Raw genomic sequence first — 72,089 nt, forward strand, 5'->3', positions numbered from 1 at the left:
AATATGTATTGTGAAAAGCGCTATACAAATAAATGTGAATTGAATTGAATTGCAATGCATTTTATAACATAAAAATAGAAGGCTGCATAATTACATTTGGAACAGTCATACTTGCAGCACATTAGGTTTTAGAGACTCTTTCTAACAGTCCAGCTCTTCGCTGTTCTCTTAATACTGCGACATCCTCTTGTTATCCTTCCTGTCTCCTGTGGTGAAACCAATACGAGTCCTCTTTGATTTCACATTCAAACTTATAAAAATCCCAGCTGTGATAACCTGCCTTCTAAACAATATTGTGTCTCATAACATCATGGCAGGACTGTGGTAATGGCTTGAACCTGTGTCAGCTTAAACCTATTAGTCACACTTAATGGAACAGAAAGGAGATAAAACGAGGGAATCGTTTATTCATATCCTCTGAGGACTACATGAAAAACATCCAACCTCTTTTATTATTTGATTTGATTTGACTATGCGATATTGCCATCAGAAAGCAGCCGACCCTTTCTGTTTTTAATATCCATCTCATATCTGTGTTTGCAGTGCTGTGAAAGCATTTCTGCAAACATGTGGATATTTGTTCTGGGTCACATTCTGTGACTTCAGCTATTGTGTCTACTCTACACGCGTGCTGTAAACTGTGAAGTCACTGGTGGATTGGCATGAATATACAATTTTGAATCTCTTAAGGCAGTGTCATAATGTTTCTGCCTTTATCCAGACTGCAAGTATTTGCTTGGCTATAATATTTTGTGTATTTTTATTTTTATACTAACAAACAACTTTTTAAAAGGATTTATTACACTAGAATTGCATTTCTTCACAGAAAATTGACAATTGAGCCCAATTCATTACTCTAATGTGTCTGAATGTTTCACTTTTTGTAATTCCCAGTTAAGAAAATTAGGTGCTTAAAATTAATTTCAAAATAGTTTTACAGTAGCTTAAGGGGCCGTTTATATGACACCATTTTCAACTAAAAACGTAAAACTTTGTATGTGTTTGGTCGTTCATTTACAAGACAACAGCGTTTTGGGGGCTGAAAAAGCTAACTTTTTCCAAGTGCAAGGTTTTGAAAACGATACCGTTATCGTCTCTGTGTAAACTACAAAACGCGAATTTGTGAAAACGTAATACACACGCGAATGGGTTCTATTTTTGTAAATCAAAATACACCAATGTTCAAAATTTTTGGGCTGGTAAGATGTTTACAAAGGTTTTTGAAAGAAGTCTATCCGAAGGCTGCATTTATTTGACCAAAAATAGGCCTACAGTGAAACGTAATATTGTGAAATATTATTACTGTTTACTATTTTAATATATATTAACATTCCAGTCTTCAGTGTCACATGATCCTTCAGAAATCATTCTAATATGATGATTTAGTGCTCAAGACACATTTCTTATTATTATCAATGTTGAAAACAGTTGTGCTGATGTTGATCTTTTTTTCGGGATTAATGAACAGCAACTTCAAAAGAACTATTTTATTTTGTAACATTATACATTTCTTTACTGTCATATTTGATCAACTTTCCTTGCAGAATAAAAGCATTACTTTCTTTAAAAAAAAAATTACTGACCACTTTTGAATGGTAGTGTCATTTTTCTTGTTTTTCTTTTAAATGCTCAGTATGCGATGGAAGTATATTTAATATTTGTTTTTGCTCCGAATTGGATTCAAGTATATTTCTCAAAACACATTTCATGCACTTTATGCAATGGTAAAATGTAGCAGATCAGCTCTTTATGTAGATACATTAAAGAAACCTACATTCTGCTGTTTGTTTACCCCGTAGTTCACATTCAACAGCACTTAAGGAACATTAAATGTGATGTAACTTGTATGGTAAGTTAAGCAGGAGCATTAATCTTTCAGCTGCGGTGAGCTGCAGCTCTGCCTGCTGCTTCTGATGGCTCTGGATAGAATAAAGAGTCTTTGCAGTAGCACATGTTAAACAGAATATGACTCAAAGTGAGGCTGCCTGTTCAGGGTCAAAGACAGGACACTCATTTGACTTATTGAGTTATCTAAATTACATTAAAGACAATGACTTGAATACATCTTTTCAGAAATTAATGAATTCAACTTTTGTCTTAATGATGGTTGAAAGCAAAACACGTGAAACTATCACGTGCGCACGCGATACGTTTCTCGTGCGCACGCGATAGTCTTTATTTTTTATTTTTTGCAAAGGTCCCTTTAGGGGCTCCGTATGTTTCTGTGTGTTCAATAGAGAAAACATTTATTACCGTTTACTGTTTCACCAATTTACATTTTATTTTATTTTAAAACTTTTGTAACAATACAAAGTTTATTTGTATGACACTTTTCGCAATAGGCCTACATTTCGTTTTAAAGCAGTTTAATGTTTTAGTGTTACAATCAGGAAGTATTCTGTTATGAATAAGAGATGAATGTGTCGAAATAGGTTAATGTTCATATGGCAGTAATACACAGCTATATAAGATAAGTTGTGTGGTCCATCATGTATCGAATACTGTCATTTTGTGTACTTTGTTTCTACTCTAATTTTGAATGAGATTTGTGTAAAGTAGAGTCAATGAGTTGTTTGAAGTGCCAGTAGATGGCAGTGTTGTCTTTCTAAACGGAGACTCAGTTCATGTGGAACGGAAATAGAGGGGAAACACTTGACCTCACATTGGTTAACTCACTTTAAATAATGAAAAGTTTACAACACTCAAACTGAGACCACTAGTGAAAATGCTTCTGTTTGCATTATGTTCTAATTTAAAAATATATTTACAAATTTCATCAGCATATTAATTTGAGTGAAAAGTTAATTAAAAATGAACTGGAAAAATAACATGATTTTTTTTTCTCCCTAATTCCCCAATGGAAGCAAGACCATATAACCATGTAAATAGTTGATAAATTGCTTTTTCTGTTGTCCAAATAATGGCTTGAGTTTTATATATATATTATAGGCCTATATCTTTTTTTTTTATTAGTATTAATTTTTTTTTTTTTTTTTTTTACCTATCTGTTAAGGAATAGTTCACCCAAAAATGAAAATGATGTCATAATTTACTCATCCTCAAGTTGTTCCAAACCTGTATGAATTTCTTCATACACAAAACAAAATGTCAGTCACCAAACACTTTTTTCCCATATGGAGGTCAATGTTCGGTCAACTGTTTGGTTTCTGACATTCTTCAAAATATCTTCTTTTGTGTTTAGAAGAAGAAAGAAATTCATACAGGTTTTGGAACAACTTGAGGGAGAGTAAATGATGACAGGATTTTCCTTTTTGGGTGAACTACCTTTAACAAATTATCAGCATAATAATGTGAGTGCAGAAGTTAAAAAAATAACATTATTTTTCTTCAATGGAAGCAAGACCATAATGTAAATCGTTAATAAATTGGTTTATCTGTTGTCCAAACTAATGGTTTGAGTTTTTTTTTTGGTGTATTTTTGTATGTTAACAAATGCTATTACCATTATAACAATTTCAGTAAAAATTGGTTAATTGAAAATGTTAACTGAAAGAAATCATGTTTCACTCAAACTATTTTGCTGATAATATATATATATATATTTTAACTAATAAAATCTAACCATATGAATAATGTTAACAAATTGCTTTATCTGTTGTCCAAAATAATTGTTTGAGATTTTTGGGTACATTTTACCTGTTTGTTAACACATTTTATTATCAGCAAAATAATTTATGTGAAAAGTTTTTCAGTTTTATTTTTTCAAGACTTATATTTAATGAATTGCTGTATCTGTTGTCCAAAAGAATGGTTTGACATTTTTTGGTACATTTGACCTGTTACATACCCTTTATCTATTATTGTAATAATTTTATGTCATACATCATTTTTTGCTTTATAATTGTTTTACTGTATAAATTTTACAAAGAAAAAAAAAGTGTGACTATACAGCTCTCTTTTATGCCCTCTCACATTTGATTCTGAAATGCCCAGCGATGTCTTGAGTCGCCTGAAGCTGGCACAGATATTTTATGTCCCTTGACATTCACGCTTTTGCAGACTAAGTGCTTTGAGAGAGTCAGAGGTGGAAATAACAACAGCAGCAGGGAGGCAGTTCAGGTCACTTCACAACGGACGTGTCGTTTCAGTTAAAGAAAATGCCACAAAGCCCTTAAACAAAAAAAAAAGGAGGGGAAATAACCCCCCTCCGGGACGGCATAATATTTAAACAAAACCACTGTCTTCACCTTTAAGAGCTGGATGGGTCAGGAATGCTTCACATGTTGAATGTTTATGAATATCTTTGTCATTATGGTAAATGCAGCTTGTTTACAGAGTCAACCACATGGTTTGAAACCATATGTGTTTTAAAAGCACAAGCTTCATGACTCATGATGTGAGAGTCTGATGGATCAACAGAATGATGCTTCTAAGAAAAGTGCTTACAGAGCCAGAGATTAGTGTCAATAAACGCATGGATTTGTAGAATGTAACTTTTTCAATGATTCAGGGATATTAGATTAGATTCAACGTTATTGTCATTCTGCAGAGTGCAAGTACAAGTACAGAGTATGCGGAAAATTTCATTGTGTCATGGTCTGTAACTAAATGACACTTTCTCTTCATGGATACACAGCATTCCTTCTGTTTTGCTCAAGGGACTTTTTCATGTGCCTTTATGATGAGAGAAAGGAAATGATCCAGGTCAGTGATGTATCTGTGAGAAAGCACTTACTGATGTGATTTGAAAAGGTGACCTACAAAAATAGAAGTGAAAAGGGCATTATAGTATATTTATACTTCACACAATTTATGCACAATGGCTTTAAACTTCAGATACATTTACAAAGGATAACAATATATTCATGTTTTCTTTCAAAAAAGGAATCATTCCCAATAAAATAATGAGAATGACGTTCATAATATTATTAGATGATTTTTTTCTTTGCCTGTATTGCTAACTATTTTGAAAACGTACAGAGGAGGTGTCATCACAAAAATGGAAGAACACAAACAGAATAACACAGAATTTTGGAAGAATTTATTTTAAAAAGTTTCAAATCATAAATTATAATTAAAGTGTGTAAAGGGTAAATTAGCCTAAATCCCTTTTTTTAGGCTTGTAACTTACTTTTAAACTTCCCCATAATAAATGGATACAAATTGTAAAAAGGAAAAGGGAAATTTAATTTTATTTTATTATTTTTTGTTGAGAAATTTGGATTAAGAAACATCACACTAATTTTAATACCAAAATGTTAATTTGATAGCTGTTCTAAGATTAAGTAGTCACCAGTGACACTAACTGAAAAATCAGACATACACCTGTGATTCCTGGAAAAAATATTTGTAAAAGAAGTAATTCATTAATCATTACATTTCTGTTACTTTTCCCTGGCCTGGACAAAGCATTAAATTAGCCTCAAGACATTAATATAATGTAAAATAAATCAAGACATCTGTTTCCTGGAGCTTAGTATTTTTTTCCCATCAGTGAAATCATACAGCATATGCGTGTGACTGTTGTGTGACTGTTGACGAAAACGCGTTTTGCTCCTCTTTGGAACCTCGCGGGCATCCGTAGCACCACTTCCGGAAGACGGTGAGAAAGATGGCAGCCGAGGCAAACGAGTCCAAGACGGTATTGAATATGAGTCCTACATCCAGAAATGAGGTATGGACATCATCAATCAACCGCGGTAAAACAGTAGTGTGTATGTTTGACTGCGAAAGACCGTTTAAAGCGGGTTAAGGATATGTTTGGCTGGATTTTACGAGGAAGGCCTGCACACATGGAGCAGATGGCGCTGCTTTAGTCTGTGTGAGATCAGTTGTGTGTAACATGGTTATAAACACTGAATAAACACGTATGTTGTTTCATACAGCTACACACTAGTCATTTATGAGTCCCTTGATTCTCTCTTAGTGAAGTTAAGTTCCCTAGACTAGTTATTTAAAGGACAAGGTTATAAACCATAACATGTGATCAAGTCACAAGAACATATTTTTAGACATGTTCTGTGTTTTCTAAAAAATGCTAAGCAACATATAGCCATCCTATTTACTAACTAGGTCTAATTATTTCATATATAGTGGAAATCCATTTGAAAACAATCAGATTACAATCGTAGACCGTAATGGAAGGGTTTGATGAAATAATTGGTCTTTTTAAATGAATGTTCTCCTATTGTAGATTATATTTCATTATGAGAAGACCCATTTATACGTTATTGTATTTGTCCATGCATACGTCCTTATATTTTCTTGGCACTTCTCCATGCAGTGTTTTATTTACTTATGGGTTCATGTCGTTTCAAAGCCTTTTGACTTGACAAAACTCACTGGAATGTGAATAAACACAGACATTGACTGAATTGTCCTTATGTGATTAACAAACTACCGAATGGCCATCATTTAATAGTTTGGCACAGACTATGTTAAAGTGTTTTGTTGTTTTAATTTTGCTTGTTTGTACACTGTTCTTGTAGGGCTCTTAAAAACATAATAAAACTAGGGGTCCACCGTGGGACTATCTTATGTCACATCATGTCTATGTTTGTTCCTCAGCAATGATACACTACAGTGCAAAAGTTTAAGGTTAAGAGTTTTGAAATACGTCTCTAATGCTCATCAAGGCTGCATTTATTTGATTGCAAATACAGTAAAAACGGTAATAATGTGAAATATTATTATAACAAGTAATATTTTAAACCGTAATTTATTCCTGTGATGGCAAAGGTAAATTTCAAGCACCATTACTCCAGACTTTAGTGTCACATGATCCTTCAGAAATGCTGCTCAAGAAACATTTCTTATGATCAGTGTTGAAAACTGCTTATTTTTGTGGAAACTGTGGTTTTTGATATATGGAAAATAAAAAACTGCATTTATTTGAAATGCTTATCGTTATAAGTGTCCTTTCACTTTTGATCAATTGAATGCATCCTTGCTGAATAAAAATATTAATATTTCTTTAAAAATAAATGTAATAAAAAAAAGTGGTGTACATATCATGATATAGTTATTTATAATGAAAGAACATGTTAAATATTCATGTGGTAGGCCCAGGGGCGTAGCACCAAATGTTGAGCCCCGGTCACAGAACCAAGGGTTGGGCCCCTTACAACACCCAAGACTGCTTTATTTTCACTATTATTCAAAACGTTTTTTTATTTTCACAAGGTTAAATTCAGTTTACCAATTGCAATAACATAGCAAGAAATTTTAAAACAGACTAATTTGAACTATTTAACTATTTTATTTATTATAAAATAAAAAATAAATTAAATAAGTGAATTATTAACATTAATAATATACATGTAAATAATAGCTACATTAAAATGTAGCCTTCAAATATTTATCAATTTTAAACGGATGGGAATTCTGATTTGTCATGTGCTCAACATACTTCTCTGTGATTGGCTACAGTTCTCAGCGCTGCAAACAGGAACGCTGCCGTCTATATGCGTGTATCTAATTAAGTCTCTGTACTCAGTAAAACCGTGCAGAAAGACTGGTATCGTCACATTTGCACAATTAATGAATATATAAAATTATAATCACTATATAAATGAAGGTTACTTCACTTGACTACTTCACCTCATTTTTTAAGGCTCGATCTTTATTTGGAGCTAGATGTAAACATAATGAAAAGATTCTTTTTACATAAATGATACTAAAATGACTTGAAACATTAAAAATAATAACATGCAAATTTTATTCAACTAAACTTGCTTTACAACCTTTAAAGGTTAGTTCACTCAAAAATGAAAATTCTGTCATCAATTTCTCACTCTTATGTCTTTCCAAACCCATAAGTCTTTGAACTTGTCTTGGATTCAACTGCTTTATTCAAATGGATTTCTTTTACAATCTCTTTATGAACATTTTGAAGCATCAGAGACAGACATTTCTCTGATCTTATTATAAATATCTTTATTTGTGTTCCAAATTCCGAAGATGAACGGAGGTCTTATTGGTTGAAACGATATGAATGTGAGTAATTAATGACAGAACAAGTTCTTCCTTTTCTTGACTTGTTTAGGATGCATCCAGCTCTGTATTTTTGTTATTTTGTTTCTTTGTTGTTGCTCTAACAGGTTACAAGTAATCCCTACCAACATATGATATTAACCAATCCTGCTCCCGGAGGATCAGCCTTCTAGTAGAGTTTAGCTCAGGTCAACACACATGAACCAGCTAACCACAGTCTTCAGGATCTCTAGAAACTTTTAGGCACCTGTTTTGGAGCTAAACTTTACAGGAAGGTGGCCCTTAGAGCTGCATGATTCTAGATAAATTGAGAAGCAATTTTTTTTTTTTTCAAATAGACGTCACGATTCTGAACAGACAACCAAACAAAATTGCATAGTTTACTAGCAGTTCTGACAAAATGTTAATTGCTGCAGACAATTTATAATGTTTTAATTTGAATTATTTTAAAAAACAAAACTAAATGATTAGATTCAATGACTCAAATACTTGTTTCATTACTGGATGAATCAGCATTTTTGAACAAATCTCTTAAATTTTCAGTCCCTCCAGAAAAACGCGATTATGCGATCGCATGATTTAGTGCATAATCAGCCAAAGTCTGCATATTTATGTGGGGGCCGCATTTTTTCAAATACGCCGCACTTTCGCTTTCACTTTTTCACTTTCCGTGCAAAATTCCGGGCTTGCATGATTTCATAATCCTCGCATTTTCGTTGCAAAAAAGTCATATATCTTTAGCAGAAAGTTGAAAAATGTTGTGTTTGCTTCACACAAGAGCAGCCATTTCCCCCTGTTGCCATGGGAACGTTATGAAGTGACGTAATTACGCTACGTGAACATCATCGAAAAGCTGTAAAACAGGAGCACACTTTATTTTTTTATATTTTATTTATTCATTTTTACAGAAGTTGTAGCATATTCCTTTTGTAAAGCTACAGTTTGACTCATCAATGTTTTGTAAGTTTGATGTTTTTATTAAGGTCTGAAATAAAACAAGATGAGAACTTAAATATTCCCAGCACTTTCTGTGATGTAGTATGCTTGCTTATCATAGGAAGTAATAAGAAATGACTCTTTACATTAAGGTAGTAGCCTAGTGAGAACAGGGTGTTGGGGGAATCACTTTTTTTTCTCTTTTTCATCAAACCGCAGTTTTTGCAAGTTCCCGCAATTTCATCGCATAAAATTGCATAAATATCCCGCATATTCCATCGCATTTTTAAAGAAAACGGGCCGCATAATCAAGGATTTTTGCCCGCAACAATCACAAAAAATCTCTGCGTTTTTCTGGAAGGACTGTTAATGATTCAATGACAAATACATTTTTTACTGTCATTTGTCACCACCTGCTGGTGTGACGATGTAGTCAATAATCAAAGTTGCTTTCAAAAGGTAGTTTGCTCTATTTCGATCATTTCCATAGAACTTTTATCACAGTACTTAAGTGATAATATGAATATGTAAGACAGAAATAATGATTCTCTGTGTGGTTGAAGACAGTGTTTGTGAAGCGGTTTCATACCTACACATGACAACTGCTTTCTCTGGGTCAGCAGCAGCGCCACTACAGATTTGAATGTTCCAGTGTGATTTAGTCAAAGGTTTAATAGACATAGCCTAGTCACTGGCATTCAGGAATGAGATCAAGTGGGTGTTTGAATCGAGATTGCGATCAACGATTAATCGTGCAGCTCTACTGGCCCTCCAGGAGCAGGATTGGACACCCCTGGTTTAAACCATGATCCAGCTATTGATTAGTTGCTGTGATTTTTTTTTTCTTTTCTTCTTTATTTACTCCTGCAACAATATCAAGAAAGCTCTTCATTGGCACTGAAATAAATTCCTGTCAAGCTTTTTTGGGGTTTATATAAAGTGCTGATATGGCTCTCAGCCCGCTCTCTCACTTATTATCCTTTTTTTTGTTGTCAGACAGGCACTGTGTTTCTGAATGATTTATTCCTCGAGCGCTCAGCATTCTCAGTGTATGTGTAACTCTGAAATACCAGCCTACCAGCTGAATGGCAGATCCATGTTTGAAAGACCAGTTTCCCATAAGCTTGCAGAAATCACTCGAGCCGCCCACTGCATTCGGCCTGGGATTAGGCTCAGTGGGGACAGATAGGATGTCGGGTGAGACTGTTTTTTTTTTTATATATATGGAGGAAAGCAAGCTCATGGCTATTCTTTGAGTGTCCCGCATCCGTCTGAGGCCGATGCAGGAACAGCATGAAGAGTTTCGCATTATCAACACCCCAGAAAACACATCTGCTTCCTGCCCACAGCCCGTCCTGCTGAAACAGCAAATTGAATTTTGATTGAAACGGTGACAGTGGCAGCTGTGAGTGGCATATTCAGGGAAATCGAATTGAGAGAGGAGAGAGTGATGCTTTACGGCTGCTGGGAGAGAGTCATGCCTTTGCTGCAGATCCAGATGTTAGTTCACTGATAGCTCGTCTGCTGTCTGATTATTTGTCAGTGCTGCTTGTAATTGAAGTTTACCTCGCTACTGCAAAATGCTGTATAACTGTCAGAAGTGTTCTGCCATTTGATCTTGGTTATTTTGTAAAATAATGCTCGTTTATGCATGATATTAACATCCAAGGCTAAGCTATTCTGGTCACAACTGGACCGTTCTTAAAGGGATAGTTCATCCAAAAAAGAAAATTTTGTCATCATATACTCACCCTCATGTTGTTACAAACTGGTATGAATTTTTTTTCTTCTGTTGTTAACACAAAAGAAGATATTTTGAAGAACGCTGGGAACCAGAAAACACTGTAGCCCATTAATATTCATTGTATGGTCAAAAAAAAGTTTCTCAAAATATCTTTTATGTTTCACAGAAGAAAGAACTATCCCTTTAAATACATTTTGTTTTTATAATTTAGCATTTTGTAATAAGCATTTAGTAATAAAGCAAATGTCCATGCAATAAATATCAATACAGAGTTACAGACTGAAAACAATTCACCACAAAGTGCATAGACATGCATCATGATAATACAAAAATAACATTATGCAGTTATGTTATATAAAACCATACTAGTACAATTGATTGGCTAGAAGAGGGATCAATATTTTTAAGCTGCAGCTGGGAAAAAACGCAGACCATTCTGCAGAAAAATTAATTTAAAATGAAATGTTAATAATTGTATGTCTCTTTGTCATTTTTTCTTTAATTTATTGTAATTTGATTTTTTTCTAATTTGAGTAACTTAAACTTATTTTTTCAGTCAGTTGCCAAGGCAACATCTATTGTCTGTTGTCCGAGTTTAAGTTTTTTAGATATCAGCTTTATTAAATTCATAAAAACTATTTTGAATAATTTTAGTTAGCAAAAACAATCATGAAGAAATAATTTTTTTGGTTTATAACATAAAAAAAATGTATAACACATTTTATTTTCCCTTTCCATGATTAATCAAATTTCCATAATATCCCATTTAATAATCAGTAGAATAATGGTTAGTAATACTATTAGTGTGCGATAATTATGTAGATATTCATCTTAAATTGAGGTGTAAATTGAGTCCAAAATGTTTTCCCATTAGCTCAAACCACATTCAGAAGTCATCAGAGACCATCAACTCAAAATTCACACTCAAGCGGTCACAGGAGACGTATGCGTGTTAATACAAGATGTAAATAGCAATATTTTTCACTTCTTGTCCGATCACCTGAGACGAATGTACAAGGTATAATCAGGTCTGTACAATGACACAGATTTTGGGCTTTATTTAGAAATCCTTCCTCTGCCATTGTCCTTCTTTTCTAGCACACTGCTCTTACTGCACACACACGTACACTTAGACCTACTGTACTTGTACTTTACTGCTCTAGTTCTTATTCTATGTCCTCTCTCTTTCTTCCAGCCGCCCAGCCCAGGAGAAATGGAGCAGCGACAGAGAAAGGCCAGCACAAGTTCATCTGAGAATGGAGACAGTGATGGTGATGAACGCAGGAGGGTTGTTGGTGAGCTTGTCCTTTTGATTTTGTTTGGTTCTGTAGCATTCAAGCAATAGTCACATACTAAGCAGCATTGCAACACCATGCTTTATAGTGTGTTTTTACCCCCAAAAAATGACATTTCTGTTGTGTATTCACCTTCATTGTTCTGTAGAACACAAAATAAGATTTACTGTTTTTGTCCTAACAATGAAAGCCAATGGGGTCCAGAACAACATTACACCCCATTGACTTTCATTATATGGACAAAAACACACAAAAAAGAAAGTCCTACAGGGTTGGAACAACATAAAAGTGAGTAAATTTTGACAGAATTCCTTTTTGGCTGAACTGTCCCTTTATATCATAATGCCACTGACCCTATATCCTCTGAATATTATGGTTAAAAATAATCCAAAGTGTAGCTCCAGTAGAACAAACTGTACATCTGATGACCGGAATACTGTTGCCTCAGCACTAAATTGGCACATAAGCCTGCTTGTTTCCTCACAGCTGAGACCTACTTGCAACATTCCCTAATTCAGCGCAAGGACAAACACGGTGACAAAGTAATGCTTCACTGTAGACGCACCTGTTGTGGGTGAACATGCGGTTTGTGTCGCTAGAACGTTTCAGTTGATGTGAAAAATGACCTCAAACAAAAGGCTTGCTTATACCAAACGACTGTCTATATCAGATTGAATTGGTCACACTAGACTTACTCATGTATATTTAAAGGGAAGAATTGCCTTTATGTGATTGCCTTTAAGTCTTCCTTGACTGTAAAGAGTATTTTATTGATAATCCTGCTATAAATGATATTAGGCTATGTTTTTATTCAGAAAGCACATTAATGGACATTTAAAAAAAAAAACAATTATCCAAGGAAAATATTAGTATTTTATTCATCGGCCTACCCTGTATGATATTAGTTTTTAGTGTCTAAGGAAATAAAACAATGCATTGCCAGCCAAAATGCCATAATCGTGACAGTCTTAGATGCGAGCCTTTCCTTTTTGTGATGGATAAGATTCAGAATTGTAAAGATATTTATGCTCATTGTTATGAAATATATTACATTACATCCTGACATTGCATGTTGGTGTGGAAAACAATGCTACTGTTTAATGACTTCATGTTAAAACTTTTGAACTACCTTTCAAAATTTTGGGGTCGGTACATTTTTTTTAAAAGTCGTATGCTTACTAAGTATTATATATATTATTACTATATATATTAGGGATGTCCCGATCAGGTTTTTTTGCCCTCGAGTCCGAGTCCGAGTCATTTGATTTTGAGTATCTACCGATACCGAGTCCTGATCCGATACTTATATAATACATAAAAAAAAAACAATAAAGAAGAGAGAAAAAACAGATCCAGGATGTTCCTTATTTTTGATTTAATTCACCTTATTTTAACATTCAACAACTCTGTTAACAAACAGAGCACTTCTGTGAGGTAGCTTGAACAATCAAGTAATAAATAACATAAAATCTTCACTTTGGACTTTAGTGCAACAGTAAATATAGAAAAAGTCTAATATAAAAACAAATAGCACCTCAACTTAAAATACCCGGCAGGCATGTAAACAAAAAATAAAAATGTTTTAAAAGTGTATAAAAAAAAATAATGAGAATATATATATACATTAGGGGTGTAACAGTTCACAAAATGTGCGGTTCGGTTCGATACAGCAAAAAGAAAAATGGCAGAGAAATTTCCTATTTATTAAAAGAAAAACTATTTTTAAATAAGTTTGAGTTTTCCTACATCTTGAAACTTTCAGGTTTATAAATGGGGATAATCTTTGAAGGATGAACAAATAATGTTTTGGTAATCACATTAAAAATAACATTTAAATATATATTTATATAATATTTGAGTTTTGAAGTGCAACATTAAATCCATGTTCATTCACGGCACAATGTTTCTGGTTCCCACGTCAGCGCTGTACGGTTAATAACGGAGAAATTTGAATGCTTCTCACTAGATCTCGCAGCAATGTTATTTCTTCAGTGGCGAATTCAAATGTTTTCTTCACTGGATCTCTTCGCACAGTGTCGCTTGATCTCGCGCTGCACAGATGTTGCTGGTCCGAACTGATAATGGTCCGTTAAGCACAATATAATGAGTATGAGAAGCGCAGTTTCATTCCGCTTTCATTACGTTTGCCATTTGATGTTGCGCAAGGTTGTGGTGATCGCGCCAGCGCGGATTTTGTCTGCAGGAAAAATGGTCCTAGGAATCGTTCGGTTTGTATGCGTACCGACCCGGAAGCCTCGAACCGAAACGGTTCAATAATTACGAATACATGTACCGTTACACCCCTAATTTACATATATCCGAGTCCTGATCGGGAGGTAACCTCCGATTCCGATCGAGTCTGAAACCACGTGATCGGGGCCGATTTCCGATCGCGTGATCGGATCGGGACATCCCTAATATATATTACTTTGATGCATTTATTTAAAAATAATTGACATAATGTTACAAAATATTTAATGTCACTTTTGATCAATTTAATGCATCTTTGCTGAATACAAGATTTCATTTATTTTAAAAAATCTTACTGACTCCAAACTTTTGAACGGTAGTGTGTGTTAATATTATGCTACTATTTGCCTCGGGTGTCTCCAAAAGCAGTCTTGTATGACAATGTCAAGTCAATAATCAGTGTTTTCCCATAAAGGTCTCTTTATCTCAGGGCTCATCTGCATCCGGCCTCGGTGTAGCGCTGCAGACGCGTGTACCTCGCTGCTCCTGCCTCTTTATCTGATCTATTGCTCCCTAGTCTCTGGAGCTCATCACTAACAGTCTCACTTCACTAGTTCTCATAGTCCGTGTTATCATCCATAAAATGCTTTCAATCATCCCTTCTGCTGAGCTGTTGCACATCCAAAATCTGCCCGAGCGAAAGCAACACAAGCGTCCTCCAGCCTCCTGACACCTGCACAAGGATACTTTCCCACGTATGAGTCTGATTTTTATAATTTGCCCTAAAAAAACCTAGGCGTACGTCACCTATTAGGAAGCTGTGTTGTTCAGTGGGCAATATGTATAAGGAAAAGCATATGTATATATGTATAATAGGAAAAGCAGTTTTCTAGGAGACCACAGGGTCGCAGCATCTCTCACTTCAACTGTACTTGTACAGCGTGTTGTGATGTCAAAGTCAGTGCAGTAAAGGCATTTGTTACAAAAAGATTTATATTTTAAACTTTCTATTCATCAGATTTCGGAAATTTTTTTTATCACAGTTTCCACAAAAATATTAAGCATCACAACTGTTATCAACTTAAATACTAATAAAAAAAACAACTTTTCTTGAGCACTAGATCGTCATATTAGAATGATTTCTGAAAGATCATGTGACACTGAAGACTGGAGTAATGATGCTGAAAGTGTAGCTTTGCCATCACAGGAATAAATAACATTTTAAAATATATAAAATTGAGGGCTGTATATTAATTTTTTTATTAATCGCACCCTTTTTGTGCTCGACATTAAGAGCGAAGCTGCCGCAGAGATTGAGCTCCATATTGGGAAATGTTACCAGCTGTCTGGAAGCCATTTCACACTGCGACTGCAGCAATTACGCATTTCAAGATCATTTAACAATAATCTTCCCATCATGCATTTTTAAACCTCTGCACTGTTGTGTGCGTGTTGTGATAAGTCATTATTGTAAATGCCTTCGAAAGAAGAGTGAAAACTGCATTGATAAAAGCTTCACTGTTTTTGTTCTCTTTCTTTGGTGCCTGTGTTTGAACTGACAAAAGGATCTGCAGGAAAACAGCAGGTGTTGAGTCACAGGCCCAGTCGTGAGCTCTTTATGATTATTTCATGGGCTTTTATGCTCCCCGGCACTGATTCAGTGCTCAGTTATTGGCTTCTGTTGGTTTGAATGTCACTTGAGATTTGAGAGAATCATCGACTGAATCATTCTTAAATAGAAATGTAAATCAGTCTTTGACTCCAAGCATGGAGTGCGTTTCCCGAACACCACCATACAGACTGATCTCATGAAATGGCGTATGTATGACACGCCAATTCGTATTTTCATTTTTGGCGTGCTATCAACACGCATAATCGCTTTTCAGCGTGTTTATCAACGCCTTTGACTTAACGTTATATTACTGTATTATGTATATATAAATATATGACCTACCCCAACCCCGTCCCTAAACCTACCCGTCACTGGGGTTAATACCATTTATGAGTCTTCTCCTACCATCCTAGGAAAAGAAATATCGCTCCACAGATGTAGATATAGATTTTGCTTTGTTTCGCTCGGACATTTAACGGCGTACACATACACGCGGAATCACTCGGACATTTAATGGCGTAGACATACACGCAAAAGATTTCGGCGTGGACATACACGCGGATAGCTCAAAATGCGTATAGATAACACGCCACTTGAATTGAAAGTGGCGTGTATGTTTACGCAAAGTCATGATGTCATGTTGCACCATAACTCGCTGCTTAACCACAAAGGTACGATGCATCATTGGAGAAACTAGCTTATGGTAGTTTATTATTTGCTTGTTCGAACAGAACAATCTAGGACCATAAATGAAGTGGGCGCCATCCAGTCGAAGCAACAAACCTTGTGAAGAAATAATCCCAACTAGAGAAACCCCCAGCTAAGTACCTAACGGCCATGCGAGCTTCAAAGAGATGAGCCTAGCAAAAGGAAGAATGTTGCCAACGTTATGTAGTTTGTAAAATATGGGTTGGTTCGGAGATGGCACAGCTTGAGCCCCACAAAGATAATGCCAGAGGTTTTTTTTATTCCCAAGACAAAAGATCCAAAACAGACCTTTTTCTTCTTAAAGACCTTTGAATGAACTCCTTTTGCTTTTCCACAGGATTAAATTCCACAGGAAAAACAAAAGAGATGTTTTTTTTTTTTTACATACATATACAATGCATCAAATCATTCCAAACAATGCTAGACGGACTTATAATCAAACATTGTTCAACTGCATAATTCTATATCATGTGTACAACCTATATATGTGAATATTATGCTTAGATCACACATAATTCACGCAATTATTATACATATTGAATGGTTGATTGAAAGGGTGCCTTGTTTGATACCAATGGGTGTGTCTGTTCATAACTCTGAAGATGACTTGAATGAAATCTGTGTAAAATGTATCGTATTCTTATAATAGGAATCATGTCTAAACTGTACTCTCTGCTTAGAACAGGAAGTTAAGGGACCACAGATAACATGTAATTTATGGTGAGAGGAGGAGAAACGGCAATCTCTGAACTAAAGACCGAGTCTAATTGGTCAGAACTCCTCTGAATCTTAAGACACGAACAAAGCATTAGACGAGTAGACGAAGACCCCAGAGCAAGATCAGAGAAAATGGGTTAACAGCTATTGTTCAAGCCATCTAACTACTCTCGTCTCACTTTTCTTTCTTTTACTTAGTTTTATTTTTTTCCGTTGAGTCCCGTGTTCTAAGTTAAGTTTTGCCGCAAAGTTTAGCAACAACCTTTAAATGCCTCAAAACTTCAGCCACGAGAAAGACTCCGTATCCCATTTATCCGCCAACAAGCCAACGTGATTGGCCCCCACGACATCAATCCAGACACGACGAGATAGTTACGGCCCGTTCAAGTAAAAGTAGTGATTCTTTCAAAATTCACTATAAATGAATGAATAATTCACTTTGAGCTAAATTGTCCTGTTTCCCTTACAATACTAACAAGAAACTATGCTTCAAACCACAGGTCGAGAGGTGTAGTTCCAATCACACAACTTTGCGATTCTGTTTGCGAATGTTCGTTGGCGCTATATTCTTGGGAAACACTGAATTGTTGAACTATGCTGGTAAAGACTTAGAATTAGAATTAGTGTCTAATTAAGCTTTTGGGAAGCGCACCCCTGGGCAGTTTGATGGCATGCGTACCGTGCAACAGTAACAGAATACTTGATTTAGAGGACTGTCAGTACTAGCAAAGTGTGGCCAAGAATTGACCCTTCGCAGGGAGCTTGATTGACAGGTGATCTGACCAATCATACTTCGCCATCCGCCATTTTGTCCGACAAAGCAGTCAGGAGAGTTAGTAGATTAACATGGGAGGATTTGAACTTGAAAAACGGAATGTACTGATGCCTTTCTGCGGTTAAAACAACATTCCTTCTTATGTTCATTCATGTTTATTTGGTGCTATAAATGAACTAGAAGGAAGAGATGATCGGATCACGGGCAGCTTTAACTGATGCTCTACAGCGGTCTGTCATGACACATTAAAGAGCCACAAAACGGTATTTATTGTTTAAAGTCGGCATGAAACGGAAGTTGAGATTTCGTCTCAACGGGAATTGATTGGATCGTTGGAGGTTGGGCGTTGCAAACAAAATGGAGGCAGATTTGAATGCCAGTTTACATTCAGTTGTGGAGGATTTCTCTCCACCGGACTCCCCACCGTTACCACTGACAGGTTCTCTGAGAGGCGGTGCACCGATAGCCGCACCCTCATCGGCTCTGGCCGCACCCTTTGGCCATGGCACGTGACCGAAAGAGAAGAGAGGTCGTTTTGAGGGGGGAGGGAAGGGTAATGTATTTGATTAAAGATTATAAGGGTACATGAATTTAAAAAAAATAATGAAGTGCACAGATAAATCATTTATAATAAACACTACAATATTACATATTAAAAGAAGATTTGTCAAATTTGATTTCATGCCGACTTTAAATTTCTTTAAAAAAAATTACCAAATTTGAAAGGTGAGACTTTGTTTAATATCAAAAGTAACCGAAAAGTAACCTGGTCTGTCCTGTCTGTCAGCGTGTTGTCAGTCCGCGATGTATTTTTCACTGCGTGAGAACATGGTGTGTGTGTGTGTGTGTGTGTGTGTGTGTGTGTGTGTGTGTGAGAGCAGCGTAGCTTGTCGGACATAGCGACAGTAACTAAGGGGGGCGGGTCTTTGCGAACGGTCAATTCTGGTGTTCTCCTCCTCGACATTCTTTTTAAAAGAAGTTAGACCCTCTTTATCTTCTTTGTTTATTCATCACTGTGGTTTTATTTTGAATGATGGCAGCTGTCTGAAAACCTTGTCTTAATGTTGTGTAACCCTGAAGCAGGTAGACACGAGGGTAGCTCTGGTTCAGCTCAACCTGAGAGCTCTGGCATCAGAGATGGGAGTCCACGAGCAGGCAGTGCTGTGGCGAGGGCCAGCGGTTCAGACAGCGACAGCAGTGAAGACGACAGTGATGATGGTGTAGTGCACAAAATAAAGAGTAGTGTCACACATATCAAGGTGAGTTACAGTTGTACAGCATTTTCCTAATGTTAAAGGGATAGTTCACCCAAAAATGAAAATTACCCCATGATTTACTCACCATCAAGCCATCCTAGGTGTATATGACATTCTTCTTTCAGAGGAATACAATCGGAATTATATAAAAAAATGTCCTGGCTCTTCCAAGCTTTATAATGGCAGTGAATGGTCGTTTCTGTTTTGAAGTCCATAAAAGTGCATCCATCCATGATAAAAGTGCTCGACACGACTCTGGGGGGTTAATAAAGGCCTTCTGAAGTGAAGCGATGTGTTCGTGTAAGAAATTTGTTTACAGTGCTATACATCAATGACAAGCTGCCCAAAAAAAATGATCGCAGCCTTTGCGATTTCAAAATCGTGATAAGCCAAATCGGTTTCAGTGCGATTACATGGAAATTGCGCAGCCCTACTTTATTAAACACTTCTACTTAAACAGTGCTATCCAATAAAAATGTCTGTGTTTTTGTTTGTTTCAGCGAGCCTCTGACGATGAGAGCAAAAACAGACAAAAAAGCTCCTCACCTGAGAGGTAAAACTTGTGTTATTCTTGATTTAAGAAAATCTATGTACAATTGAGACCTGTCTTAAAAACATTGCTGTTTTTCTCTATTTCAGGGATGAAAAGAGGTCACAGTCAAGATCCCGCTCTAGATCTCGCTCCAGATCTCGCTCTCCTCAAGAACGTTACGGAAGGGGTCGTAGGTGAGGGATCCTGGTGATTTATGTTCTTGACAAATTTGCTGTTGTCTTTTTCGTCCAGATGTAAACAATTGCACCTTTCAGTTATGACATTTTCTCCGCTATCCTCGCATCAGATCCAGGGAGCGTGATCGAGAACGCTATGGCGATCGGGATCGTTACGAGCGGCGCTCCAGCAGAGAGAGGGATTGGGAACACAGGAGGAGGGGAAGGTCAGCCTCCCCAGACAAAAATGATAAACCTCCCACCGAGCAGCCTCCAGTGAAGAAGAGGAAGGAAGCACTGGACCCCATCCTGACCCGCACCGGTGGGGCCTACATCCCACCGGCCAAACTGCGTATGATGCAGGCTCAGATCACTGACAAGAGCAGGTTGGTTTCACTTTTTGTAGATTTACATTTATTTATTTCAAACTGTCCACCGCAATGAATCAATTCAAAACTCTAAAGAGAAATTATTTTATGGAAATTATTTTGAATCAGCGCATAATGAAAAAATGATTTAATACTTTTATTCAGCAAGAAAGCATTAATTTGATCAAAAGTGACAGTAAAGACATTTATAATGTTGCAAAAGATTTCTATTTGAAAAAATGATTTGTTATTTTGGTGTTTATAAATAAATTATTCATTCAATTTCCCTGGTGTTCTTGTGAAAAACAGTGTGGGAGAAAATAGCTAAATGTTTTAATAAAACATTTAACTATTTAAATTTTTGCATCTTTATTTTATTTAATTGGCTTCAAATGCCTAATAATGATCAGCTCTTTAAGCTATTTTTAGAGCAGATAAATTACTAAAGTATTTATTGAATACTGTCAAAAGGCTGAAAAATATAGAAATATAATTTTTAGGTTTATTGCCCAGCTCTAATAAGGAGCGATCATCAGGTAAGATAGGTGGTCTTTGTTGGTCCATCTTGAACTATATTGATTTTGGAGTCTTTTCAGACATTGTGATAAGAATAGATTGTGATTTATTGATGATGGGAAACGCATCCACATGAATTCAATGAAGGGGTCGATTAAATTTCCTCATGCAGGAGAATAGAGGTCACCAGCCAGGAAATATAGAGGTGTCCCTTAGGGATGTGGGATATCTATAGCAGGAGTGGAGTGTGCTTGAGGCCAGACACTGAAAGACAGGTGATCGAGACAATACATCAGAGATCAGTCTCAAGAGCAGCTAAGGGCAGGAGATTAGATGGGGGTGCGGTAGCTGTTCTCCAAGAACACGAGTATGACTCGCAATCAGCGTTTTCCATGCATGCTGTTTCATGCTGAAGTACAGACTGGAGAGCAGACAGCGTTGAGGGTTTTGTCCTGCTATTACAGTTGTGCAAACTGTGACCTTTAAAATGGTCTATTATGGTGCACTAAAGACAAGAATTAGAAATTCAAGATTACCTGCTGTGTTAACAGGCTGAACGTGTCTCCATCAAGAGATACATGGGATCAGTGTAGTTGGTTTTTCATCCATTCTTTTCTTTTTAATTTCACAGTTTGGAGTATCAGAGGATGAGCTGGGAAGCCCTGAAGAAGTCCATCAATGGTCTGATCAACAAAGTGAACGTTTCCAACATTGCCAACATTATTCAAGAGCTGCTGCAGGAGAATATTGTGAGGGGCAGGTAATGACTACTGATTTTGTGCTTTACTGATCTATGACTTTGTTCCTATTGTGCTGTCTACATAGGCAGCGTTTAAAGACGTCATAGGCACAATCCCAGCTTGAAGTCTGTTTCAAAAAGTGGGCAGCATTATGCTACCTCCTAAGATATCTTAATTTGGCCAAATGCTCAATTCCAGCATGCATGTTAGAAGTGCAGTGGACAAAAATGAGCTTTTATGCACCTGTAATCTTTTAGCCCTGATGAAGGACTGTGCGCCGAAACGCATTGGTGAAATAAAGAGTTGTATCTTTTCAGCTCCATTTTCTGACTATTTTGATCTCTCCATTTCATGAGTGTTGGTGGTATATTCCCAAAGCTTCTTTCGCTTTTCTTCCACGCACCTTGTTGATCTTGTAAAGTTGCACCAGAACAACTACAAAACACTGGTGTGTCTCTCTCCAGGGGTCTTCTGGCCAGGTCTACACTTCAGGCCCAGGCTGCCTCTCCCATCTTCACCCATGTGTACTCTGCTGTGGTGGCCATCATCAACTCCAAGTTTCCTCAGATCGGAGAACTTATCCTCAAGAGACTTATCCTCAATTTCCGGAAAGGTTACAGGAGGAATGATAAAGTAAGCATTCAGGAAGCTGGCTGTGGGTTTCTAAATAGAGCTCTGATTTAAATAATGTTCTAATTTTTCTTTAATCTTTTCAGCAACAATGTCTCACAGCGTCCAAGTTCGTGGCTCATCTCATCAACCAGAATGTGGTATGTTCTTCTGGAGCTTTAACAGATTTTTGTTTAGACTGTAGAGTAGGGGTGTTTAAATGTACTTTATTATTGTAATTTTTTTTTGTTCCTAAGGCCCATGAAGTCCTGTGTCTGGAGATGTTAACCCTGCTGTTGGAAAGACCCACTGATGACAGTGTGGAGGTTGCCATCAGCTTTCTAAAAGAGTGTGGTCTCAAATTGACAGAGGTCTCTCCCCGAGGCATCAATGGTACATTCTTAACTATTTTCATTAGTTATCAGTATTGAATGGATGATTTTATCTTACGTTATATCTACACTGTCATGTTTTTTTTCCAGCCATCTTTGAACGTCTGAGGAACATCTTGCATGAGTCAGAGATAGATAAGCGTGTACAGTACATGATTGAGGTGATGTTTGCCATCAGGAAGGATGGGTTTAAGGACCACCCCATCGTCCCAGAAGGGCTTGACCTAGTGGAGGAGGAGGACCAGTTCACGCACATGCTTCCTCTGGAGGACGAATACAACACAGAGGACATCTTAAGTAAGATCAGCCGCACTTATTCATGCCATTTCAGAGTGTTTAAACCTTTTCCATTTCTTCATATAAAGAGTTGGAATGAATGGATGACTGATTTGAGATTTCAGTTAAAACTGGTTTAAGATTTTTAGTTTAGCAGTCTTTTTTGCTAAATATAATTTTATAAATATTGTTTTTGAGATTTCAATAAAGTGCTTTGTCAAATTTACAATTTACAGAATTTTAAAAGTTTCAGCAACCACTGATTTTACATTCCAGTAAACTACTGATTGGATTGGATTTCAAATTAAGGAATTTGAATTCAGTTACTGCCGTTCAAGTTTGGGGTTGGTACGATTTTTAGATTTTAGATAAGTCTCTTATGTTTACCAAGGGTGCATTTATTTTGTAAAAAATACAGAAAAAACAGTAATATTGTGAAATATTATTACAAATTTAAATAACTGTAGTGTAATTTATTTAAAGTGTAACTTCCCTTCAACATCTTTACTTCAGTCTTCAATGTCTCATGATCCTTCAGAAATCGTTCTAATATGCTGATTTGCTTCTCAAGAAACATTTATTATTATTATCAATGTTGAAAACAATTGTGCTACTTAATATTTTTTGTGGAAACCATGAAATATTTTTTTCATGATTCTTTGATGAATAGAAATTTCAAAAGAACAGCATTTATTTGAAATGGAAATCCTTTATAACATTATAAATGTCTTTACTGTCATTCAGTCAATTAAATTCAATTAAATTCAATGCAATTCAAAAGTTCTTACTGACCCCAAACCTTTGAACTGTAGTGTAGTTTTAATTCTTAACTGTGTCAGTCATGATTAAATGGATGCATCAAGTTTTTTTATTTTAATTTCCACTTAAAAAAAAAAAAAAAAAAAGTTTAGCAGCTAATTACCTTGATACGATCCTTATGGATGACTTCCTTCTCTCTAAAGCCACCCACGATGGAACGCATGCTCTCAAACCAGAGGCTGCAGTCCCTGCTCTGTCTGTGTGTAATTGAAGGTTTTGCTCTCTCACTTCTCATATTTAGCCTCTCTGTACTCTGTACTGATGTTTATGGATAAGCATCTTTTCTGAGGCTTCTGAGACAAAGTGCACTAATTGAAAATCCATACTAGCAGGCCTTCGGGGAGCATGAACAGCCATTATCACATTAAGCTCTTTTTATGTAATGCGACTAATACACAGCACATTTTTCTTTATGGGTAATTGCCTCTGATTACATCTCATTGGCACTGACTTAATTGCTGCGAAACGTGTAATTGCAAACAAATGTCTGCTTTACATCAACAATATTCCTTTTACAGATGTCTTCAAGTTGGATCCCAACTTCCTGGAGAACGAGGAGAAGTACAAAGCAATTAAACGGGGTGAGTTAATGACTCGTTAGCTATATGCATATTCCATTCTTCTCATTACCGCCTATTAAAAGAGATGCCCTCTGATGCACCGTCTCTGCGAGCGCATTTGAATTTTAATTGTGTACTAATTGTACAAAGGATGGGAGACAGCCATATGGTACAGGAAGCTGAAATGTTGGCCCTTGATTGCAACTATTGTAGGTGCTTGTTCTCTGATGCGAAGATGATTACTCCGTTTACGGCTTGAGAAGCAAAGCCAATGGAATCCGTCAGCAGTGGAGGAAGTGACAGAACATAGTTATGACCTAAGACGCCAACAGGGGACCTGGGCAAAGACCAGAGTGTGTTTGTGTTACGCTTGTCACTTTTTCCTAAAGTCAAATTCAAATGAATCCCAAGCAGGATGAAATTTTAATTGATAGAGACTTAGACAGCACTGGAGTTCTCTACAGTAATGGAACTTGTCTGGCTCTGTATTAAAGACAAATAAACTGTCACAACTATCGGCATGAAGTCTGGTCTACTTTACAGCTTATTCTGGCCCAGAACCATTCAGTTAGTTAGAAAAAACCAAGGTTATTTTTGTCAAATAAAAATAAAGTTCACAAAAACAAACTATACTGAGGTATAAATGTGCAGTTAGTTTGAATGAAACCTAAACAGAAATGCAGTTTTTTTGGGTTTTTTTTTGGTTTCAATGCCTGATAATCTGATGTAATTCATATCCGTAGGGAATGAATGGAAACTAAATACAAATGAATATAACATATTTTTAAAATTACCAATGAAATTAAAGCCATTTGTGCACCATTAATATTAAAACACAATTGAAATTTAAATAACTCAATTGAAATTGTAAACCTAAATACAAAGTGAAACTAGCAACCCTGCGTCTGACCAACATCTGAAGTTACCAACCACAGTTTGTTGTGTTTTTGTGCATTTAATAATTAAAAACATTTAAAATATTTAAAAAAAAATTTATTTAAAATGTAATTAATCTGTTTTGTTTTCATACCTCAGAAATTCTTGACGAAGGAAGCAGCGATTCTGGCGATGACGCTGGCGGCAGTGGAGATGAAGACGATGAGGAGGAAGATGAAGAGGCGGCAGCTGCAGAAGGTATTCATTTGAAATATTCATGCTTTACTGTATACTTTGAGAAAAATGGGCACAACTGTATTAATATTCAGTGTTACTATATGACTGAGTGGTAGTGGTGCTTTCCTCTCATTGGTCTGAGTTGTTATGCGCGTGCGGGTGTTTGGGGACAATGCTTTGCATTAGTTCCCCTAGATAATCCTGCTCATATGGTCCCTTGGGTCCTTGTGTTGAGGAAAACTGCATAAAACACTATGGTCATCAGGAGACTGCCTGTTCCAGAGTGTAGCACATTGTTTCAGGCATTAAAGGGATCATATCTTTTTTTCTCACTCCCTAAGGTCCACTAACAAAGTTTCTTGCACTTAAAACAGTCATAATTTAGTTTTAGGCCGGAAACATGCTCTACGGAAGAATGCAGATGCTTGGGCAATCTAATGTCCTGTTAAACATTTACATTATTGTGCCAGTAACAAACCTCAGTACGCAAGTGGGTGATGGTTACTTTTAGATGCTATAAACATGTAGACTTCAACAAGATTTTCTGCAAACGGTCATGAAAGTAGCTGATCTGACTAAGAAAACTGACCATATTAAGGCAGGGGGTGTCCACATTTTTGTAAAAAGAGGCTAAATTCGTCATTGTGGACACAATTTTTTATATTTATTTGTTAATTTTCATTAACATAAACTAATTTAATTTTCATTAACAGAAACAATAACATCTGTAAAATTTGAAAGGGTAGAATTTAAATATTCTTACTGAGTTAGAACAATACTCCTATTAAAATTAACAACATTGTTTCTATGGTAGGCCTATCTAGAATGGCTTTATGGTATTTACTGTAGGTATTTAGTAAAACACATTTAGTATAGATACAAAAGCACAAAACTCTCTTATAACAAAAGTTTCTGTTGCCATATGTTTCATTAGCCTACTCCCTTAATATTTAATACATGTCTACATAATAATATAATACAATTTTATATGAATATCCCACATTTCTGCCACTATAACATGTTTACTGTTAGTATTACTACAGTAAATCCATAAATGTGTGTGATTTGTGGACTGTTTTACATGTCAGTGTTGTTCAGAATGTGAGCAGCACTGGTTTCATCTGGCTTTAAACTAGTTTAAATCACCAAGACATTTGTGTTTGTATCAGAGACCTCTGCACACTCGAATGCTCCTCACTGGATCTCACTGCGCTGTTTACTGGTCGCGTGATCGAGATGGTCAGAGAGAAAAGGCATTTGTTCTGAGCTCATGCTGCGCTGTATTTTGGGCTGAGCTAATAAATGGGGTGGCGCATTTAATGTTTCTCATAAGCAACAGAAATGGCAGCGCTTATCAGTTATAAAATTTTGTTTCACTCAGTTTCCGCGTCACCTGGCCTAAAATCTAGTGCTGTCACCTTTTGTTGACTGTGAAACTGCATGATTTGCCACATATAATGTGTTTTGATAGACAAGACGCGGGCCATTTGAAATTTATAATAATTGTATTTTTTTATTAAAGTGCTACAACATTTATTACTTTGAGATGTGTAGTATTTCAGTTTAAATTGACCATGTTGCCCCCCCCCCCCCCCCCAAAAAAATGACTGAGCACCACTCCTCTGTTTTTAGATGCTCCTGAATTTGTCACTTCTGTAGGATGTCTCGTTAATTATAATTTAAGGTCTCAAGTACTCCGTGTCATTGAGGGCAGACAGTGTAAGCTGTGTCTCTCTCTGCTGTTCTTTAGTTTTGCTCTTGTGATCAGATGAGCTTAGCTCTGTTAGTTGCTTCTTCAAAAAAGGCTTTGAGCCTGTGAATTTAAATCACTCTGCAAAGAACAAGTACTATTGACCTCTGGAGGGAGACATATCATATGACAAACTTCAGCCAGACTGTTTTATCTTTACGGCTCTCTTTCCTGTTTTTCTTCTCTTTATTTAGAACAAGAAAAAGTCACCATTTTCGACCAGACAGAGGTGAACTTGGTCGCGTTCCGTCGAACGATTTACCTCGCCATCCAGTCAAGGTGAGTGTGTATGGTGCGTCATGTGATCCAGTGATATTCTGTCGTGTCTTCCTTGCTTCCGTCAGCAGAATGGGAGCAGCTCTAAAAGCCACCAGAAATAGTATGTGCAAAGGCTTGTTTTGGCTGGAATTGAAAAACAACCTACATTTGAGATCCCATGTGCAAGAGTTGAGGCTGTTTTTTCTTGTTTTTTGAGACCAAAGCCCCTGAGGGCCCCAGCATGCAGATTAAATTAATAACGTTTCAGATTAGTTGTTTTTAATTGAATTTTGCTGGCACAGAGCAGCAGAAGTGCCATCACAGATCAGAAATTGCTGTGGTGAAAGACTTCAAAATTAGATATCCTTTGATATCAAGAGTGTTTGAAAATTGTTTAAACAACAATTCAGAGGCTGATTGACGAGAGTAGGAGGAAGGCAGCATGGGTCTATTTCCCTTGGCATCACAGGACCGTTTCACAGTATGACCGTCCTCATAGGCATGGAGCTGGAGTTTATTTAATATATATCTGGATATTGGAATTAGGGTTGTTGATGCATAACATGTCCAATTGTCCATGATCATCAAAAATCAGTTTTTAATATGACTTCAAGGTATTTATTTAGGAATTTCAGTTTTTAATATGAATTTAAGGTATTTAGGAATTTCTTTTGAATAAGGACAAGTGTGTTTTAGTTTCTGTTCACCTTTTTGCCTGTTATGTTTATGCTTACATTTTTACAAGCGCAAATATTCCATGTAGTCTCTCAATTAATTGTTTTAGTTTCAAAGAGTCATTACAATTACAAGAATAATGATTATAAAAGAATTGGCCAAATCTTGTTTAACATAGTTATTGCACAACTATATATTAGGGATGCACGATATAGGATTTTGGCCGATATTCGATATGCCGATATTTTCAAACTAATTTTGCCCGATGCCGATATCGATATATTTGTATTTTTTTTTAAGTGCAAAAAAAGCTTATTAAAGCTTCTATTAATGTTCTCAGTCAAGAGCAGTGAGTGATTTCCTCTGTGTTTTGTTGTTTTATTAACATTAACGGGATAGTTCTCCCAAAAATTTAAATTGTCATCATTTACTCTCTCAAGTTTCTTTCTTCTGTTGAAATTATAAAAGTTATTTGGAAGAATGTGGCTAACCAAACAGTTGCTGTACTCCAGTGACTTCCATAGTATATTTAAGCACAAGAAAGAAATGAATCCAGGTTTGAAACAACATTAGATAGACAGAATTTTTATTTCTGGGTGCAGTATCTCTTTAAAGACAAGCGGCAGAATATTATTACTGTCTCTTTAAGAACTGCACGCGAGTAACGCGACGCGTCTAATATACACGCATTTGACAAGCAGATTTTCTCTGTTTGCTTTCACTTTAGACATAACCAACTTTGTTTATGTAAACCTTGTGTGTATTTGACAGTATCAGCGCAATAAGACTGGAAAGATTAGTCCAGTATGCAGACTCTGTGACAGGCTTTTAGTTCCTGTGAGCGTCGGGTGTAACGCGCTCAGAAAAGCGGATGTTAGAACAGCGCATCAGCACGTGAATGACATGTTTACCTAGCAAGACTTTGACGCACATGCAAACAATGAACTTTTGTGAATTGCAGTGTCCCGTGAGTGTAACTCTACCTCTGCGTTTACATGTGATGTGAATGTACGTCGCGTTGTACAGTATGTTGAGATGAAGGCGCCAGAATTGAACTGATAGAATGCACGATACTATGATTTTTCTTCAAAAGCAGATCGTGGAGACATTTTAATCGTCCACGATCAAAAACCGTGAGACGCGCACCCCTAGTTGGAAGTTTAAGTTGCTGGCGCTCATGCTTCGTTCACGGTCGTCACGTGCGCATAGGAAACACGCCACCCTATCGGCAAGACTCATCGGCAGAAATATTCATATCGGCCGATGCCGATGATGGTCATTTTAAGCTTTTATCGGCCGATACCGATGTTGTCCCGATATCATCGTGCATCCCTACTATATATACATAAAGTATAAATGTAGCAATATTAGTGTTGTCAAAAATGTTGATATTTCAATGCATCAATACTGAAATATCTGAAACGGTTCCAATACTCCTTTTCTGCTGTATCCATACACCTGATACCAGCTTCACGTTCTCACTCTCATAAAGCCGCCTTTCAAACAGCTTGCGCGAACCAAATTGATTTCTTTTTCATGGCTTATTGCACTCAAATACATACAAATTGTCAACTCTTGGCAAGTTTTCAAGTAAACAGTCAGTTTTAGAACGTAAATAGTTGGGAGAAATTGCATGTTGTGTAACAGTATATTGAATCCGTGCATAAGCTCTTAAAGTGACAGCAGCCTAATAAACCTGATGCTGTCGGTCATGTTAATCAAAGAGCAAAAGACAAAGAGAAAATCACTCGCTGCTCTTGACTGAATTACTTTTGTAACTTAAATTGTTAGCATTAACCTGTATTTCATTTTTACAATAAAGACTATCCAGTGTTATTTTACATTTGATTACTATTTCTTACCTGAATACTACTGTTAGACCCACCTGAAAAACTTAAAGCCATGTTTATTTCATTGGTCTCTTCATTCAAGAGCTGCATAATTAATCGTTAAAAGATCACAATCTCACCCATGCAATCTCATTGCTAAATGACAACGATTCGGCTATGTCTATTAAACCTTTGACAAAATCACACTGGAACATTCAGATCTGCGTTCACGCTGCCGCTGATCCAGAGAAAGCGGTTCATATTGTTCATAAATATTCATATTATCACAGAAGTACTGGGAGAAAAGTTTATAATTCTGATATAAACACTGATGTCTACGGTAGCGATCAAAATAGAGCAAATCCTTTTGAAAGTGACTTGGCAATTACATCAAGTGACTTAAAATATATTTGTCATTTGAATCGTTCGTTCAAGAGATTCGTTCAAAAACACTGATTCATCCAGTAATTTATGAAGTATTTATGAGTGAGTCATTAGCCGCGTTTCCACTGTCGGGCCAGTGCTAGGCCAGGGCTTTAAACGGGCCGTGCCGGGCTAATAGCCTCGGGCCAGTAGCACCTGGCCTGCGTTTCCACTGTCGGGCCAGAAGCTCCACAGCGCGTCACTAAAACACGCCCGCAACACGCCTCTCTGGAACGTCACACTAACCCATCATTTCACCAACAAATGGAAGTTTTATCAGAAAACTAATCAGAAAGAAATCACTGGAAACAGCGTGCATCGCAAAACAAACATGATAAAAGCGGCCGTTTGCTGGCATTTTTGTTGTTTACTTGAATATTTAAAACCCAAGCATCGATGTTTTACCACAGGTTTACAATAAAAAGTGATACATTGATCATAATGAATTAATTTATGTCAAAATTGCACATTAGTCACACAGAAATAAATGACGGTTAACGTTAGGTCTATTTCACAAAAGAAAGAGGACACACTTACATTATTCAGTCGAGGCTGTTTCTGTTTATTGGTAGTTACAGGACATATCACATTTAGAAACAATGATAATTTCTACAAATAATGTTATATGCCACCAAAAATACGACCTGAGGAGCGTTAGCACAGTCTCGACTCCCAGCTACAGATATATTTTCAGTCAGAGAAACAGGAAGCTCCCGAAAAAAAGTAGATAGTCCGGTATAAAGAGACTACTAGTATATGTAGGCTACTGACAGATAAAATAAAAACATGATTGCGATAGCCTTTTATGATTGGTCTGACTTCTTCAAGCGTTCACCATGTTTTTTTACTATGCGTATCTTCAAGCGTTTACTATGTTTACTATGGTAATGGTTAGCGCGCATATAGTCTTTTGCATCACGTATAAATATTTCTACCTTATACAGTGATCAGAATCCACATCGGATCACAAACAGAAGGCATTAAAACATGAAAGTGAGTTAAATTATTTTAAAAGTCTTTAATGCTGACAGAATCATTCGGCGCTCCTGTCTCTCGTAATCCCCGCCTCTGTTCGTAACCACTCCTCTAGCCCGAGCTGGCCCGCTTTGGCCCAAGGTATTCGACGGGCCAGAAATCCTGGCCGTTGGCCCCGAGTAAGCCCCGATCAAGCCCCGGAAGTGACAGTGGAAACGCGACTGGCCCTGGCACGCACTAGCACGGCTCGGCCCTGGCCCGGCAGTGGAAACGCAGCTATTGAATCATTTATTTATTTATTCATTTATTCATATATTTACTGAAGTTTAAATAACATCTAGTACAACATCTGACTTCACACTCTCTCCAAATTGTGAGTCTTGACAGGGGATGTTTGTGAAACCAGCCTAATGACCCTTAAGGGAACTTAATGGTTGAAATAAAAAGTTGAATTCAACATGAATATTCATGTATCCTTAGCAGGCACCAGGTCACACTCCGATGCGAGTGTGTTTATGGCCCTGGACTCCCAGGCAGCCTCTCACAGCTTCCCTTTTACACTTCTATTGACCTGAAGCTTTGAAAAATGCTTCCCTCGTGGAGAATGTTTGAAAGTACTAAACCTTTCAGCGCCTCGAGGCTGCCGAGCACTCGTAGGTCAAAGATGCAGCAGAGGCTGTTTCTCTATTAAGATCTTAGCGGTCAAAAAACAGGCTTTGAATGCATACTAGCTTAATTTAACCTGTTTTTTTGTTAAGTCACTCTGTATTTGATCACAGATGTACGGCACCACGTCAAAAATATGCGGCTGTGATGAGGCTTCATTCGTTTAGTTGCTGTATATGTAACACATCTTTAAATATTTTACCGGCTGGGTGTCGACTGGCTTCCCTAATGTCTTTAAACTTGCCCACTGGCAGCTGGATTCACCTCTTAAAACAAACCTGGTGTCTCGCAGCGCTCTACTGCAGCTCACTGCCCTGAGTGCAGAAAGAGAGCAGAGACAAAAAAGAGAGGCACTACAATGGTTCTCACTTTCCCTTTCTACAAACTGCCTTTGAGGTCGGGTTGAAACTGATTTGGCCCACAAATCCCCCACCCGGAGGCGAGGCGGGGCTCGTGTATGGACAGGAAAAAGTATGACCCATCAGGAAATTAGATTAGCCCAGCTATTTTTCTGTTGAAATCAAGTGTATTCGTTTTGTGGCACAACCCTGTGATTCCCATAGTGAGGTTTTCTTTCTTTTTATATAGAGAAGAGAGGAAATGATGGAGAGAGTAGAGAACAACCTCTGTAAGTTTGGCCATTTTAAAAAATGTTATAATCTACCGTTGAAACATTTGGGGTCAGTGAGTTTTTTATTTTATTTTATTTTTGAGAAATTAATACTTTTATTTAACATGGATGCATTAATTTGATCAAAATATTTGATGCTCGGGAAACATTTCTTATTATTATCAATGCTGAAAACAGTTGTGATGTTTAATATTTTTGAGAAAACATACCTTTTTTTAGGATATATTGATGAATAGAAAGTCCTTAGAGCTGCATTGTCATATTTAGGAGGATCTGTTGACGGAAATGCAATATCATATACATAACTATTTTCAGTGGTGTATAAAAAGACCTTACATAATGAACCGTTATGTTTTTATTACCTTAGAATGAGCCATTTCTATCTACATACTAGGGCTGGGCGATAAATCGATTTTATCGATTAACTCGAATGTGTAGTTTATGCGAGTTTACGCCGATTTTTTTGAATGAAAATCGGTTTTCTCTTTAACAACCGCCGACGCGCCAATCTAGGTTTCCGTAGTTCCGACCGGCCTCAGCGCTTGCCATGATAGAGATACACAAACAACATGGCAAATGAACAAGACCGCGGCAGCAGAAGCACACCCGCCGAAAACATTTACAAACTGAATCTGCAGGGCAGCCAACTCTCACGAGTTCACTGTGAGAGACGCAATTGTCACTTTTTACACGCTCTCACGCACACATCCATTTTCTAACGCAGAGAAACATCGCGCAGAAAAGATCAAGAGGACACTGACACCGACAGACTAGACAGAGCAGGTTACTATTGATATGAAACAGATTCTCAGCTCTCAGATTCGGTCAATTTTAATACGAAATTCAAACAATAAACACAGACAGTTTTGGCGCTTGTAAATGTGACGTGAAAGATCGCTGACAGATCTCAGTTCAAGCGGCACATAAACCGATCATCTGTTACTCTTTACTAAGTACTAACTTACCCAAATGTAGCTAATAAAATCGATCGATCAGTGTTTTTCAACCGCGGAAAGATGTCCATAAAACAGCTGGAGAACAACATATGTCACGTAACGTTACATTTACCTCAGGATGCCTTTTAATGACCCATAGCACGCATGTTAGTTGGACTTAAAATAATTGCTATAGAGAGGATTATTTTGCTAAATATGATAACTATATTACACATTTATTATATTTTACCTATATCATTAAAATATTATAACGTTGTTTGTTATTATAAAAAACGCATTGTTTAATTTGAGTTAGTTTTAACCTTTAATAATAATAGCTGACAGGGCTCTCTGTATGTTTACAGCATTAGGTGATTTTTTTTTTGGAGAACAATTAACATAACACATTAACGTATCTACTGTACCTAATATTTATCCAAAGGAATTGATATTGAATCAATATCAGAATCAAAATCACAAAATTTGAAATTTGTGTTAAGCAATAATAAAAACAGTAGCATACCAGTCTTTTTGTACCATGTAAACATTGTGTTTATAGTTAATAAACTTGATACAATTATGTTTAGTTACCAAATAATTTGACAATCACAATAAACTTATTGTGATGCAAGTTTTTTTTTTTTTTTTTTTTACACATCCCCCCAATCCACCCATTTTATGTTATGTTACATTTACACTATTTACAAAGACTGGGCCTGCCCTCTTGTCTTTTTGGCTTCTGATTACACTTTAATCCAGATAATATCCCAGAAGGGAATATCAAAACAAAATAAAGTTAAAACTTGTTTTGAACAATTTCTTTGTCATCTGCAGATTGATTTTAAGTAGGGAGAGAAAAAAAATCGATTTAAATCGTAAATCGGATTTTTTGTGAAAAAATCGGGGATTTTTTTTTTAGGCCATATCGCCCAGCCCTACTACATACTCATACGACATGAGGGTGATCGTGTTGACAGTGTTGTTTGATTCAGTTGTGCGCAGTGTATAGTGCTGTGCTCACTGTGTACTGCTGGACTGTCCTGTCTTTCGGTTGATGTGAATAGGGACTGTGTTGAGTGACATTTATATGGATTTTGTCCTAGGGGCTAACTGTGCACCATGGGACCTGTAGTGTCAAGTCTAGCCATCACGTCTCTCTCTTTTTGGCTGCCCTTGCCCTTTGAAGTGGTCATGGCACAGCATTCAAACAGTAAAGAAGTAGAGCAGAGTAAACTTTATTTAGAACAGAAATAAAATGGTCATAGAGATTCTAGTTTGGTCAGACTTAACCACACTTCCACTCTGTAAACTGAAGCATTTAGCTGAGTTTGTGTCTCATGCTGTTTTGGTTTGTGTACAGGGGAGATAAGTATCTGCGGGCGTCACATGACTGTGTTCATCAGCAGTTTGTGAAACTAACTGATAGATGCAGAATTCTGGCAGAAATGTCTTAAAGAGATGTAAGGCTCGTGACCACTGACAGCATTGAAAGACTTTGATCTAAACAAACACAATTTAATTAAAATGCCAGTATTGAGTCAAACATAATGGGTTTAGCACATACATGACATTTTTATTTTGTTTATTTTCTTGTCATCTTGACTGATGCTTTATAAACAAATGGTCATAAATGAGTTTGATTTCAATTCGATACTGATTCAGTTCTATTTGACTCGATATTGATTAATTTAGAGATACCTCTGGTACAGTGCATGGCCAATTTTATTATACTATATCGAAGGTTAAAATAAACTGATTTGTATACAAACACTTTAATTACACACAAGGAAGTTTTAATACGTTTTTAATTACATAATTGTTTCCACTCCAATTTGTTTTTTGCAATATCAGCATTTAAATGGTGGCTGTCATAACTTGATGGATTCATTAAAACATTAAATATTGAAGAAGAAAAAATGTAATATGGTGCATATACTGTATTTACCTAAATGCTCCTTTCTAGAGTTTATTTTTCTAGCGGACTATCGAGTTTATGGTGACTGAATGGCTTTTCTGAGATAAATGTAACGTGAAATATCGATTACAAGCTTTTTTATTGACGTCTTTCCGCAGTTGAAACACTGATTGAACGATTGTATGAGACTTCGGTCAGTTGTTCTGTATCCTTTAACACCTTTTGACGTTCATTCATGTTTGTTTCATGCTGGAACAAGTAGTAAAGCGGAAGATATGGTCAGTTCACGCATGCTGCCTCTTTGCTTGGTCTAAGGCGGCAACAGCGATCTGTCATGCCACATTAAACAGCACCAAAACTGGAATTTCATAATAAAATGGACAGAATTTGAAATCTGAGACTTTGTTTCACATCCAAAGTAACAACACAGAGCCTAGTGCTATCTATTGGATGGGATGCAGGCTACAATGGTTTTTATTTAATAAACTTAAAACAGCATGAATCGGAAGATCGATTCTTGGGATTTAGGAATTGATATCGGTTCATAAATTGAGAAATCAATCATTTTTAAACCACACACATATATCGATATATTTTTTCTCTATCATCACATTCAGTTTAGACTGCAAATTCACAGCTCAGCTACAATATGTCTTTATTCATGCTGCTACAGATCCAGCAGCTCCACAGTAAACATTGGCCCAAAATGTGTCCAATATGCTTCAAAGCGATAGAATCTTGGGCTGACCTTAAATAAAGTACTGGAGAGCCAACGCAATCCCAGGACAGGCAAAAGGGTCAGCCTGCTTACGATAGAAAGCCTCAATTCTCCTTAGAGTGAACATATTTTGTAATTTCTTTTAGGTTTTAGGGCTGTATTATTATTCTGATCATGGTGTTAACCTTGTTGAACTTCAACAGATGATGCCCCCTGGTGCTGTGATAGTTTTGCTTAATTTTAATCATGTCTGGTTTATTTTTAAAATTACATTTGATTTATTATGTGGAACAGTTGCATGTAATATATTAAAATGATATGCATGTCAATACATTTCATTAGCACATGAGATGCAGAAGGTGACATTTTCATGTTTTTTCTTCACAGCTTGGACTTCGAAGAGTGCGCCCACAAGTTGATAAAAATGGATTTCCCCGATAGCCAGACGGTACGTAAATACTCTGCTGTTCTCTCTAAAATCCTGCAGATCTGTGTTGCTTTCTGTGTCCCTGCACACAGCTGTTTATCGGAAGCTTTTAACTTCATCTAAATATTTGTTTTCAGTCTCAGAGGTAATTTGTGCCTTTGTGGTCACTTGGGAAGCATTTGTCATCTTAATATCCTTGTTTTGCAGTTTCACAGTGGGGAAAAATGGGCTGTTTTGGCTAATGGTAACTGGGTGTTCCCTCCTGTTTTAACTGATCAAATGCCTTTCTCCAGAAATGGCCCGTTTGTGATTGTCATCCTGTTTCACGAATCAAACTGGAATTCAGTGCCAGCAGCTCATAAGTTTGATGGAAAGTCCTGTATTTGTCAGCACATTTGTGGCATAAGTGCCAGTCTAGGGCATGGTTATAAGTTGAAAATTCACAATCATGACACCATGATACCTTTTTTGCATTTTAGTGATTGTGATGGCAGTTTTAGCAATTGCAGCTCTTTCATGGATGTTGGCTTTCTAAAGGTCTCTGTGTGTCTGTTTTTGACTTCAAGGTGGATATTGAGTTTTGCTGTCACTTTTTTTGTTTGTTCACAACTTATACTATACTGTTATACAGCCTAGAGAATATGTAGAGAAAAAAGATAATAGTTTTTTTTCCTGTATGTGTGTATATATATATATAATCGATTATAAGCGCCAAGTTACTTTCAAAAGGTGCATTGTTCTATTTTGATCGCTACCATATACATCAGTGTTTTTGGCCGAACTTTTTTTGTAACACAGAAAAGACTGTTTTTGAAGGACTGTTTCATATCTATACATGACGACTGCTGTGTAAATGGTAAATGGACTGCATTTATATGGCGCTTTCACAGACCCAATGGCCTCCAAAGCGCTATACATATTGCCTCACATTCACCCATTCACTCACTCATTCATACACAGACTGCAGTGTCAGCCATAGATTTGAATGTTCCGGAATGATTTTGTCAAAGGTGTAATAGACACAGGCGAATCTTGTGTGTGTGTGTGTGTGTATATATTATTCCTCTTTATTATTTACTATTTGCTTTTATGTTTTAAAGCTCTCTCTCTATATATGTATGTATATAAGAGAGAGAGCTTTAAAACATAAAAGCAAATAGGTTTAATTGTCCCTCTTTATTATTTACTATTACAAGCTATAATCAAAGAGTGCTTAAATTATCTGAACGTTTTCCAGTCAAGAGCAGTGAGTGATTTTTCTTTTTCGCAGTTTTACTGCTGTTTGATTCTGAATTGATGACATCATAGACAGCGGTAGATCTAATAGGCTGCATTCACACTAATGCACAGATCTATTTTTACATTTCAGATGTTTTATCCTGACTGTTTAATCCCTCAAGACTTAACTGACTGTTTACATTAATCTCGTGTCATAAAAGCATTTTGAGCTGTGCAAGTGCATTTAACTTACATGGAGTTGAGCACAGCCGTGAACGCTCTTCACAAAGGACACCTAAGCATTTGAAAACAGGCTCTGTCAGTGAGTGAGTTTTGTGTATTGAAAATATAGGCCTATTGCATTCCAAACTGAGGATTGATTTTTTTTTTTTTTTCACCCCTAGCTGTAATGGAGCAAAATTATTTTCCATCTGTTTATTGAAAAAAGTTTCATTACAGAACAAATACACTAATATCTATATATCAAATGTCATCAAAAGTCTGATGAATATTGAGATGGGTGTGTTTTTAGCTATATATTCAAGCCCTACTCGGAACACACTGGTTTTCTTGGCTCTCAGCCTGTTAATCAGTCCGTTTGACCTTTTAAGAGAGATGAGGATGATAACCGGATTTGATCCCCTGGGTCCACTCTGCCTTCTTATTCCAAATACGGACTGTCTTGTTTAGCTGGTGCAGTACAGATAAGTCTGTATGTTGTCCCCAGAGCATATATGTAATGTCAACAATGTTCACGGCAGGGATCATTATGTTTTTTTGCCCCTTTTTGAAATGACTTCTCCGCTAAGACGAACTGTATCAAATAAGATGGGATTGTAAAAAGTCCCGAAATAGAATAGAGCCCCCTCACCCCCACCACCACATCTGCTGCTTTTGGCCATTTGAGAAAAGAGCCAGTGAGGTGCACAAGATGGAAACATTGTGTTTGCAGGCCTGAGGGAGATTGTGTAACAGGGGTAGCATCCTACAAATGTCTTCTTTATCGCTTCGCTCCAGCTCTCCTCACAGGCTCAGGAGCAGGTCAGGAGGGGAGAGGCATGTACTCGCTCCCTAGCATACAAACATATGTCAGCTGTGTTGTGGGTGACATCCCTACATCCACCTACTATCATCTCCACATAAATCTGGGATGTCTTTGGCTGAAAAATAAGGATTTTTTTTTTCGGTTGGTGCCAGTAGTTCAGTTTTGCACTTCCCTTGCCAATATTTTGCAACTTGCTCCACATCAAAAAGTTGTACATTTATTTATATAAATAAGTTACAAATATTTTTTATTTACAAATTTATACAATTGTGTGTATGTATGTGTGTGTATATATATATATATATACACACACACACACACACACACACTGAACAAAATTATAAACACAACACTTTTATTTTTGCCCCCATTTTCTAAGTACACAAAAGTCCTATTTCTCTTAAATATTGTTCACAAATCTGTCTAAATCTGTGTTAGTGAGCACTTCTCCTTTGCCGAGATAATCCATCCACCTCACAGGTGTGGCATATCAAGATGCTGATTAGACAGCATGATTATTGCACAGGTGTGCCTTAGGCTGGCCACAATAAAAGGCCACTCTAAAATGTGCAGTTTTATCACACAGCACAATGCCACAGATGTCGCAAGTTTTGAGGGAGCGTGCAATTGGCATGCTGACTGCAGCAATGTCCACCAGAGCTTTTGCCCGTGAATTGAATGTTAATTTCACTACCATAAGCCGTCTCCAAAGGCGTTGAATTTGGCAGTACATCCAACCGGCCTCACAACCTGCAGACCACGTGTAACCACACCAGCCCAGGACCTCCACATTCAGCATCTTGGCCTCCAAGATAGGGATGGCTCGATACCACAATTTTGGCTTCGGTACGATACCAGAACCTAATACCTCGGTATCGATACTAAATCGATACCAAAGGTTAAAAAAAACAGTCTCAAAATTTAAGTGACACTTAAAAAACACTGCTTGAAATTCTCCACTACCAAATGTGCAAAGAAAATGTATCAAATTGTAAAAAAAAAAAAAAAAAATTCAGTCAGGGAACATACAGTAGGTTAAATTTTGATTTAGAAAAAAAAAACTGAAATTATACAATTAAAATAGGTTAATATCTATAATAATAGATTCACATATAATAATAATAATAGAATAATGAAATGACATGTAAACCATTAGCTGTCATGCATCAACAGAGATTTATCAACATTTATTGCATTTATTCATCTTGGTTTGGTTACTGTTTGGGTTCATATTAGTTTAACGCATTGCATAAAGTAATGTTAACATGCTAAAAACATGTATTAGTAAATTAAATTTTCTAGGTTATTTAATTACTGATTGATATAGATTAATAAATGCTATATTACTGTTAGGTCAGGTTACCTAATGAATGTTGACAAATGTAGCTTAATTGTAATATTAATATTCATATTACTACTATTACTCTCTTCCTCTCTCGGCTTATTGCTCTAGGGGTCGCCACAGCGGCACTAATATGCCAATCATTTTACTATCACTAATACTAAAATTAATATTATTCACATTTTTATTCTTTATTCATTCAAATTCAATTAATATATGTTTGTTTGAAAGTGCAAAAATGATGAGACTAATCTTAATTGGTTCTAGTGTGTCATGCAAGCAGATTTGAGCCTTCGTGTTTACCGTATCATATATGATAAGCTCTTATGTATGTGCGCTGTTCAATGTTCAATAAAAGTCTAAATTAAATCAGTTGAATAATGGACTAACCTGTCGATCTCTGGACTCTCTGAACAAGTCAAGATGAGCAACGGATAAGTCAAGTGCTTCGGCAGATTTGATGTGTTGCCTCCCCATTAGCAGAGTGGTGAATTGAGATCTGTTTCTTTACTTTTCTCATTACTTTTGTTGGCAAAGTAATGCTTTATTTCACTCATACTGCTCTCTCTATTTATTAATTTCGGGCGTGTAGAAATTCGAATGAGCTTCGTTTGATCCATCGTGTTCCTCTGTTGACACCGTTTGCCGGTTTCGCGTGACCCGCGTCAGTTTAGGTAGCGCCCTGCCGCCTAGCGGTGAACTTCGAAACAGCAGCGCATCAAATACCGAATTGAACAAAATTATGATATTGTACCGTTTGAAATAAAATATATACCGGTATTTTTGCAGTACCGGTATACCGCGCATCCCTACTCCAAGATCGTCTGAGACCAGCCACCCAGACAGCTGCTGCAACCATCGGTTTGCATAACCAAACAATTTTACGAACACAGGTGCATTTTATTGATGGCATTTTGAATGCACAGAGATACCGTAACGAGATACTGAGGCCCATTGTTGTGCCATTCATCCACGACCATCACCTCATGTTGCAGCATGATAATGCACGGCCCCATGTTGCAAGGATCTGTACACAATTCCTGGAAGCTGAAAACATCCCAGTTCTTGCATGGCCAGCATACTCACCGGATATGTCACCCATTGAGCATTTTTGGGATGCTCTGGATCGGCGTATACGACAGCGTGTATATCCAGCAACTTGCACATCCATTGAAGAGGAGTGGACCAACATTCCACAGGCCACAATCAACAACCTGATCAACTCTATGCAAAGGAGACGTGTTTTACTGCGTGAGGCAAATGGTGGTCACACCAGATACTGACTGGTTTTCGGACCCCCCCCCCCAAATACAGTAAAAACTGCACATTTTAGAGTGGCCTTTTATTGTGGCCAGCCTAAGGCACACCTGTGCAATAATCATTATGTCTAATCAGCATCTTGATATGCCACACCTGTGAGGTGGATGGATTATCGGCAAAAGAGAAGTGCTCACTAACACAGATTTAGACAGATTTGTGAACAATATTTGAGAGAAATAGGCCTTTTGTGTACATAGAAAAAGTCTTAGATCTTTGAGTTCAGCTCATGAAAAATGGGGGCAAAAACAAAAGTGTTGCGTTTATAATTTTGTTCTGTGTGTATGTGTATATATATATATATATATATATATATATATATATATATATATATATATATAATTCACATTTATATTTACAACTATATATTCTCTTTTATATTTATGAAAGGGAAAAAGTGAAACTGACATGGCTTGAAGGCCAAGTATGGCAACCCATACTTGGAATTTTTCCTCTGCATTTAACCCATCTAAGTTAGTGCACACACATTAGGAGCAGTAATATAATTTATATTATATTTAGACTTTATAAATTTGGCATGAACACTTCCATATATTTATTCCATATATTTATTTATTGACTTAATAGCTTACATTCAACATTATAAGCACAATAAACTAGTCTTGTCAATTAGTATGATTTGCTTTTTGTATGGAGAAACCAGGGACAATTAAAGGGATACTCCACCCAAAAATGAAAATTCTGTCATAATTTACTCACCCTCAAGTTGTTGCAAACCTGTATGAGTTTCTTTCTTCTGTTGAACACAAAGGAAGACATTTTGAAGAACGATTGGAACTTTGGCACCATTGACTTCCATAGTATTTTTTTTTTCTACTATGGAAGTCAATGGTGCCAAACAACTGTTTGGTTCCAATCGTTCTTCAAAATATCTTCCTTTGTGTTCAGCAGAAGAAAGAAACTCATACAGGTTTGCAACAACTTGAGGGTGAGTAAATTATGACAGAATTTTCATTTTTGGGTGGAGTATCCCTTTAAGGGGAAAAAAAACATTCAGTTGAAATTGGTGATGTAAGAATTGTAGATGCTTAATATATGTAGGTATTGTTATTAGTTTTTAATGTTTATACATTTATATTCAGATTTGTATTCATACTATATAATTCTTATTTGACCGTTTTTTCAGTTTATATGTTATTTACGTATATATACATAAGATATTTTTGTTGTTGGTTTTTGTACATTGTTTACACAGAAATAAAACATTAAGCAAATATACAATGCTGTTTCATTGAGCTGATAATGGAGCCTTTAAGTGATTTAAATAAAAAAACGATATAAATGATTACCTCATTGCAAGGAAGTGCTCGTGTTTGCCAGTTTGTTGGTGGTGAGTCGTTCTCAGATCTCTCTCTGAAGCCAGAACTGGCAGAACATGGCTCAGATCCAGACCTACCACCGTCCTCTGCGTCATCACACACACACACACACACACACACACACACACACACACACACACACACACACACACACACACACACACACACACACACACACACACACACACACACACACACACACACACCTGAGCCTGCCTCAAACCCCCCAATCTCTCTGCAACATGAGGAAACACGTCAACTACTCTGGTTTCCTTAACAGCACTGTTTGATAAATAAGTTATTATTGGAACTAGACATCTGAAACTGGTAATCTGAAAGCTTGACGTTCATCCAATTAAGTGTACACTTTATAGGCGTCTCAATGGCATTAACATATAATGGAACATAAAACGTAAAATGTCAGCCTGTTTTTTTTGTCGTATGATTGATGTACTGTGGTGTACCGCAAACGCTGTCCCTCATTTGGAGCTCCTTTTAACATTGCGGTATGCGCTGTGTTTCTTTCACACATATGGGTTCACGTCCTTGGAACCCACTGCGTTTTCTCCCTCCTGAGTTGTCGTACCAGAATAAACTGTCCTTGAGTCTTTGGTTATTGCTGTTTCTGCCTAGTGATCTGGCTTTGCTCCTAAATGCAGGGTTCCCACAGTCATCAAGAAAAACCTGGAAATATAAGGGAATTTTAAAACTGTTTTCCAGGCCTGCAAAAAGCATGGGCATGGAAATGTATGGAGTAAATATACTTTTTTTTGGGAGGTAGTTTTCTGGACTTTGTTTTAAAATATTGTACAGCTGTGCAAATCATTCTTTTGAGTCAGTTGAACTGGTCCATCTGAAAGACTAATTAGTGATTTTGAATGTTTTTTTTTTTTTTTTATTTTTTTTTATTAATTGATGTAAGAAACTCTGTTAAGCAAAATGCCCCATTTGTCCAACCTTCATAGCTGTAATTCCATTTGTGGTAAGAACTGTTCTGTCTTACGAAAATCCCTCTTGATGAGGTCATTAGCTTTTGCGTGTTTAAAGGTTGCTATAAAAAGGTGGAATGTTGCTTTAAATTCCGTACAGCTGCTGCTGATTGGCAGGTGTTTCTGTTAGGGTGGAGATTTGTTTATAGTCTGCAGCAAGAAGTCTACCACGTGTTTGGTTTCCAGTTTCCACACAAGACATTAAGAACAGCATTACAGAGCCAAAGACCAACATAGAACTTATTTGGAATTGGAACTTCCATCATTCCCAAAGTTCTACACATCCTTTGCCACTTGTGCATTTAATAACGGTTTGTCCAATTTGTTAGTTGTATGCTTCAGTTATCAATGAGAGTGTATAGTACCCCCAGTTTCATTTAACATATATACAATGTTTTATATTTGCAAAAGTGAAATATTACAATTACGCTTGAAATAACTGTTTACTATTTGAATATATTGTAAAATGTCATTTATTCCTGTGATGGAAAGCTGAATTTTCAGCAACATTACTCCAGTCTTCAGTGTCACATGATCCCTCAGAAATCATAAATTCATTGACATTATAACGTGGATTTGGCTTTTTTTTTTATTACCAATGTTGAAAACAGCTGTGCTGCTTAATTTTGTGGAAACCATGATGTTTTTTCAGTAGTCTTTAATTAATAAAAAGGTCAAAAGAACAGCATTTATTTGAAATAGATTTATTTTGTAACGTAAATGTCTTTACTGTCACCTTCGATCAATTTAAATCTTACTGATACTGACCCATTACTTTTAAACAGTAGTGTATGTCTTTCCAGTTAACTTTTAGAAAACATGGGTTGTAAAAACTAGGAAGGCTCATCATTATTCACATCACATTAAATATGCTGTCTACTCTGACTGAGGTCCATGAAGCTGAGATGATTCACAGTTATGCAGCCTTCAGTTTATAGGGATCATTTAATACTTCACCCTCGGAAAAGTGAAGGGCAAAGCATGGCATGTGAAAATATAAATGTTTTAACTTGCTGTGTTGATGTTTGCATTGAAATGTCAGTGCAGAAAAGATTGATAACATTAAAGCCAGTCTCATCATTTCTGTGTCGACACATCAAAGTTTCCCCTTCAAAAGAGGATTGTAAAAATTTTCATAGTGCAGACTTTCGACGAGGTTCATGTGAAAATTAGCAAAGGCAATGACAATTGATGCGGAGCAGCCGCTGTCTGGCAGTGGAGTTGATGGCGCGATTATTAGTCTTGTGAGCAATAAACACATCACAAGTGCGGAATGAATCATGGGACTTCACAGATGGCCTGTTCATTATTCAGCCACATTTCTGCCTCCGCCCGCCTCGGCCACATGGAGTACAAACTTATGGATTGAGTGCATCGAGCTGAATCACAACTGCATTCAGTTAGCAGAAAGATAATTCGGCTGCATGAGACGCTAATCGAATGATGATTTATTTCAAAAGCTTCTGCTGCCTTTGCCTTTGTCACTGAGCGAGAAAGCATTAAGTGCAGATAGGGGATATGGATGACCTTTCATTTTGTTTACTTGGGGCGTCTTGTATGTATAACTAGCTTTCCTTTGTGGTCTGTTTTCATTTAGTATAATTGCCTCTGATTATCTCTAGATTAAGAAATTTAAGTCTTTTTTTTTATCAGAACAATGTTGAGTCTCATCATGCTCATGAGAGAACTCAATTCTATACACTTTACACTAAGGTCTCATTAGTTAACGTTAGTTAATGCATTACCATTAACTCACAATGAGCAATACATTTCAACAGTATCTTTGTTAATGTTAGTTAATAAAAATTGTTCTTTGTTAGTTAATGTTAAATCAGGTCCATCAATTAAAATGAACCACGTTAGATTTTAATAATTTATCATTAAAAGGTAATAAATGCTTACTGGCGTTGGCTGTTGCTAACTATTTAAATCTTTCGGGTTTGGCGTTTCGTGTCACAAATCCAGTGGTGCTGGTAGTGACGATTCTCTCTGACCAATCAGAGATCTGCAGTCTTTTCACATAACATTTTAGTATCGGTACGGCTCGCTTGGAACCTCAACCGAGGTGGAACTAAAAAAAGTACCAGGTACTGTACACACTGTACTATTTTCAATACCACACCAAAAGGTAATAACATGCAGCTGCAAAGCAGAAAGAAGCTACAAAGCAGCTTTCTTTGAATTTTTTTTTTTTTTTTTTGCAAATATGCATGAGTATTTGAAAGAAGTCGTGGGTACCAAATTGAACTGTGACTACCATTGGGAAAACTGGTATCATATTTGTTTTTTCTTGTTGGATCGACATGGTACCAGTGTGCCTGTGCTTTTGACATCTTAATGAGATTGCATGACATCTTCATACAGCACGTGTATATTTCACACCCAATACGGGGGTAATGAAAAACACATTTCTCTTGCACAGTGCTTTTCACCTGAACTTTCACTCATTGGTGTTATTGATTGAATGCTCCAGCTTGTTCTTTACACGGCAGATCTTCAGCATGACTTTCTTCGCCTGTCCCACAGACGTAGATGCGTAAAACTCGGGCCGTACTCTTCCACGCAGAAAGAAGGTCTTCATGCTGACCCCACTGCACTTAGGGAATGCTGCTTTGCATCTGATCGAGTTCACTCAATGTCCCACATGTGCCAGCTGTTTTTTTTTTTTTTTTTTTTTTTTTTTTAGGTTTCAGTTAGGTTTTAGCAAGAGAAGTGATAAGTTTTTTTGTTGTTGTTGCTCTCTATATAGAAGTTTTATTGTGTTGTGGATATACTGGAGGTAAGTGGTTATTGATTGTCTGGATGTGAGTCTGGGTTTCAGTCCTTGTGCTGTTTGTTCGATCTGACCGCTGCCAATTTTTCTTCTGGGGAAATGAAATAGGCTGGTGTGGTTTTGAAGTTACTTCATATGGTTAAAGCCCTTCATTTGTTTCTTTATGTTCTTCATGTTCTGCAGCTTTAATAAAAGTTAATGGCATTTCATCATTTCTTTTCCATCAGTCTTTGCAGAGCAGATGGCTGGTCATCTGTGGCAACAGTCTTGCTGTGCACGAATGCAGATTTCACGGACGCTCTCCTGCGCTCTCTTCATCTCATATCGCTCTTCAAAAATGTCTAGTCTGCCCTGAGGGAAAAGCTGCTATCAGCTTCGTGTCAATCACAATCCGTCCGTCATTCTGTAGTTCCTCTAGCTATAATGTATCCAAGCAGTGAAAGCAGAGTGGAGTGAGAGGAGATGTTGCACTTACAGTGAGGGTATGCAGGAGCTCGACTGGGCCGCAGGTGCAAAGAGGGAAGGAAATGGCTGTTTTGACCATGTAATACATCTGGTTTGCTGTGTAGGTAGGATCGCCGCAAAGGGTCACTATGGGATTCCGACCCTTCGGTAGGGGTGGGCGCTATACCGGTATGAACGTGAATACCGGTATTATGTTGTGCCATGATATGGATTTTGCGATACCGAGGATACCGTATTCATAAATTCAAATTTTGCAGTTATATTGTTTTGTTCAATTTGGTACTCTTTACAACTGTTAACACTAATGACGATACAGAATCGAATACGCTGTTTAAGGAAGTGGCTGATTTGGCGCTTCATACGCGTGAAGTTGCTGAGGCGATTAACCGCTGTCCTGTGACGCGTTCAATGAAGGACCGTAACGTAGAACACATCGCTAGTGCTAAGCGGCTGTTCATAAAGGATGCATATTTTGCAGTGGAATGGGAAATAACAAGGTAATAAAACGCAAGTTTGACTTTTAACTTGAGCGCTGCATTTTTAGAATGCCGTTCCATTTGCGAGACGCGGGTGCAACACCAAAACAAGTTCCTCAAACACAAAAAAACGTTAAAGTTCCAGGCTACTGTATGTTTGAGATGTCATGTTTTCATGAAGGTTGAAAGGCTGAAAGCTGCTATTATTATCTTTGTTTTTACAAAACATTTACTGCTAATAATATTATCCACGTGGAGACATTTCCCCGCAATGTAACGTTAGGCTATGAATAACAGGACACGACACAGACATGAGCGCGCGCATACGTACACGACACACACATAAGCGCGCGCATTCACACACACTGGTCCACTATCTTTGTGGGGACTCTCCATAGACGTAATGGGTTTTATACTGTACAAACTGTAGGCCTTTACTCTGTCTCCTTACACTAATGAATTATTTTGTATGAAAATGTTCATTGTTTTTTTCTTGTATACTTTTAAGTTCTATTTATTTGGTGCTTTGTTCAATCTCAACCCATTATTTTATTTTTATTATTAAGATGTCTGCACAAGAGTTAACTGTAATCTGTGCAAATATTAAACTTAAATGAAACGTCTCGCTTTGGTCTACACTGGAAGTGTTCTGCTTGCTCTGCTAAAGCTAAACTATTATTACTAAAGCTGAAACTAAATAAAATAAAAACTATATAGAAATGTGTTTGCAAAATAAAAACTAACAAAACCATTCATGAAACTAGCTAAAACTAAACTGAAATTTAAAGCAAAATTGAAAACGATATTAAAATAAAAACTAATTTAAAAAAGCAAAACTATAACAACAGATATTCCCGGAGACAGAGCACACCCGAAGACGGCTCTCACTCTAAAATCAATAAAGTCTTCATTCGCTGCCGGTTCTCATTATGACAAGACGAGCAAAAAGTGGAAAGACATAACAAGTGCATTCAGGCCTACCTCATGTTGCACGTTTGCACTTTTTGAGAAAAAAAATGGCACAATAAAAAAACACATTTCAGGTCTATGTCCAATGAAATGCCTCACCTTTTTCTAGTTATCTAGTGTTAAACTACATATTTTGCCTGTAATTTAACTAAGGTGTACTAAAATGTGATTCCAATTTTTTTTTTTTCATATCGCGATATAATATCGATATCGTCCGGACAGTGAAAAATATCGTGATATGAATTTTTGCTCATATCGCCCACCCCTACCCTTCGGGCTGAAAAGATTTACCTGACATCTCCCTTGATAGAATCTCTCATCGTTTTTCTGCTTGAGGCAATGGGGATGATGCTAATGAGGGAATCAGGGAGTGATTAACCAATGACGAAACCTGGATTTGTGCTCCTGCTTGGTCTGCTGCGCCGTAATGCTGCCAGTGTCATAGAGCAGTTTAATTAACAGGGATTTCCCTGTTCATACATGAAGAATAGGTATTAGCTGAGTCAGAGAACCGTAGTCAGACTTCTAGAACTGGAAGCTTTGCTGACAGACAACTGTATTACCAATTTCTGAGATGCTCAACTGGTTTCAACATTGATGATAATATGAAATGTTTCTTTAATTGCAAATTAGCATATTAGAATTATTTCTGAAGTCTGGAGTAATGGTGCTGAAAGTTCAGCTTTGCCTTTATTTTTACTGTTTCTATTGTATTAAATCAAATAAATGCTGCCTTTTGTGAGCATAAGAGACTTTTTTGAAAAACTTATTCTTTTCTTTTTTTTATCTTACTGATCCCAAACTTTTGACCAAATTATTATTATTTTATTTTTTGTGTGTGTGCAGAATATCTAGAGTGATCTGCCATGTAACAAATATAAATGGGGTCTCTGTCAAGGTCCAAAAATGACTAAATGCAACCTAATAGTGCAAAAAAAAAAAATCAAAGTCTTCTGATATTCACGTCATTATTTTACAAAAAAAAAAAAATCATCCCCTTCACTGTTGTTCACAATCACGTTCACGTTTCTGGAAAGTGACTGAACTTTTCCTTTACTCCTGATATTGCTTGAAAGAGAGAAAAGATTTCTGATCAGTAATCGAGCACAGCCTGTAAGATTTCAGCTCCCTGAAATATATATATGAGAGACTAGTGCCGTAGGGCTGAGCCACCTTTCTGCTCCGCACTTGCTCTCAAACTGTCCTGTGATCAGAGCACCTTACCGTCACACCTGGCACATTTGGCTCTCTGCCTGCAGGCACCTGTTAGAAGAGTCAGAAATGATCTCATCAGGGCTTAATGCCATCTCTCCACTGGACCTCAAGTGCTCAGTACTTTATCTGCTTCAACACTGTTCTTGATATCCAGCGCTGGTTTCTTTTGCAGGTGATTTTTAAGACCTCTTAAAATGTTCAACTCTAATTTGGTGCCAGACTGCTGCCTGCATTATTGTTTAATTTGTAAATTGATCACAAGCAGGCCTTTCTTCCTCATAATCCTGAGCTCCCTGGTGAATATATTAGGTAGATCATGAAATCAATAAGCTTATGGAGTGTTATTATATAGGGTATAAGTAGAGAAGTGCTGCAGCTCATGCAGTAAGATGAGATGTTACACCTACTGTGTGTGAGGGGCCGTGGAGCTCAGCTGAGCCGCAGGTGTGAAGCTCGAAAAGCTAAATGGCTTTTTGGAGCATAGAATCCTTCCTGTGTCCTGTGAGGGAAGGAATGAGCATCTGTAGGTAGGTTCACATCCAGTCCAGGCATGAGGAAGGGCTCGCTAAGTGACTTCAGAGAATTACCTGACATCACCTCAATTGAATCTCTCCACTATAGGTTTTCTTTGCATGCCCCCAGTCACTGCAGACTTTTTGAAGTTTCTGCCCTAAATGTTTGAAACAACCTTAAATACTGTGTGTGTGTGTACCTTGGAAAAGATGTTTAAAGTGCCTAAAAGTTCTCACAGTACTGTAAGTTTGCAGGTAGGATTAGATGTTCCAAGCATCTTGAACTTGCCACAGTTAGGCTGTTGATTGGCTCATATGTACTACTGTTCAAAGTAGTTTTTGCTTCAAGTCTCTTATGCTCACCAAGGCTGCCTTTTTTGGATCAAAAATACAATAAAACAGTAACATTGTAATTGTAAAAGACATTACTTCAATCTTGTGTGTCACATGATCCTTCAAAATCATTCTAATATGCTGATTTGATGCTCATGAAACATTTCTTATTATTATCATTGTTTACATGCACCCTCATAATGCGATTATAATGCTATTTTGGCAATATTGCGGTTAAACTGTACCTGTACATGTTAACGCAATACTTAACGCAATTAAAGTACGCAATTCATTTGATTAATCTCATAATCGTATAGTAACCATACTCATATTATATGCTGATTTTAAACGCAATAAACAGGCACGTTAACACCTCAATCACATTATGTGGTAATAATGCGATTGAGATGTTGACATGCCTTTTTATTTCGGACCAAAATGCGGATGTGCTCGGATGTACACGGATGCCACAGCTTCATGAATGATCTTGAATGACATTATTCTGAAGTTTTCATCATTTCTTTGAAATAGTGCAGGCATTTGTAATGTATGTTACAAAATATTTCTGTCACTTTTAATCAATTTAGTGTGTCCTTGCTGAATAAAAGTATTACGGTAATTAAAAAAAGAATTACCATGCTGGCATGGGATATATGGTATAAGCAGGGTAATCGCATCTGGTGTACATTTAAAGAAGAACCACCTGACGTTAATTAATTCTTATATACAGCCATTCAAAACCCAAGTGTCAACCATGTAGCTGAAAGCGATCACCAATAGAATCATTCTGGTTTGGTGCGGGGATTCATGCAGATATCGGATACGAGTCGTGTCTTATGTGAATGTAAAAAAAGAAAAAGAAAATGGTTCAGATCTGTGCATTATGCACATATTTCCCAGTTCACAAAACATTTAATTATTAATCCGTATCTCAAGTGCTCAACACTTCATGCGCCTGGATTGAAGTCCACTGTTTCAGGTATCCAGCTCACTGAAGGAAAGAGCCTTGAGATTTTACAAGAACTGTTTTTAGATCATCACATCTAATGCGGTCAGGTATCATTTGTTAAATTGATCATGTTGCTCTGTCTGTCTCAAAATCCTAGGCACCTTGGTGAAGATATGAGGGTATGAAATCAATAGACATTAGTGAAGAAGTGCTGGGAATGGATGATCAGCTCCACACCTTCACTTTGTTTCTTTAAAGTGTGAAACTGATTCTCAGTGTGGTTTTGAGATTTTTTTTTCTTATGTGCATCTGTTTCTCTTCACAGAAAGAGCTGTGCAACATGATCCTGGACTGTTGTGCCCAGCAAAGAACATACGAGAAGTTCTTTGGTCTCCTAGCTGGGGTGAGCCTGTCTTTTCCCCTGTCACTGTTATGCTGTGTTCACGGCATGTTGAAATGACCATAATTAAAATATTAAACATTTTTTTATTTATTATTTAAAATTTTACTCTTTAAGTTAAGATGACACTTTAAAACGAATTTTTTTATTTCATTTTGTTTTATTAAAAACGTTTTATTTTTTAAAATACTCGCGTATTCAATTGTTTTTATTTTTATTTTATTGTTTAGTATTTATTTATAAATTTTATTTAGATTAGAGTTTGTATGGCAATTTAATTATAAGGTGAAACCTTTTTATTTAGTTTTTTTATTGCAGGTTCATTTTTAAATGATTTATTGGTTTGTTTGTTTTGATTTTGTTAAAGGGATAGTTCACCCAAAAAGGACATTTCTGTCAGTAATTACTCACCCTCATGTCGTTCCAAACCAGCAAGACCTTTCACCTTCGGAACACAAATTAAGATATTTTTGATGAAATCCGAGAGGTTTCTGAACCAGCCATAGGCAGCAACGTCATTGCAACTTTTAAGGCCCAGAAAAGTAGTAAAGACATCGTTAAAATAGTCCATGTGACTACAGTGGTTCAACCTTAATTTTATGAAGCGACGAGAATACTTTTTGTGCTCAAAAAACAAACAAAAAATAACGACTTTATTCAACAATTTCTTCTATTCTGTGTCAGTCTCCTATGCTGATCACATAGTAAACACAGTGCAGCGCTTCTGGGTTCTACGTCAGAACGCCGGCTCATTATTGGCCAACGCTGTTCACGTGAGCATGCGTGTGATGCTGATGCAGGAGCTGGCGTTCTGACGTAACCTGCCTATGGCTGGTTTAGAAACACCTCGGATTTCATCAAAAATATCTTAATTTGTGTTCCGAAGGTGAACGACATGAGGGTGAGTAGTTAATGACCCTTTAAGAGATTGAGATTGCAACAGTTGTTTTTGTTTCTCCGTCTGATATCTTCATCTTTTATGTAGAGGTTTTGCCTGTTGAAGAAAGAATACATGGAGAGTTTTGAGGCCATCTTCCAGGAGCAGTATGAAACCATCCACCGGCTTGAAACCAACAAACTTCGCAATGTTGCCCGATTGTTTGCTCATCTCCTTTACACAGACTCTGTTCCATGGAGTGTGAGTTACATTCCTCCTTTACATTCACCACATCAGCATTTAGCATCCCGCAAAGCTGTAATTACGTTTCAGATAAAGACACATTAATACGGCTGGACACATTATTGGTTTCCTGATGCAGTAAGAGTTCCTGATGTTTTCTCTCAGGTCCTTGAATGCGTTAGAATGAGCGAAGACACAACGACGTCCTCCAGTCGAATCTTTGTGAAGATTTTGTTCCAGGAACTTTGCGCTTACATGGGTTTGCCAAGACTGAACGAGAGACTGAAGGACATGTAAGTGCTTTTCTTTGTGTACTGGGCTGTTTCAATGAATAAAATTAAACTTTATAATGAAGCCGTATAACAGACCATTTCATCTGTTTATTCCTCAGGACTCTTCAGCCTTTCTTCGAGGGTCTGTTCCCACGTGACAACCCGAGGAACACAAGATTTGCCATTAATTTCTTCACATCGATCGGCCTTGGAGGACTGACGTAAGAACCTGTGAAACCTCTCTTGTTGGGTCCCTTCAATTATTATGAAATAATGCTCATCAAACTTGTTTTTTTCTTTCTTTCAGGGATGAGCTGAGAGAACATCTGAAGAACGCTCCTAAGATTATCATGACCCAGAATCAGGACGTGGAGTCATCTGATTCTGATTCATCTTCCTCTTCCTCTTCAGACTCCTCCTCATCTTCAGATTCCTCATCTGACAGTGACAGCAGTGATAGCGACTCGGACTCGTCCAGCGGCTCGAACTCCTCCAGCAGTGACAGCTCTTCAGGTATCAAAACACTTGTTATTTAAGTTTAAAAAGGAGCCTTTTCTCCCTCAAATCATTTGTAATGACTGGTTAGCCTATTTGTCTGAAGTACTAAAGGAATCATTTATGGAATCATTGAGGAAAACGGATCATTAAGTGGAATCAAAACCACAATAGATTAAACAAGTTAAATGTTCCTTACAATTAGGGCTGCTCAAAATTGGAAAAAACTGACAATGGGATATTTTGTTTTTCTACTATATATTGTGATATGAAAAAACAGGACTTTTCTCGAGATGACAAGAATAGCTATTTGGAAAGAATTAATCAATCAAGAGGTGATTTTTTTTTTTTTTTTTTTTTTTTTTTTTGAGGAGTGCATCTGCATAGAAAATAAAAATAGTTTTAAAAATCTGAAGATTTACTTTTTTACTCTGATTACTTTTTTCAGTACAAATAATCCTTTTAGGGTTGAAATAACTTTAAAAATGTGGTATGCACACTTTACTCTTTCAAAGAACTCAACAGGGTTGAGGGACAGGGAACAGGGTTAAAAAAAAAACCTCTTCAAATATTTTTACTTACAAATATTATATTTTAAAAAAGATATATATATTTTATAAGATTAAAAATAATAACAATTTAAATAATTTTATAGAACACTGTAAAATTACAATACTAATATTTACGTCATAATTTCTTCATTTTCAAATGTAAAACCATCTAGTTCTTATTTTTGTGTTCATGAAGCACAGAGCTGTGTTTTACATGCATGCAGCTCATTATACAGTATTTCAGCATCAGTGAAACCGGCAGCGCATATATTATAATTAATTTACAGTTTCACTATCGAACTAAGATTTTGATATATCATGCAGCCCTTATTACAATTCCCACCTGAATTGTAAGTAGTGTTGTTATACCCATGACTAAATGTCCCATTTTTTAATGGTTTAGATTGGATTGAAAGCTTTTAATTGTGGACATTGCAGTGGGTTTATAATGAACAAGAGCAGGGACAATCCGGTTTCCCATTGTAACTTGATGAAATGTGAAAGGAAGTGCGGCCATTGGCCTAATTATTCATGCCGTTTGTGTCTGTACTTCACATGCGATCAGTTTTGTGTTTGTGTTTGTTTTTCTTCCTTAATTATTCTGCTTGTTATGGAGTGTTCCCACCTCCCTTCCTGAGCTCTGATGATCACCAGCCTGTACTTCAGGACTTTAGGAGTGTCCACTTTGTAGATCCCATCACACAAATGCTCAAATTTTGACAAGAATCCTTCCAGTTTCAGCTATTTAGGATCCCTTTTGTTATGGAAAACCAGGGCTTTTTAAAGTTTCTTTATATATTGTAACACGTTTGTATATATATATATATAAAATAAAAGTGATAACATCTTTAACCTTTAATTAAAACCCTAATTTGTTTCATAGATCAACTTTCCATGGGAGAAATATCTTCATCCCAACCAGGAATTGGTCATAAATGGTTTCTTTTAAATTACGGCATTATAAATATCCACTTTTTTCCTAATGAGACTACTGCGTTTTAGATTATGGGCGGCACTTCCAGTTTAGTCCCTATTAGAAGTGTTTACTGGAATGTTTCTAAAGCAGGCAAATACAATATTTATTGTCTGTCACAATGAATTACTATTCAAAATTGACTTTGAATCACTTTGAATTACTATCACACAATGTTCCAGTTCATAAACATTTTTGATTAAGGCAATGTGTTACATAATACAGACATATTACTACAGTGATCTTTAACACATCCGTAATATTGCTGCAGAAAGAATCGGGGGTTATTAATGGTCTGTAGTAATTTGTAAATGCTTTTACACTTTCAAATGTCCTTTTAATGTTCGATGGTTGAAGGGTGAGTAGAATAATGTCATCTTATTGTACGCAGTTTTTAAAAATGCTTATCGCGTTCATAGAATGAACCTTTCACTGATTGTTTACAGTTTAACAGAAGTTACTCCCATCATTTCCACAAAGCGTCATAGGACGTAGAAAAAAGGTGGATAAACACTTCCCCTTCTCAATCTGCATCCAAATAGACACTTTTTATGGACACTTCAGCAATGTGTAAAAAGAGATTATAATTAGATTGAGAACAGGCAGATTCTGACAGGAGTCTAAGAGACTCAGCCGTTCAAGTGCTGTAATTTGTTCTTGAGGCTGTTAATGAAGTTACATTTTTAGACGAGATTGTCAGGCCTCTCTCATCTCCTCTGCTACCGTTTAATGAATGTTAATTGATGTTTATTGCTGCTTTTTAAGGAGGACATACTTGCAGTTCTCCAGCAGTTCCTTTAAACGTGTACACATTTAAAGTCACCATGAAATCAAAATGGACAAATCTTATTTATTTTTACAGAATGTTGCAGTGCTTGTTATACCAGATTTATCTATCCACATCAGTTTTTTTTTTTTTTTTTTTTTCATAATTCAGAGATGTCTCTGTGCAGGGTGAGGTTAAATATCCTGCAATCTGGCATTCAGGTCTGCCTTTAATTTAATTAGCAACACCCAACTTCCTACGATCCAATCAATTTCTGAAGGACAAAATCAAATCCCGCCCTACATTTTTCTCATTCAAGAAGCCGTTTCACTTAACGTCACAATAACGAAGAAAAGACTATTCCAACTTCCATTTCATGTCGACTTTCTGCATTTTAGTCGTTTAATCATATATTGACTTTATTGAAAATAGGCCACATTTAGTGCTGCGGGTTGTCTAGTCTAAATCACACACATTGCTCATGAATCGTTTACAAATTACTTTCATGAGTTGATTTGTTATAATGAATCAGTTCAAAACAGCAATCCCAATTCATCGGTTTGAATCGTCGAATGACTCACTCACTGAATCGGTTTGAGTTGTTTTGAACTGGCACAGTTTTATCTACATCGACATTAAAATGATAGTTCACCCAAAAATTAAAATTAGCCCGTGATTTACACACCCTCAAGTCATCCTAAGTGTATATGGCATTCTTCTTTCAGACGGATACAATCGGATTCCAAGCTTTATAATGGCAGTGAATGGCCGTTTCTGATTGACCTCCGGGGGGTTAATAAAGGCCTGAAGCGAAGCGATGCGTTCGTGTGAGAAAAATATCCATATTTAAAACTTTATAAAGTAAAATAAATAGCTTCCGGCCAAACAAACTTACAGATTCGACTGAACTGTAGAGCGCAACTTACACGAGTAATGCGACACACTGCTGATATTTACGCTACGCCATGACGCACTACGCTACTTCTGACGTCACAAGTTGCGCTTTAGAAGCAAGTAGACTGTGTTTGGCCGGAAGCTAGAATTTTACTTTATAACTTGTTAATATGGATATTTTTCTAACACGAACACATCACTTCACTTCAGAAGGCCTTTATTAACCCACAGGAGTTGTGTCGAGCACTTTTATCATGGATGGATGCACTTTTATGGATTTCAAATCAGAAATGGCCATTTACTGCCATTATAAAGCTTGGAAGAGCCAGGACAATTTTTAATATAATTCCAATTGTATTCGTCTGAAAGAAGAATGTCATATACACCTAGGGTGGCTTGAGGGAGAGTAAATCATGGGCTAATTTTCCTTTTTGGGTGAACTATCCCTTTAAATGGAAATTCACCCTATTTTCTAAATGCATGTTATTGATATTATTGTGACTGATTCATGTTTCATTTTTAAAAAAAAAATATGGCAAATTTTTTATCAAATTGTCATCTTCCTGCTATATGACAAACTTCTCTCTGGTGACGTACGCTGGGCTTCTCCAATCATTTTATCGGCTTAAACCCCCCCTCTTTCTTACAGTTGACTACAAGCTGCATTGAAATCTGAACTCATTGCATAATTGATTAACTTTTTCACTGTTATTGAACCGAACTGAATCAACACTGAACTGACTTCAGCTGAATAATGACACTATTGTTTTTTTAGAGCTTGTTTACAGCAGAATTGAATTCTGTTTGCAACACTGATGATTGTTTTCCTGTTGATCACTGTAAAGCAGCTTCGAAACAATGCATATTGCATAAAGAGCTATATAAATAAAGGTAACTTGACTTTCATTCGATCAACAACCAAGTCCCATCCTACATTTTTTTGCCTTTACGATAATCCGATTCACTTGGAGGTACATCATAAGATGTTACATCGCGACTTTAAGGCTAGCGTGCAATCGTATTGGAACCGAACTAGAATTCCTTTTGATTCCTTATCCTTTTCATGTTACTGAATGAACTCCTCCTCCAAACTGAACACATCACTGTTGATTCGACCCTTGAAATACTTACAAAGTTCTTCTCTTCCTTCACAGACTCTGACTCGAGGCGCAAGAAGGCTTCAGGCAAGAAAAAAGACAAGAACAAGGAGAAGAAGTCCAGCAAGGCAGCAAACCAGCGATCTCCACTGGAGGAGCGGCCCACCAAGAAGCACGAGAACCGCCGGCAAGATGGCGATAAAGAGGACCGCCGTGGACCCGACAAACTCCAAAGAGATTCTCGCCGCCGGGGACACGGGGACGAGTCGCCCCCTGCTCGACAACGAGGAGAACCGGAGCGTGGAAGAGGACATAAAGAGCAGCAGCATCCCAGACACGCTCAGGACTATGAGGACAGACAGCCAGATTCACGCAGGCACAAGGACGATGGCAAAAACGACTCCCGAGCGGACAAGGACAAAGATAGACGGCAGAGCCGAGAGAGGGAGCCTCTGCGGAGGAGCCGGGACAGGTCAAAGTCACGAGAGAGGAGCCGCAAAGAGATCGACTCCAGGGACTCGTACAGGAACGGCTTGGAGAGGGCGGACAAAGAGAACAGGCATTCTGACAGGAGGAAAGACGAGAGGAGCAGGGATGGCTCACCGAGGAGACGCAGATAGGAAGGAAGATGATGTTCATGTACCAATTTTGAGCCGTTCCTCGTTCAATGTACTTTCACCTGTGTGCTTTTGCTTAGCCTTTATGTTATACAGTAAAGCATAGCGTTTTTGAGCTGTCATTTGAAAGGACTCATGGGGAAATGTACCGTACACACTCTGATGGTGGAAATGTACCACACACATTCTGATGGTGTGTAAGGTGTTCCTGAAACAATTAGCGGTTAAACAGGGCTGTTCAAAAATATTTTGTATTTTGTGTAACCTTTACCCAATTGTATTTTTGATGTTGTTTTGGAAGTAAATGGGGGGAAAAGCAAGATTAAAGATAACATTTGCTATAAATTTCAAAGGTTTACTGTGCTTATTGAAGCTGCATAAATCTCTTTAATGCTCACCACCAAGGCAGCATTTATTTGATCAAAAATACAGTCAAAACAATACATTTTAATAATACTATGATGGCAAAGTGGAGTTTTTATGTTCAGAAATCATTCTAATATGCAGGTTTGCTTATCGACAAACATTTTGTATTATTATCAGTGTTGAAAACAGTTGTGCTGCTTAATATTTTTGATAATTTTTTATTAAAATTTTAATATCTGTGCATCCCTATGCAAATATGGTGTTTTTAAAGTTGATTATTTTCTTTTGTCGTTTCAGTTCATTGATTCATACGAGTTGTTTGTGACATCACTACTCATCATACTGCTTTTGAATTTAGAATGCTGTATTTATATTTGTTGTATCTTGGTGAAAATTTAATGTTGGTTCCTTTGATTGAAAAATGTAAGCCAATTCAGACCAAACCCCAAACTAAAAATATATTTTGGTCTGTTCTGATTTTCATTTTAATACTGAAAATCTCAATTCCTTGCTCGCGTCAATGGTAGAGCTTAAGGAACATTTCTGTGGTACGCATGATGTTCGCTGTTCACATACACCAAATGTGATTTCTGTCACATCTCATTTGAGATGCATTGAAATGCATGTGTTTCAAACAGCATGCCCGTCATTGGACATGAAGCTATACTTTGCTTTCACTGATTTCTGCCGTGCTGCCCAACAGGATTCACATCTGCCGTGACCTTCAGGGGTAACTGAGACTGCATACGTGAAGCCTGATATAGAAACAGCTCTTTTCTTTGTAGCTGATGTTAATGGGACACAGGACAAGCCCACTGGGATTGTAGAGCAGCGAAACTCATTTGAATTAAAGGTCATCAATTGAGAGCTGGCAGTCAATTTAAAGAGGAAGGATCACAGGTTTGCTTTGTGGTATGTATATATGATGAAGAATACGATGCATTGCAGTAATGAAAATTTGCATTACAAAATAAATGTAATTTTTTATTTTAGTTTGGGGAGAATTAAGACCCAGAACCATATTCTTGAGAGTCAGATCTTTTTAAAAAGAGAATAACACTGCGTTAATACTCAGGTGTCTCGACGGCATTAATGACTTACGTTTTTTTTTTTCTCTGTGCTTAATTGCCTTGTTTATCATTGGTTCCTGCTCGAGGCACTCTTGACAGTATCAGAGTAAAATATCTCATTCCCTGTCCAAGAGAAGCGGAAGAGCGCTCTGGAGGGAAAAGCTTGCCCGTTTCATTATCAGTGAGGCAAGAGATAGACCTGTTATTTCTCCTTACTTCGACACCACACTGTCACAGTCCCTAGCTCTTTCAGCGTCACCAGCATCTCTGCAGGAATTTTACACTTTGGTATCACAAGACGCTTTTGGAAGCAAACCCCTTCCATTCACAGCTAACTGCCAATTTGCACGCCTGACTCAGAATCACTTATTTTGTTCCATGTGGTTCTTTTATGCATTTGGCAGATGCTTTAATCCAAAGCGTCTTACATTGCATTTAATGTATACCTCTGATCAGTTCATGCATTCCCTGGGAATCAAACCCATGACCTTGGCGTTGCTAGCACCGTGTTCAACTGTTGAAGCTACAAGGATGCTGCCGTTTCATTTTTCGTTCAGTGGTATTAAGCAATGCGTCTGATCTTCTGTTCTGTCGACATTATAGAATGTATTCATAGTTCACATGCTGAGAAATGAGGTGAGATAATCAAACACATTCAGGGGTGTGGGAATAGCAGCTTTCATTAGACCCGACTCACTCCTGGGACACGGGACAGACTTGACGTCAACATCTGGTACACTTGAGATGGCTGCATCCATCTCCATTAATATCTGTGCATGCATGTTTGTAATTATGATTATTAATTGTGGAAATTGATTTCGACTCATCACCACTCTCATGATCATCTACCTCCCACTGCTACAGAGTGCGGCCCATGCGTTTCATGCTCATGCTGATGGCTGTTGGTGTGAGAATGGGGAGTTCTGTGAATGCCTGGAAAGAAAATACCCCATGAATGGAAGCTTTGCCCAACGTCACCACAGGAAGTGAGTAAACGGGTGGAGTTCCGTGTGGGTGCTTCCTCAAAGCCTGTTTTTAAATTCTAAAATAGAATTTTTGTAGATCACTATTACTGTAGCGTGCAATTAGGGGTCTATACGTTCTGGCGGGCCGTCTCGCCACAGCAGACATCTTGAAGATTATTCAAACCTTGTGTACCGAAGTCGAATTTGGCTCAAGCTACCCCTGCCTAAAGGAGGCATTGGTTTTATTAGTGAATGCTTGGGTTGTTCCAAACCTGTACGAATTTCTTTCTTCTGCTGAACAAAATTATTATGTTTTTGTTGATATTTTGAAGTAGGCCTATATGGGTAACCAAACAGTTGATAGGCCCTATATGGAGAAAACAAAAATACTATGGATGTCAATAGGGCCTAGCAACTGTTTGGTTACAAACATTCTTCAAAATTCTTTTGTGTTCAGCAGAAGAAAGAAATTCATACAGGTTTGAAACAACTTGAGGGTGAGTAAATTACAGAATTTGCAGGGTGAACTATCCCTTTAAAGATATTCTTAACCTGATCTAGAGTATAAAATCATATGGAAATTTACTTTTAAAATATTATTTTATCCAATAGCTTGCTTGCATACCAATTGTCTATAATCCTGCATTGTGCATGTTTGCTCTTTGACGTTTTTTTTCTGCTAAATGCATGAATATAAATGTAAAACAAACGTTTCACATTTTTCAGTGTTTTTTATTTCTTCTTAATCTCCCCTGAGGATGCAAAATTATAAACTAACAATATTTGCTTAACAACAACAACAACATGTGCAAGAAGAGAAAACTTTCAGGGGTAATTTTATTGGCATATAATTGCCAAGCGATTTCTTCCCATAGGGAGAAAGAGAGGAAGGGAGTGTACAGGCAGTGAAAGTAGGGCATACAGTGTGTGCTCTCAGGTAGCGCTGCCCCTGAGGTGTCGGAAAAAAAATTCGAATTCTACACAAATACTATGGCGACGTCAGTTTGGGAATAATACTTGCACCGTGCTGACGTCGCGTGGTTACCATCCAATAGGGAATGCTCAAAATATGAATTTTAATTACATCACGCTGACGTTCTAGTTGACTGTCCAATGGCGAAATATTGCTGATGAATATTAATTAGTTCCAGGTGACGTTGCTTAGGAACCTGCCAATGGCGAAGGCTTGTGGGATAAATATTACTCACGAAGCCTTCGCCGTAGTAGGATTCGTAAACTTCAGTCAGGATGCGGCGCATCGCCTCACAGTCCGTTTGCTCCGTGCAACCTGCAACCCAGAGTGAAGCCAAGTCTGTTAAACTTCACCGGTAAAGGTAAGTGAACCGCAGAAGAATTCATATGCTAATGCGTTTTGACAGCTTCAGTAACGTTACTTCAGTACCGCTCCGTCCAACTTCATTTTAGTAATTGAAAAACAACTTGAAGCATCAAGCCAGTATTTGATATTTCCACTCATTTGTGTGATTTTATGAGTAGTCTATTTTATGCAGAAATATTGCGTATTTTCTCTCTCTCTTTCTTAATTTTTTACGTATGTTTAATTAACAAGTTTGGCAAAACACTTTCACCTTATCTGTTCTCACCGCTTTCTAACATTTAAAGTAGTTTACTGTCATTTCTGTCCTGCAAGGCATCATAGGCGTCATATCTCAACCGACGCGCTAGTTATGGACAAAAATGCTGTTTAGTTTGGTAGGTTAACAGATATTTATAATACTTAAAGGTATAGTTCACTTAGAAATTAAATCTCATCCTCATACAGTGCCAAACATATGGCTTACTTTCTTTGAAAGTATCTATGAAGAATGTCCTGCACTGTATTATATTTTCTGTGCTATGTCAAGCCTTTACAAAGGACTTGAAATCATAAACGTGTCATAACAGTATGACTCGTATTATATATATTCCAGGTTTTCGGAAGCCAAATGACAGCTTTGTGGATGAACAGTTTAAATTGATAATTTTGAGTTGTGCCCTTGTTATTTGAGAAGTTGAAGTTCAGTAGTAGGTGATTTTTGCATTCTTTTTGAGTTTTGGCGTCTTTGATTTTGCGTGAAACATTCCATTAAATGACAACAGAAAAAAACAAAATAATAATAATTCATAAATGAAATTACAGTATGGTTTCATTGTCAGCATACCCACCCATAGTTATTGGGTGTTCTCAGGTGTTCAACATCAGGCATCTTCATCTCCTTAGCTATGAATTAAAGATATTTTTATGTATGTTGATGTATGTGTGCAAACAATGGTGACAGTGGAATGGAAGTGTATGTAGGGCAGGCACACCAGTAATACGGGATTGCTTGCTGTGAGCGTCTTTCACAGTTTGATGCCATAATTTCGCATTTGTCCTTGGACCAAATAATCCTCTCATATTTGTAACTCTACAGTAAGCCTCATAATATACATATGCAACCTAAAGGGCTTTATGCTGACTTTAAGCTCTGGCCTTTGTGTCTTTGAGCAACCTTTGTTCCTTCATAATTGTAAAAATATTAGAAATATCCTAAATGGAAATACAAAACTGTTGAATATGATTGCCCTGGACTTTAATCAGTGTTGGTCAAGAAGCGTTGTGTTCATACATTATATCAACCAAATTTACCTGGTTAAATGTTGTCAGAGTTGTATGCCTTGTCTCTCTCTCTCTCTCTCTCTCTCTCCTCTCTCTCTCTCTCTCTCTCTCTCTCTCTCTCTCTCATCTCTCTCTCTCTCTCTCTCTCTCTCTCTCTCTCTCTCTCTCTCTCTCTCTCTCTCTCTCTCTCTCTCTCTCTCTCTCTCTCTCTCTCTCTCTCTCTCTCTCTCTCTCTCTCTCTCTCAGTGTGTGTAATGTGAACATAAGGCAGTAGGTGTCTTCTCAGATATTCTCACTGAAGTGTCGTCTACCTGTACATAATTAATAGAGCACTTATGTCCTTTACTCATCAATACTAATTTGTTCAGCAGTATTGCGTCATGCCTTGAAAAGCAAAACAAGTTGTAGGCTTAAGGCATCTTGGGAAATGGGTTGGTTTGAAAGTAGGCCTATTCTTTTCATAAACGCATATACCTTTGTTCTAGGCGTCCATTAGATAAATGTACCCACAGTGACAATAAGCAAGCATATGTAGGCATAGAATAAAGCACGTTGTTTTTTTTTTCCTTCCTTCCTTCCTTCCTTCCTTCCTTCCTTCCTTCCTTCCTTCCTTCCTTCCTTCCTTCCTTCCTTCCTTCCTTCCTTCCTTCCTTCCTTCCTTCCTTCCTTCCTTCCTTCCTTCCTTCCTTCCTTCCTTCCTTCCTTCCTTCCTTCCTTCCTTCCTTCCTTCCTTCCTTCCTTCCTTCCTTCCTTCCTTCCTTCCTTCCTTCCACACTATCTTCCTCCCTCACTTCATTATTCCCACATACCCTTACTTCTTTAAAGATAATCTAGAATGTTTAATAAGTCTGGAACATTGTATTATGGGACTCTGATCTGCATTTTTTTAAAGTAAAGAGAGCCAGCTTAATTCAACTTTGAGATTGGTCTTCAGCTCAGCACAAAATTGTAACCCAGAGCTCTCAAATGTTCACAGGGCTGTTATTATACCTGCTGTCTCTGTTAGAAATATGAGCTGGTGATGTGCCCTTGGTTTCTCAAGCACTTGTGGAGAGTAAAATCAAAGAGTTTCCCTTCTGTATGGCAGTGTTACACCGTCTCATCGCCGCTATTTAATATCCGTGATAATCACTCATAAAATCTCAATCAACAGCATGCTGTTGCAAGTCATACCGAAGACCTGCTGTTAAATCCAGAGAGAAAATGATTATCTGCACAATATTTAACCTCCCCGCCTCTGCTAATGATTATACAAGGTTAACAAGAACATCTTGGCAATTTCATAGATGTCTTTTAAGGAAATACTGGAGCAGTTTGGGGTTATTTGAGGTCAATGAGAATAAGTAATTTGGTGAAATGTGTCATTTCTGCATTCCTGGAATCCCTCAATGGATTGGAACTGTCTGTCATTGGTTGGTTTGATAAATATGATGTCTCTAGTTGCCATCATACTTTTTCTGGGTCCATTTGAAAGGAAGTCAATACCCTGGAGATTTGGAGATAGCATGGTAATTGTAATGTTTTAAGTCACAGATTTATATCAGGAATCAAGCTTCTTGGTGAGAACTGAGCTTGTCTCATCTTGTAGTATGATATCTCTCTGCTCTGCACATAAATAGTTTACCAGTAGCAATACAAAGCTGTTGCCTGAAAAATATTAAGCAGCACAACTTTTTCAACTATGATAATAATAAGAGATGTTTCTTGAGGTCTAAATCAGCATATTAGGAATCGGATCATGTGACGGGTAATGATGACAGTAAGATGTCGTGAGTAATGATGCTGAAAAGCTTTGCCAACACTGGAATAAATGACTTTTTCTAATATTCAAATAGAAAAGAGTCAGAAATATTGTAAAATGTTATTACAATTTATGTTTTCTACTGTATTTTTGATCAAATAAATGCATCCACATGCGCATGAGAGACTTCTATAAAAAAAAAGAAATCTGTTAACACTTTATTTCGATTGTCCACTTTAGACATTCTACTAGTAACTTTGCTCAACTACCAGTCATTAGGGTATTAGTAGACTGTCTGCTTAATACCTGCCCTCACTTTATTTTGATGCTCCCCCAACAGACATTCTACTGACTATACGTAATTTTAGCAAGTGCGTCAACTTATACCCGAACCCAACAGTCTACTAATACTCTGAGTTAGTTGACATGCAAATAAATGAGTTAGTTGACCTGCAAAGTTACTTATAGTTAGTAGAATGTCTAAAGTGGACTAATGAAGGGTAACCAAAAATCTTACTGACCCCAAATTTTTGAATGGCAGTGTATATCACCCAGTTTACACAATCCAATCAATTCCTGATGGACAAAATCAAGTCCTGTCCTACATTTTTCACTGAATGTCCTGTTTTTTTTTACTCTGACATCAGATAACGTCAATAAAACGGGTTGCAAATGGCAACATGTTGTCATGATCACTGGAAAATGAGTTACAGAGTTCGCCCACAGACAATTCCAGAAAATTGTTATGTTTCCCTTATATTTACCCAATATTGGTTGCAGACCATACATTGCGCATTATTTACAGTAAACAGACTCACATGGATCATTCTCAGTAATTTGTTTCATACTCCATGTGCATGTTATTGTTTACCTCCCGATTTTTTTTTTTTTTTTCAGACACCGACACTATTGTGGGTCGCTATCTTTTCCGTGTGTTGCACAAAAGCCTTGTTTCACAAAAGACTGGTTTTGTGGTATAGCTTGTCCCCCCTGCAGCTAGGAGATGCCTGTATAGGTGACTGGTAATTAGTCTCATTCTGTCTGCAGTGATTTATGGAGCTCACCATCATGCATGCAAGTGATCCATGAGCCAAAGAGGCAGTCTTTCTACACAAGCAAGCACAAGTAGATATTTCATATTTTAGTCAAATTATTTAGGTTAACTTGGTACAAACCATTAATTGGCATGTTTAAATTTGATCTTATACTGTATTTTGTGCAACCTTTTTGGTTCCACATTGTCACTACCATAATAATATATCTGTAATCAATCCTTATAATATCTAAGGATGGGCAGAATGATCAAAAGCTCTTCTGACTCTGTTTTTTGACATTCCATGTTTTTTCGCTGCAAATATTTCTATGGCGGTATGAACGGCAGCAAAAACTGACACATTCATTTCATCAGTAATGTCTAACATATGTTTCAGTTGGTCTAATAGTCATCTGTCATTGGCACGTTACTGCAGAGAGTCTTTTACCAGCTGAATTATATAAAAACTCATTTGCTGTTAAGGTCATGACTGCTGTGGAGAGACATGCAATTGTGACATGACATCTAACATGACCTGAATTAGCATGTATATTACCTCCAATACACACACACACATATACGTATATACCTTCGTCATTGTGTGCGTAGCTTTTTTGACCTTGCATTTATTTTTACTGACGGAAAAGCCCGGGAGGGGGCTGTTGCTCCTGGGTATGGAATGGGGCAGAAATAAATTGCCTCCACATCTCCTGCGTCTCTGTGGAGTTTAACGAATGATAAGGAAGCTGGGAAACTAGGATATTGGGAAGGTCAGCTAGTTCTAGTAATTAGCAGGAGGGATGAAGATGGAAGGTGAAAGAGGGAGAGGGGAAGGATTCCTCTTTGAAGGCAGTAATGAATCAGTCTTACTGTATTTTTTTCCTGACAGGATGGGATATTTTGAGGGACTTAAATCAAATCCTTGGGAAATGTATATTCTCCACAGAGAATTTGTTTTAACAATAACAAACCTTTGAAGGTTTTCGATATACACTCACCGGCCACTTTATTAGGTACCCCATGCTAGTAACGGGTTGGACCCCCTTTTGCCTTCAGAACTGCCTCAATTCTTCGTGGCATAGATTCAACAAGGTGCTGGAAGCATTCCTCAGGGAGTTTGGTCCATATTGACATGATGGCATCACACAGTTGCCGCAGATTTGTCGGCTGCACATCCATGATGCGAATCTCCCCTTCCACCACATCCCAAAGATGCTCTATTGGGTTGAGATCTGGTGACTGTGGAGGCCATTTTAGTACAGTGAACTCATTGTCATGTTCAAGAAACCAATTTGAAATGATTAGAGCTTTGTGACATGGTGGAAGTAGCCATCAGAGGATGGGTACATGGTGGCCATAAAGGGATGGACAATGGTCAGAAACAATGCACAGGTAGGCCGTGGCATTTAAACGATGCCCAATTGGCACTAAGGGGCCTAAAGTGTGCCAGGAAAACATCCCCCACACCATTACACCACCACCACCAGCCTGCACAGTGGTAACAAGGCATGATGGTTCCATGTTCTCATTCTGTTTACGCCAAATTCTGACTCTAACATCTGAATGTCTCAACAGAAATCGAGACTCATCAGACCAGGCAACATTTTTCCAGTCTTCAACTGTTCAATTTTGGTGAGCTCTTGCAAATTGTAGCCTCTTTTTCCTATTTGTAGTGGAGATGAGTGGTACCCGGTGGAGTCTTCTGCTGTTGTAGCCCATCCGCCTCAAGGTTGTGCGTGTTGTGGCTTCACAAATGCTTTGCTGCATACCTCAGTTGTAACGAGTGGTTATTTCAGTCACTGTTGCCCTTCTATCAGCTCGAACCAGTCTGGCCATTCTCCTCTGACCTCTGGCATCAACAAGGCATTTCCGCCCACAGAACTGCCGCTCACTGGATGTTTTTTCTTTTTCGGACCATTCTCTGTAAACCCTAGAGATGGTTGTGCGTGAAAATCCCAGTAGATTAGCAGTTTCTGAAATACTCAGACCAGCCCTTCTGGCACCAACAATCATGCCACGTTCAAAGTCACTCAAATCAACTTTCTTCCCCATACTGATGCTCGGTTTGAACTGCAGGAGATTGTCTTGACCATGTCTACATGCCTAAATGCACTGAGTTGCCGCCATGTGATTGGCTGCTTAGAAATTAAGTGTTAACGAGCAGTTGGACAGGTGTACCTAATAAAGTGGCCGGTGAGTGTAGATGTACAGTGCATCCAGAAAGTATTCACAGCGCTTCACTTTTTCCACATTTTGTTATGTTACAGCCTTATTCCAAAATGGATTAAATTCATTATTTTCCCCAATTCTACAAACAATACCACATAATGACAATGTGAAAGAAGTGTTTGAAATCTTTTAAAATGTATTAAATAAAAAAAAAATGGAAAAAATAAAATCACATGTAAGTATTCACAGCCTTTGCTCAATACTTTGTTGAAGCACCTTTGGCACCAATTACAGCCTCAAGTCTTTTTGAGTATGATGGTACAAGCTTGGCACACCTATTTTGGGCAGTTTCTCCCATTCTTCTTTGCAGAACCTCTCAAGCTCAATCAGGTTGGATGTGGAGCGTCGGTGCACAGCCATTTTCAGATCTCTCCAGAGATGTTCAAGTCTGGGCTTTGGCTGGGCCACTCAAGGACATTCACTGAGTTTTCCCATAGCCACTCCTTTGTTATCTTAGCTGTGTGCTTAGGGTCGTTGTCCTGTTGGAAGAAGAACCGTCGCCCCAGTCTGAGGTCCAGAGCGCTCTGGAGCAGGTTTTCATTAAGGATGTCTCTGTACATCGCTGCATTCATCTTTCCCTCGATCCTGACTAGTCTCCCAGTTCCTGCCGCTGAAAAACATCCCCACAGCATGATGCTGCCGCCACCATGCTTCACTGTAGGGATGGTATTGGCCAGGTGATGAGCGGTGCTTGGTTTCCTTCAGACATGACGTTTGCCATTCAGGCCAAAGACTTCAATCTTTGTTTCATCAGACCAGATAATTTTGTTTCTCATGGTCTGAGAGTCCTTCAGGTGCCTTTTGGCAAACTCCAGGCAGGCTGTCATGTGCCTTGTACTGAGGAGTGGCTTCCGCCTGGCAACTCTACCATACAGGCCTGATTGGTGGAGTGCTGCAGAGATGGTTGTTCTTCTGGAGCTCTGTCAGAGTGACCATCGGGTTCCCCAGCTCTAGAAAGAGTCCTTGTGGTTCCAAACTTCTTCCATCTACGGATGATGGAGGCCACTGTGCTCATTGGGACCCTCAATGCTGCAGAAATTGTTCTGTACCCTTCCCCAGATCTGTGCCTCAATACAATCCAGTCTCGGGGTCTACAGACAATTCCTTGGACTTCATGGCTTGGTCTGTGCTCGGACATACACTTCTTCTTTGTTTTTAACGGTGGTTGGCAACCAGCTTTTGGTGCATTACCGCCACCTTCTGCTCCGGAGTGCGAATCAGACAATAGGCTTAATCTAGTTTCCACATAGAAAAAAAAGAAGAAAAAAAGAAACCAAGAAAATCATAATCTTATAACATACACACATTTATTCATTTCACAACACACTTTCCATATCCATGTTTATCCTCATAATCTATTAAACAAACCAGTTTCCCTTAAGAAAGTTAACAATATTTTAAACTGTGCTCTGTCACCTATATTCAGCACTCCTTTTAATGTTAATTCCTGCACCCCTAATTCCCTCAAATGATTCCTCATTATCACTCTCTCTCTGACATACACTGTTAACTGTGGGACCTTATATAGACAGGTGTGTGCCTTTCCAAATCATGTCCAATCAACTGAATTTACCACAAGTGGACTCCAATCAAGTTGTGGAAACAGGATGCACCTCAGCTCAATTTTGAGTGTCATGGCAAAGGCTGTGATTGCTTATGTGATTTTTTTTCGTTTTTATTTTTAATAAATTTGCAAAGATTTCAAACAAACTTCTTTCAAGTTGTCATTATGGGGTATTATTTGTAGAATTTTGAGGAAAATAATTAATTTAATCCATTTTGGAATAAGGCTGTAACATAATAAAATGTGGAAAAAGTGAGGCGCTGTGAATACTTTCCGGATGCATTGTATGGAAACCAAGGCCACTGAAAGAGTGGGCATCACTATTGTGTTGTATAAACCACATACTCTCTGAATATTTAATTCCCTTTCCCTGTGACACCGCAGTCTCTACTTCTCCCTAGCTTCAATGTGGATGTCCCTGTGTGCATCTATCTTTTAACACCATTAATGTCCATTTATTTATTTTTTTGCTTTCCCAAGTTAAATGCTGCTCTTCTATGTGGGTCCCTCCGAGCTCTTTGTAATTTGTCCAGTTCCTGCTAGTTAAAGCCCCCGTTTGTCACATGCGTTTATATATGTAACGTAGCTGTGACAATTCACACCGTGCGCCGATGCCAAGGGATGGATGTGATGGGTGCCATGAGAATGAGAGCAATAAAGAGACTGATGGGACATTACGTCATTGGCAGATTTTGAATGGCAGGTTCATAATAAACACTGTCTATCATGTCTTCACTGCATAAGTCCTGTGGATGATGCCAACATGTATGAAATTCAACAGTGAAAATGTTCACTGGGAAAAAATGCTGAGTAAGACTTGATTTTATGCAGAGGAATTGATCGGATTGTGTAAAGTGACTGTTAAGTGAAGTGAAGGATGAAACCAGGTGTTTGGTGAGAAGGGTCGAAAAGTAAGAGAGATTCATGACATCACTCAAAAAAGGATAGTTGTTTCAGAGGTGGAGCAAGTTTCCCATTTAGGTAAAACAGTAGCCTAGAAATCTAGACGCACCCTAGCGGCAGCAAAAATTATTTTGCAGCAAAGTGTGGTCTAGCAACTCTCCGTTGGCTTTTCGAGCTGGAAAAACCAAACTCTGGTCAGGCCAATCACATCGTGTATAGAGTTGGTGGGCGGGCTTAACAATGACGGCAGAGATATGACGGTTCCGCGTGATTTCCATAGGTGATTTCCCTGCTAACGTTACTTGAAAACAAAGAAGATGCTGTTGGCGAACAGCGGTCTTTCGAATCGGATTTGGCCGCGTCTCTGGAGGACTTGGAGTAAAGAGAACGTAACTTAAGTCATTCTTAAAAAAGGAAGATGTGTTCGGAGTTTTGACGATCGGATACGGCAAAAGTTTAATATATCAACTAGCTCCGCTGGTGGAAAAACGCATGGGACTCACTCAGCCACAGCCGTTCGTTGCTCTGGTTGGTTGTAGCGCTGTCCTATTGCGTGCCGAGGGATATTGAAAGACAACCGTTTATCCCGCCCCTCGGATTGAGGTATGCCAATTGTGAGTTCCCAGACCTAACATCTTGATGTAGGTCTGGCTTGCCAGGCTTGTAAAACAGTGTATTGTGTATGAGTATTGTAACAAGAATTTGTATTTGTAATTGCATGTACCTATACATTATGCACAATAAGACCGTGAACATATTTATAAAAGTAATGATTGACTTCTAATCCAGTGTGCAGCTCAGTTGTGTTCCCCATTGTTTTGTCTCCTCTATCATACAAAGCAAAACATTAAAATAATAGAAATTTCAAATCTAAAGGTAAAGGAGTCAGCTATTTCAGACGATCCCTCTACGGCACCCAATTAGATTGTTACTCTGTATCAGCAAAATGAGGCAGTTTTCTCACCGTGGTGCATGCTGAATCACTCCAAGTCGTACCTCTTT

General features: G+C 37.5%; 1 protein-coding gene and 1 long non-coding RNA gene across 3 annotated transcripts; both read left to right on the top strand.

Moving 5' to 3' along the window:
- Positions 1-5,511: 5,511 nt before the first annotated feature.
- Positions 5,512-58,628, top strand: cwc22 (CWC22 spliceosome associated protein homolog). Of its 2 annotated transcripts, none has more exons than XM_056265692.1 (21): positions 5,512-5,635; positions 11,829-11,928; positions 19,011-19,189; positions 19,687-19,739; positions 19,826-19,912; positions 20,026-20,280; positions 21,410-21,538; positions 21,983-22,151; positions 22,235-22,288; positions 22,385-22,520; positions 22,610-22,816; positions 24,133-24,195; positions 25,210-25,308; positions 27,232-27,316; positions 36,450-36,510; positions 51,758-51,835; positions 52,818-52,970; positions 53,118-53,245; positions 53,344-53,445; positions 53,532-53,737; positions 58,058-58,628. In XM_056265692.1, the coding sequence occupies exons 1-21, from the start codon at positions 5,573-5,575 to the stop codon at positions 58,618-58,620; spliced, it is 2,970 nt and encodes a 989-aa protein (XP_056121667.1). In that variant the 5' UTR covers positions 5,512-5,572; the 3' UTR covers positions 58,621-58,628. The 2 variants fall into 2 exon arrangements, with proteins under 2 accessions (XP_056121667.1, XP_056121668.1); XM_056265693.1 differs by having other exon boundaries at positions 19,014-19,189.
- On the top strand, positions 8,493-9,220 carry LOC130100302 (uncharacterized). The gene is made up of 2 exons (XR_008808847.1): positions 8,493-8,552; positions 8,937-9,220. It is a non-coding gene; the product is annotated as an uncharacterized LOC130100302 (long non-coding RNA).
- Positions 58,629-72,089: the final 13,461 nt, after the last annotated feature.

The sequence above is a fragment of the Rhinichthys klamathensis genome, unplaced genomic scaffold (genome assembly GCF_029890125.1).
Source record: "Rhinichthys klamathensis goyatoka isolate OS25496 unplaced genomic scaffold, OSU_Roscu_1.1 h1tg000237l_1, whole genome shotgun sequence".
NCBI classification, from domain to species: domain Eukaryota; kingdom Metazoa; phylum Chordata; class Actinopteri; order Cypriniformes; family Leuciscidae; genus Rhinichthys; species Rhinichthys klamathensis.

What these genes read in the sequence shown, in the direction of transcription:
- cwc22 (XM_056265692.1), top strand. Translation starts at nt 5,573, where the DNA reads ATGGCAGCCGAGGCAAACGAGTCCAAGACGGTATTGAATATGAGTCCT. An exon ending in AAAAGCTCCTCACCTGAGAG is followed by an intron (nt 19,740 to 19,825) that starts GTAAAACTTGTG and finishes TCTCTATTTCAG; the next exon opens with GGATGAAAAGAGGTCACAGT. An exon ending in CGTTACGGAAGGGGTCGTAG is followed by an intron (nt 19,913 to 20,025) that starts GTGAGGGATCCT and finishes TCCTCGCATCAG; the next exon opens with ATCCAGGGAGCGTGATCGAG.